Here is a 72,089-nt window from a genome sequence, read left to right as displayed (position 1 = left end):
ATATTTTCTTACATGTTTATTATTATCTTGGTATGGCTTTCTTGCGTTTGATCTTCTTAAGTAATATTTCTTCCTAGGGCGATAGTCTTTTTTATGTGCCTTTCTATATTTTTTATTTTTATAATCTTAGTCATAATGTTGTGTAGTATATATGATTTTACAAAAATTTGTATCACTTCTTTTTAATTGTTTTTGTATCTGTATATTTGTACATTTTTCTTGTAATATATCCATTACATGTCATATTCTTTGGCCTATTGACCATTGGTTGTTTGGGTTTTGTATTACTCCTTCTCTTTTGGACCATTTTTCTTCTATCTTTCTTCCTAATTTATTAAATAATCTAGCTCCTAAAGTCTGATCAAACGAGTTCCCACTAATTGTACAATAATAGAAGTAGTCATTTAGAAATTCTTTAATCCTTGACCAATTATTAATACTTATTTGTTCTAAATTTAATTGGGTTTTTCGCTACAACACTACTAATCCACTATTGGGATCTTCGCCTGTTAATAGAGTATATACTTGTTTACAAAATTGTATGGATTTGAACCTAGTTCTATAAATTCCTGAAAATCTTGTGGGAATGATGTCTTATATGCTTCCCAACGTGCTTTAGTACTTTCTCCTAAAAATGTTTCTAAATATCTATACATAATTTCTGCATCTGGTTCTTGATTCCCCTGTATATGTTGTATGTAGTCTACTACAACTACATTTTTCCATATGTCTATTACATTATTCCATGCCTGAGGGTCATGAGCTGGTAGCTTTAAAATTTTTCCTTTATTACCACCTTCTTATAATCTAATGGGTTCTTCTATTGGCATTCTTTTCCCTCTAGGTTTTATGTCTTGTTCAACTTAAGTGCCTGGGTTTATTCTAAATACTCTATATCTTGATAAATTTCTTGTTATTACTAGAACTCTTTGCATACCGGTTGTTCTCTGGAAAGGACTTGCAGTACTTGCTGCACTTTCCATAAATTCTTTTATATTTTCGTCTACACTATTGATCGATTCTGAGTCTTCACCTTTTCATTCCTGTTTATGTGTATAACCATAATTATCTGTTCACAAATTACACTTTGATAAAATGTTCTTTCATTTCTACAAGTTTTAAGTTGTCTAATTTACAGCCTGTGCATTTAAAAACTCTATTACTATTTATTTTGTATAGGGCTTCTGCTTTCATTATAGCCTTATTTACTTCAAATTCATCTTCTTCCATTATTTCTATATTCATGTATTCGTTATACTCACTTGTCTTAGCCTCTTCATCTGTCTCTCTTTCATTTCTATATGTATAATCTGTAAATCTTACTGAGGTGTCTCCTTTCTTATTAGTATACATTAAATAATCTGTGGGTTTTAATATTTCTTTCTTACTAAAATTTTCTAAATTCCACTCTAATCCTGCATATTCTTTTGAATTTATCTTTAAAGGCTTCATTAATTTAATACCCTTATTTTCCATTATACTAACTACATCATCTATCTTTAAATTGAATTTTATACTACTATTGGTGGCAATTTTTCCCATAAATCCTACACATATTAATAAATTATTTCCATTAATCATTTCTTCATATCCTTTAGTCTGAATGCCTACCTTTATATATTTTCCAAATTCTAAAGAATTTATCATATAATCTGGACTACAACAAAAAAAAGTCCTACATTTGTCAACATGTCTACTTCTGTTATTCCTAATATGGATCTTTTCGAGTCTATCCATCTATTATCATATATTGTAACTAATACCTTAGTTCCTAGATATTTTCTAGTAAGGCCATTTAAACCTACTACGATGAGTCCCATATGCATGAGGCTCATGTTTGACTTGGCAATCTGTCTTAAAGATTCTGAACTTATTAAATTTACACTAGCACTATCATTTCCAATTACGCATAATTGTTCTTTCCTATAATGTTTATATAATTGTGCCATTGAAAACATTCCTTCATTGTATAATGTCTTATCACTTAATAGTTTTAATTTGTTTTGTTGAAAAAGTTGTATGTCTTTGTCCACATCTACTATCTCTTCTAATTGTTGTCTTGAAATCATTTTTGGTCTATTTATGATTCTAGATAACATATTGGTTGTTATTCTTTCTTGGGTGAAGCTTGATCTTGGTCTGTCTTGTCTGTTCATGGATGTTGAAAAAAGGTCTATGTGTTTTGTTTGGTTTTTATAGCTTCTTCTTTTTTGGGGGGAGCTATTTTTATCTTTTTTAGTTATTCTACTAATTTTTCTATATTTTTATCTTTCTATATTTTTATTAAGTTCTAATAGTAATAAAATTATAATATTATTTTGTTTTATGATTAGAGAGTCTGCTTTTCCCTGAGGTTGATGATCTAATAATCCTTCGGGATTTAGTTGAATCTGTGCTGCCTTTTGTAATATTATTAGATAAAGTTTATCTTGTAGTATATCACTCATGAGAGTATTATATATTTTATTTGGTTAATTTCTTTTCGTACCTCTTGTAGTACTAGCTTTACCTAACAATTTCTTTTGTTTGTTTTGCAGGTCTTCTAATATCTCTAGGGTTTTCAATATTTTAGTATTTTCCTGTTGAACTTTCTCTCCTAAATTTATTATAAAGTCTGTAATAGTATTTAGTTGAGAATCTTCTCCATGCAAAATATGTTCTCCGTTACTGAAATTACATTTAATTAATGAATCGTCTTTTATTCGGCGGTGTCTCTTTTCTGTTTTTCATTGCAAATCTAGATATTCTATTTTCTTTAAGGAATCTATTGTAATGTTCTTATACTGGACAAAAATTCTCTCTATTGCATTCTTCTCTAATTGATTTTATTCTAATTTTCCAATATCTATACAATATCCAATCTGTTCTAATTTACTTTTTAGTAGGAAGAAGTGGTTTATACAACCTAAAAGTTCTTCGTGGTCAGCAAATATAATAGCTTCTGGCAAATCTATTGATTCTACTACTATTATTTCTTCTATTAAAGCTTTTTCCTTTTTTAGAATTCTGTTAACATATTTTAAGTTTTTATATAAGTAATTGTATGGTCTTTGAACTTGTCTAGCAAACGGATGCGTTTTCATATACATTTACTTATTTTTATCTTAAAGGAATATCTACTATGTTACACTATTTCCTTAGATAACTTATCCTTCTATTGTAATATGTTACATCGCTTCTAATTCCATGTAAATCTCATCTTATATCACTTAAATATTCTTTAAATGATTCTGATTGTGATGGTTCTATAGTAGTTAATAATTCCAAATAATTAGTCAAAACTATTTCTAGTTCTACTTGTCTGCCCTCTGTTTTGTTTCTTCGTTTAAAAACCAATATCTGAATCGTATATCGTTAGCAAATGAATGTCTTTTCATTTATTATTATTTGTAGACTTAAGATACTTTATCAATTCGTACTCTAAACTGGATATTATGGTGATTAGATTATCTAGTCTTCTCGGATCTTCTTTTGTATTATTTAGTCTTTTATATTCTAAGTATAAACTATACAAATTATTCTTGATTTCTTCTAACGATTTCGTATTTCTATGAGGTGTGTTCATTAAGCTAAATAAAAAGGATATTTTTCTCTGAATATCTTATCTACCCTTAGTTCATAGTTGATATAAACTATTTGGTTTCGGACTTCTCTTAATCTATTATCTACTTCTTGTAATTCTGTCCAGACTTCTTTTCTTGATTCTTTAGAAAGCTCAAATAATTTAATATTTAACCGTCTTTGTTTTATTAAGATGTTATATAAATCTATATATTTTTTCTTTAATTTTCTAGTAGACCAATAGTATTCTAAATCTAATATTATTAGATGTTCATAGGGTCTAGGCTTTCATTTTTCCGTTCTTGACATCATATGTAATAAAGTCTCCTAGAATCTTAGGGCTCTAATACCAATAATAGACAGATAAAGATACTAATAGTAATCAAACTATACTAATAATAATAGATAGATAAAGATACTAATAATAATCAAACTATACTAATAATAAGCAAAATAGTAAGCAGGAATAAACAGCAAAATAATAGATAGAAAGAGTTGATGAAATTTAAACAAGTAATTAAAGGCAGATAAGCAGGTATGAAAAATAAAGTAGAGTTAAAGCGGATGTGTTATATATTGTGTAAAATCCTACTCAGTACTCCCTCCTTTGTTATCCTTAATCCACTGTAGTAGACAAGTCATAAAGATCAAAGTATATTTTCTCCCAACAAAATAAATTATTTTTTGCATTTTTTAATTTTTTTTTTTAATTAATTTATACCCTGTTCATCTTTTTCTCCTCGGTTTTTGGTATTTTAGCAATATCTTCTTTAATCACACTCCAGGACAATAATAACAGTCCTTTTTAAATATTCTTTAGACTTTTCAGATTCCTAGAAATTTACAAATTAATCCATCGTTATTGCTAAAATACTGAGAGAATAACTATATACTAGGGGTATATTTATAAATAATTTACCAATTTTTTAAGATCGAAAAACTGGCGATAATTCAAGAGCAAAAATTGAGTTTGGAGGCCAGCTTGAAGGATGCAAAGAAAAAAAGAGAAGCAATCCAAGCGCAAAAATTGAGTTTGGCCAAGAAGTGTTTAGAAAAATCTAATGCTCTCGATGAAATTGAATAAACAGATGACTAGCAAGTTGCAACAGACGTCACATCTGTTGGAAAAACAAACTGATATATCCATCTGTTGCAATAGATTGTCAATATATTGTAAGTTATCTAACAGATGGAATATATTTTGCAACAGATTACCCATCTGTTAGATTTATTTTAAAGCAATTTTTTTTCTTTCCAAAATACAATTAAAAGATAAAATGTTGTATTTAGATCCATTTTTTTAATTTACATATTCTAAAAGTCACCAGTTTTATTAATTAAGGGATATGAACAGTCGTGGCTTTTTGTGTGACTAAGTCAAGTCACCCCTTCCAATTCAATCATTTTATAAATAGGTCCCTCCAGCCTCCTCTCACTCGTTAATTCTACTACACTTACAATACAAATATGGTTGATCCAGATTTGTAAAATAAGATTCATATCGATTCCTTGCGGGAACTTCAAAGACGGTTTGATGAACTCTAGAGGGATTTGGCCGACTTCGGAGCAAGGCTGAGGAGGACCCTGCTGCTGCCAGATGAAAATTATCCGGTTGATAATAATAATAGTAATAATAATAATAATAATAGTAATTATAATAATAATAGTAGTAGTAGTACTAATAATTATTTTATGTTTTTTCTTTCTTTTAGCGTACGTATTTTCCTTTTTTATATCTGATCTACCTATAAAGGAATCAAAAATCTATGTATATGTTTGGGTCGACTTTGAATTTTTAATTCTTATTTAATATTTAATTATCATTCTATTTATTCCCTATTCTCAAAATATCGACGGTTGGAGGTAGGGCTAAATGATATACACTATTTAATAAATAATAAGGAACTAAATGATATACATAATTTATAATCGTAAACGAAAGATTATTTAATTTTAAAAAAAATCACAACATTGGATTAATTAAGTTATATGATGATGATTGTTAAGAAAAAGGTGAATAGTCGTGACTGTGACTTTTCGTTTAAACACATTCAACAAACAACGTTGCTGATGCATCAAATTCCTCATCTGTTGCAACTGATGAATCGGTTGTTAGAAGAAATAAAAAAAAACTCCTAAAATGGATGGTCGATTTGTTGCAACAAATGGTATATATGTTGCAACAGATGGGTTATCTAATGCAACAGATATACAATCTGTTTCCATAACTCAATAAAAAAATAATTATTATTTTATTAAGGAAACGGTTATTGAAAACCAGGTGTCTTCGATTTTTAAATTGAGAAAAAGGTTATTTAAATTTAAGAACTAATTAATAATAATAAACTGGAAAGTTATGATTTGTCACAATAATAAAAACTCCAGCTTGATTTAATTAAGTCATTTCTTTTCACAGAAAACAATAAGAAAATAAATGATAAACACAATTTAAACCGTAAAAAACTCACCAAAAATATTCTTGTTTTTAAATCTGTTTTATTAATTTATATAATAAAAAAGTTAGCAAATTTGGATTAATGATATGATGATAATTTTTTTAAAAAAAAAAAGATACATAGATTATATGTTGCAACAGATAGATAATCTGATGCAATAGGTTATCTATTGTTCCAACGGATGATATATCTATCATCACAGATGAGGTATATGATGCAAAAGATATATAATTTGTGGTCACAACTCAATATATAAATGGTTCTTGGATGGAAAGAACTAATTATTAATAATAATAAGCTAAAAAGTCATGACTTATCACAATATTGTTTAATTTAATTAAGTCATAACTTTTTACAGTAATCAAGAATGACATGAATAAATGGAGGTGACCAGTTGCGCCTTTAAATATATTTTATTAATTTATATAATTAAAAAGTTAAAAAATTCTGATTAATAATAGGATGATAATTTTAAAAAAAAAAAGATATATAGATTATATGTTGCAACAGATAGATTATCTGATGCAATAGGTTATCTATTGTCCAACGGATGATATATCTGTTGTCACATATGAGTTATCTGGTGCAATAGATATATAATCTGTGTTCACAACTCAGTATAAAAATGGCTCCTGGATGAAAAAACTAATTATTAATAATAATAAGCTGAAAAGTCATGACTTATCACAATATTGTTTAATTTAATTAAGTCATAACTTTTCACAGTAAGCAAGAAATGTCATTAATAAATGGAGGTCAATAGTTGCAACTTTTTGCCTAACACAATCAAGTTCAATCCTCTATAAATAGGTCCCTCCTTACTCAATCGTTCATTCTACTACACTCTATTTATTCCTTGCTCTTGTTACACCTTCAACTACTTTCTCTTCAAGGACTTGATAGCTTTTTTCTGTCTCTGGTAAGGTTTTTTCTTGATTTTTGTGTAAATATACGTTGTATGACATTCGAATTCTTTCTTGTCTTTACTTTTATTTTTATTTTTACGTGTGTATTTTGTCAACTTATGTGTTTTCTAGATATGGCTGATCCAGTGTGGAGTGTCGTTATTTTACGAGACGCCATGCGAGAACTGCAGAAAGAGGTTCATGACCTGCGGTGGGAGTTGGCCGCTGTCAGAGTAAGGATGCTGCGGGAGATCCGCAGGCTGGGGAGGGTGCTGCTGCTGTCTATTGAAGATTGGCCGGCTGGCCATACAAATGATAATGATGCTAATAATAATTAAGCCTTTTTTTTATTTTACCTATGTATTTTTATTTTTTTTGTTTAATAAAAAATTTATGTTTAATGCATTTGATGTTTTAATTCTTATTTAATTTCTATGTTGTCCATTCTATTTGCTCAACGAATGACATGTCTACAATTAAGGAATAATTTGAATCCAGTATCAATAGGAAGATATCAATATATGAATTGATTTATCTATTGGGTTTGTGACAGGAGCTGCATTTTGTTGTTTGAAACAGATTATTCATCTATTGCAACAGAATAATTATCTGTTGAAATAGATTGGTAATCTGGTGCAACAAATTATTTATCTGTTGAAATAGAAACCCATCTATTCGATTCATATTACGGGCAACATAAGTCTACTGTTGCAACAGAACATTATCTGGTGCCACAGATGATGGATCTGTTTAAACAGATTGCTCTTATGTTGCATTCATGTTCGCGTGCTAGCTATTGTTGAAAAAATAGCATACTAGAAGTTACCCATATGACAAATTCAATTAAAAAGCATAATTTGACTTACCAAAGTCTCCTCTCAAGTAAATGCCAAAGTTGAAAGTGATGTACGAAACAAAATTTGACATAAGAAATTGGTTAAAGAGCAGCAGTTGTGGTAACAACAACAACAACAATGGTCAACAAGAAGAATATGAAGATGATAATAAAGTATAAGATGATGATAATGGATCAGAAGATGATCAATAAAGCAGTAGCAACAATGAACAACAAATATCGCGAAGAGAGAGAAAATAACAACAGATGAGGAGAGAGAAAAATGCATCTTTTCCCCTTCGTTTCCCGTTATATTAACTAACATTTGGATCAAAGTATAAATTTAAAAACTTGTGGGTTATTTTAAAATTTTTCAAACTTTCTTAATCCATAATTAAGTAATTGTCACCTCCACTCAATTATTAAGACTTGTGTCACCTACATCTTATTTTAAAAAAAAAATTGTCACCTGTAGCCCAAAGCCCCTAGTGACTTGTATCATAGTCTTAAGTGACACTAATAATCACTTATATGTATAACTAGACATTCACGGGCCCAAAATATATTTTTTTTTCTTAATTTATGTGATACAAACATAATTTAGATAATCAATCATTAAAATAATTTAAATTTTTAATTATTGTGATTTATAATACTCTTTCTTCTATTTTAATTTAAGTGACACTAATATAAGTTCAAGTGTCAAATGAATATGTTATATCTTTTATATTTTTAAGTTGTTAAATATGTGATTTATAATGCTTCTAGCATAATTTTTTAATAAAATATTAATATTCTCTCAGTCCCAGTTTACATGTCTTCTCATTTTTAAATAATACTAGTTTAGGTGTACGCGTCTTGCACGTATACCTTACTTTAATGAGTTCAAACATTATATTAAATAGGATATTTATTTAAATAATAAAGATGAATATAATAATTAAATTTAATATCTTTTGAGTATGTAAAGATAGAAAATTTATTTATCAAACCTAATCTTTACCAAAAATATTTTTAAAAATCGATCGACATTCATCTACCATCTGTAAATTGAAACAAAATAATACAATGATAGAGACATCAAAATAATACAATTAAATCTAATCTTTACACACAAAAAATTTTTCAAAATCATCCGTAACTCATCTACGACCTGTAAACAATAACAAAATAATACGATAATAGAGTTATCAAAATAATAAAACTAAATCTAACTTTCACATAAAAAAAAATTCCTCAAAGCCGATCAATATTTATCTATCACTTGTAAACTGCAACAAAATAATACGATAAAAGTGATATCAAAACAATTAAATTTAAATTTTACATACAAAAAATTCTCAAAGACGATCGAGATTCATTTACGAACTATAAACAACCACAAAATAACAAACTAATAGAGATATTACGATAATACAATTAAACCTAATCTTTACCTAAAAATAATTTCAAAGCCGACTCACATTCATCTAGCATCTGTAAATTAAAATAAAATAATAAGATAATAAGAATATCAAAATAATATAATTAAACCTAACCTTCACACAAGAAATTCTTCAAAGTCAATCGACATTCATCTACGAACTGTAAACTAAATTAAAAAAATATAATAGTGAACACAAAGTTTTGATATTGATCCAACTAATTCTTGTCTGAGCGAAAATTTGACCTTAAAGAATGATTTTGAAAGAAAACAAAGAAGATATATATACATATATATATATATACACACACACACACATGTTGAATTCTATTATGCTGGCAATAACGTACATCTCAATATTTATAGAAGTATTTTCTTAATAGAATCCTATTTTAGGAGTATTTTTCTAATTAAACAGTAGAAAGAAAATCTTAATTAATTCTCTTACCATATATTTTAGTAGTACCATATATTTTAGGAAGTCTGGTAGAAAGGAAAATATAAATTAATTCTCCTAAGATATATTTTAGGAGTCCTATATATTTTAGGAAGTTTGGTTAATATAATAAAAAATAATTAAATAATAAATTAAAAAAATAGTGAAAAGACAGTTTTGTCTCAATAAGAGTATTTTAATAAAGGGTAAAAAGTTCAAATCACTCTTCTAAGGGTCTTCACACTTTTAATATATTATTATAGATATGTTACTTTATGTCTTCCTCTGTTCTATCGTAATTTCTGTGGCACTAATATAATTTTGATAGTCAAATAAATATTTTATGTTGACATATCATTTTGTGTGTATTTTATATTTTTTATGAAATATTATTAATTTTTCTAATGCTTAGATGATGATAAAAATTAATTAGGGTGATATGATAAAATTACGATTGAAACAACAAAGTAGACATGTCTTAAATAACTTATAACAATTAACTAAAAGTGATAAGATAAAATTATTAAAATGATACTTGTGAATAAAATTTAAATGAGTCTCATATAAGACATCAAATTAATTTAAAACATCAAGAGTTAATTTATCATTTTATGTCTAATTTTTTATTAAATATTATTAATTTATTAATACTTAAATGACTTATAATAACTAATTAGGGGTGATATAGTAAAATTATGATTGAAGCAGCTGAAGAAAGTAGTACAAAATATCAAGAGTTAATTTATTATTTTATTTTTTAAAAATTTATCATTTTATTTCTATTTTTTATTAAATATTATTAATTTTTAATAATTAAATGATTTGTAAAGATTAATTAGGGATGAAATAGTAAAATTACGATTGAAGCAACTGAAGCAGGCAACTGCTCGACATGTTTTAATTTATTAATTTATTTCTATTTTTTATTAAATATTATTAATTTTTTAATACTTAAATGACTTATTATAATTAATTAGGGATGAAATGGTAAAATTACGATTGAAACAACTGAAGCAGGCAGCACAAGCAGACATGTCGAACAGTTGTTTGCTTATCCCCCTTTATTATTAAGAGTAATTTAATACGTAAATGACTTATAATAATTAATTAGGAATGAAATAGTAAAATTACGATTGAAGCAGCTGAAGTAGACAGTCGTTCGACATGTTTTAATTTATTATTTTATTTCTATTTTTTATTAAATATTATTAATTTTTTAATGCTTAAATGACTTATAATAATTAATTTGGAATGAAATAGTAAAATTACGATTGAAGTAGCTGAAACAGGTAGCACAAGTAGGCATGTCGAACAGATGCCTGTTTATCCCCTTTATTATTAAGAGTAAAACAATTTTATTATTGAATATTTTGTAAAGTCTAACTAATTTTCTCTACTATAACAGTATATTATTAAAATGAAATGGGATTGAAAACAATCTTCATTTATTTAAGGACCATAATTTATGATCTGATTATTTAGTTTTATAAGGATGTGTTAATATAAATCTAAAAGAGTAGCAATATGGAAGAAAAGTAGACAAGAAAATAAGAAGACAAGAGATGAGAACTTTTCATTCTTCCAAATATTAAATGTACAAGTATTTTAAGTAGTTCAATTCTTCAAGTGTATACAATATGAACCCTTATGCCTCTATTTATAATGTCAAATAGAGGCATGCAAAGGGTTGTCATAATCATGGTATTAAACAAGAACATTATGGGGGAGGTTAAAGTGTGTGAAAGTTACACCCATAATGGTGTGTGGCGTAATGGAGGATTAACTACACATTATGGAGAAGATGGGTGGTAGTGACTTGATTTCGAAGAGTTATGGACATCCATCATAAACATAATATTTTAGAACACTCCCCCTTGGATGTCCATAGATGATGTGCCTCGTTAAAACCTTACTAGAAAAAAATCTTGTGGGAAAAATCCCTAGTGAAGAAAAAAGAGTACACATATCTTATAATATGCGTTTGTTTGTTGCCTCATTAAAACCTTGCCAAGAAAACCATTGGGATAAAACCTAGGCCAAGAAAAATAGAGTGCGGTGCATATTTTACTCCCCCTAATGCCAACATCATTTCACTTCTCAAAGACACCGCCTCTAATCTTATATGCCAGCTTTCAAATGTCGATATTCATTGTGCCTTTGTGATCAAAACACATTCATGAAGATATTGCACTCTTGAACTCATACTGATATGTCATTTTCTTGTTTCTTGGATATGTTAAACCTTTGAACTCAGCCAAATAAATTCTTAACAATTACTTTATTTGTAACCTCATCGTCGCAAGTCATTTGCATATTGAACTTGTTTGCAGCAACAACCAACTAGTTGTGAACTTTTTCATTTTAAATTGACTGTAAATCAAATATTCTTCCTGCATTTGCATAATCAAAAATCTTTTGGAAATATTTGTTAGGAATAATAAATTCATATCAATAATATTTGATTTCAATCACATTCACATAAAAGTGAAATTATGTCTTTTTACACACTAATGAAAATTATTATCTCATGTATAAAATAGTAGGATACATAAGTGCAATAACTGCACTAATACATTGTATTTTCTAATCATTTCATGATATTAAAATTGATCTTTCTTTATGATAAGTGATTTCGCAACCATTGAGATATTCAACGGATCGAATTTCTTTTAAATCCTTTAAGGATTTTCCTATAACATTTTTCGTCTAGCTAAACATGACAGTCATTCGTTATATGCATTCAAGATTTTCATACATTGTCAGATTTAAAAAAAAATTACCGCATCCACCATAGGAGAACACATCTCCAAACAATAATGCCAGGACTGTGCGAATAACCTTTATGCCTCAAGGCACGAGTCACATTTTATATCTCACGATTTTACTTTTTGCACAATCACTAATTTGTATCCTACTGACTTATACTTCAGTTTATGAACTAATTTCAAAATATCACTTTTCAAGTGAAACATAATATACTTGAATTGTGTATTTTATCTATCCACACTATTCGACAAATTTGAATTTAAGATCTTCGCTACCATTTATAATGGTGAGCGCTATATTATACCAAAAATACCATCGATAGTTATTTGATATCGATTTCGATAAGACATAACTTATTGAGATCTCTTTATTTCATCATTATCAGGTACTTGAACCTTTTCCAAGGTTTTATGAAATGTTATATCATAATGCTCTTTTAAAGCACTTGCCTCATTATCGTTGACCATATTTATCATTTGTTTCTCTTCTTCTTCAAGGAGTTTTATGTTTGAAACCAATTTGTCAGTCACGCTTCGAGCGTGCCATAGGCTCTGTCCTTCAAAGACTTCTCATTGGAGCATTTATAGCTGAATCATAGCATAGGATCAGTCTGGCAATGAACTTGCAACATTTTGCAAATCATGAATTATCAATTGAACTTCAAGTTCACTATTATTTTTTTACGAGGATCTCGATAATTCATTCCATACATTTCAGCTATAATCATATCTCCCCCTAATATTAAAAATCTAACATTCAACCCAACTTTATTTGGGGATCCATCTTTGTGTGTGGTGGATATTTCAATTCAAATTTTTAGATAGATTTTAACTGGTTCCTGACCCTGAACCAACAACAAAGGAGAACCTTGTTGGCTTGATGCATACAAATGTTGCTATAGTTAAATAAATTTTTCATACCAAATTTTCTTTTTGGTAGAGTTGTTCTCATAACCAATGGTTCATCTATAATTGGAGGCACACAATTTTCTGCTAAACCAATCAACATTATCAACTTTTATAGTATGGAACCATGCTCACAATTTAACAATTTGAGCAAACAACCTTCTAAAAATCAAATTGTAAGTTAATAGCAAAGCGCATGTGACCAACCATAGATGCATCTCATTTCATAATAAACAACCTACACGGCAGGTGAACGAGCCCATATTCACCTTGTTGTACGTTTCAAAAATTTAGAAAATATAACTATAACCTTAGTCGGTATAGTATTTTACCATGAGAACAAGCAACATAAGAGAATTCTTGAAGAATCATTTATTTCTTCAAAGTAAAACCTCATGAATTCTCAATTATCTTCGCATCACATTTGAATCAGGATAGTCAACCGATCATGCCAACTTATATATTTTCTGTAAACTTTTAGTTTCTTACAGCATGTGATTCCGCCATCATGCCCATATATTTATATCAATAAATAGGAGGAAAACGAGTATCGTTTTTCATAAATATTTATAATCCATTTCGATTGTAATAATATGAAGATACAAAATATTTTCATAATTTACCGTCTCAATATAATAATAACTTTTTTTTTCAATTCCCTTAATACTTAAAAAGTTTCTTTTGGAGACTTACTACAATTTCAATGACCTGAATAATTTCATTCCTTCAAGTAGTGACACATTAGCTTTTCGAGGCTATCAAATACTTGTGTGTTACCTCATATTTAGAAATACCATCCGTATGGTGACCATCTCCATTTAGGGAGAAAAATAATTGTCATTATAGTCAAAATCATTTTATGCAAGACCTTTTTCTTGCTTTGTTTTTGCCTTTAATAATTTATTTTTATAACATTTGGCAAAGTCCTTTTTGGCATACCATATTGACGGGATCAATGAAAAATTCATTCAACCACACCATAGTCATTTTGGTTATGGCCAAAACCTTTATAGGCAAGAATCACTTCTTGATTTTACCCTTTGGTAGATCATGATAAAACATACTATAGCATCAATAGCTTTTTAAAACCAAATTAAAATTCTTTATTTCTCTCAAACCTCCCATAGAGGTGAGTTTTGGTATTTATCCAATCATATATAAGCATAATTTTATTCATAACTTTCTATTTTCACAATTTGACACATTCACTTTCAAGAATGGCCAAGCATTCACAATGCTTACACGAGTCACATTCTTTTCAAGAATTGAACTATAATCATATGTGTTTCATAATTTATTTTATAAGTTCATTATCATGCCTTGACATTTATCATATTTTATACCCACTTCAACATCACTTTGAAATACCAAGTGAATCTTCACTTTTGTTCTTTTCTCTTTTGATGGAGTATTTGTAGAACCTATCAAATTAGGTTGCACAACAATCATGTGCCCACTACATTTCATACCAAATTGAGGTGAACAAAAAAATTAACACACCTTTTGAAGGACAATTTGGAGAACCCATAATGTTCTTTTCTTTTACAATTACCAATACATACATACATACATACATACATACATACATACATACATATATATATATATATATATATTACATCACGCCCACATAAATTAAATCACTTGTCTTCTTTTAAGACTTATTACGCAATGCTACCAAATTCACATTAAAGAATGGAGCATATCAATGTAGCAGATTTAATGACTTATCATCAACTGCTTTAGCCACATAATATCATCAAAATACCTTAGGACATGAACCCGACGTCTTACCAATCAATCATTGACAAAATAAATCAAGTGCAATAAAACATACTTTTGAGTCTTATATAAATAAATATCATTTTAGATTGAAGCCATGCACTTATAAATGCTGCACTCTGTTTACTGTTGACTATCATTGATAAACCAAATTTTTTTTGTGCAACATTGATCATAATAAGAGAAAAAATTGTCTAAGTCATTCTTTAATTAACAACTCATTTTAGTCAAACAATGAATCACTTTCTGACCATCATCTTATCTTCAGTAGTAAAAGAAAAAAAATATCAAGTGATTATAGTAATAATAATTATAATACAGGATGCAAAATATAATCAGAGAGTTAGGCAAATCAAAAAGGAGATGAAGTGATATTAGAACGTCACCTAATTTATTTTAATGAGCAGTACCATCAAACTCAAATCATGAAAACTGATACTCAACGATGTTCTCAACTTTGAAACGCTAAATTAGGTAGAACATCATGCTGATAACGTGTTAATATAAATCTAAAAGAGTAGCAATATAAAAAAAAAAGTAGACAAGAAAATAAGAAAACAAGAGATGAGAACTTTTCATTCTTTTAAATATAAAATGTGCAAGTATTTTAAGTGTTTCAATTCTTCAAGTGTATACAATATGAACCCTTGTGCCTCTATTTATAATGTCATATAGAGGCATGCAAAAGGTTGTCATAATCATGATATTAAACAAGAACATTATGGGGTAGGTTAAAGGGTGTGATAGTTACACCCATAATGGTGTGTGGAGTGATGGAGGATTAACTACACATTATGCAGAAGATGGATGAGAGTGACTTAATTTCTAAGAGTTATGGACATCCACCATAAACATATTATTTTAGAACAGGATGAGATTTGTTGTCCTTGAAGAAATTTTAGGATCAGAAAAAAGTGGTCTCCACTAAATTGTACTTTAATAGAATGGTGATCAAACACAATATTATGGACCAACAATAAAGTGTGAAGTACCTTAAATATGTCGTTTGAACTTCTTATCCTTCATTAAAAATCTTTGTTTTAGACAAAATTATGTTTTCACTATTTTTATCTAAAAGTTAAAATAATTAAATATATTATGGTAAAACATTTTCTTATAATAAGTCATCAAAATTAATGACAATTAATATTTTTCATTAGTTTAAGAATTCTAAATCAACTAAATTTGATTTTATATGTAATAAGAACGTAATCAATGATTTTGTAAAGATTTGAATTTAAAAACAAAGATCTTAAATATAGAAAAAGAAATAACTGTAGCACAAATGGTTCAAATTAATGTGTGTCTCTTAGCCTCTAGTAGCAGCAAGGGAAAGAGGTACTACATTACAACCGCAAAAGTGATGATCCATCAACCACTTAAAACTTTCGATGGTAAAATATATATATGCTTAACTAAAATATATGTTTTGCGTTATTATATTAAAGTATGAAGAATCTTTGAAAAGTGAAACTTTTACACTTCATTAAAAATATTTTCTATAGATAAAATAATTAAATTTTAAATAATCAAACATTACACGTGTGAGACACGTGCGGTTAATGAGAAACTTGCTCCAGGATATTAATTTTAGGGATAAGAACAATGAAAGATTTGCTTAATTCTGGAGGTATAGTATTTATATCTATACTATATTAAAAGTGTAAAGGGCCTTAGAAATATCGTTTGAACTTTTTGCCCTTCATTAAAAGTCTTCGCTTTAGAAAAAAACATCTTTTCACTATTTTTCTAATATTTACGAGTTAAAAATTAATTAAATATTTTATAGTAAAACCTTTGCTTTTTAAAAATCATCAAAATTAATGACAACTAATACATTTTTCTTTAGTTTAAGAATTCTAACTATAAGAAAATTCAAAAAAATCTAGAAAGAAATATGAAAACGTTAGAATAAAAAAAATATAAGAAGTACCAAATTTTTAAAAAATTTAAGTAATCAAAGATTTCTAAAGATTTAACTTTAAAAGTAAGAAAAGACTTTAAATATAGAAAAAATAAAAATAAAATAATCGTACTACAAATATGATTCAAATTAATGTGTCTCTATTAATTTTCTAGCAGTAACGAAAAAAGGTAATGCATCACAATCGCAAAAGTGATGATCCATTAACCACTTGAAACTTCTAGTGGTAAAATATATATGTGCTTACACTAGAATACATGTTTATGTTTATATTATTATATTAAAGTATGAAAAATGTTTGAAAAGTGATTTGAACTTTTTGTACTTCATTAAAAATTTTCATAATAGATAAAATCATTTTATTTTAAGTAATCAAAATTACACGTGTGAGGCATGTGTGATTAGACTAATAGTACTTAATATTAGGTTTAAAATAGACATAAAATAATATATTATTTTTTAATATTCAAATTGAATAAGTAAAATTAGACAACTTATACTTTTAGGGGTCGTTTAGTGTGAGGAATAAGAATAGATAATCCCTGGATAAAATTTTAATGCATCATAATTGCTTGCTTGATTGTACAATAACTTATCCCAAGATTATTAATTAGTACCATAATAAGTTATCTCTCTCTTGGTGGTATAACAATACCTGAATAAATTATCCTTGGTTAAAGTAATTGAAATGACAAAAGTACCCCCACATACCTTTTTTATAATCACTTTTCACATTCATGCATATTCCCAATATTTTAACATCATTTATAATAACATTCACAACCTCCACTACTCATTATTTTATGATATCTTCATATATTTTATTTATAAAATTACACTTTATAAATATATTTTTTATTTATGAATATATTATACGTTAAATTTATTTGAATAATTATTATATTTATTTATAGAGTATGATTTCTCTTAAGAATAATAAAAATATTGACTACATTGTTGAATTACATATTTTAAATTAAATAGTTTTTTAATTACTTGAAAATTGATATTATATATATCAATTAAAATGAATTTTAATATTCTATATTATAAGAGTGATATATGTTTAAATGAAGTGACATAGACAACTAATCCTATTTTACTTTAACAAATTTAAGCTAAAAATTTTATTTCAAACTAAATAAGATGTAGTAAGATTTTTTTTAAAACACACACGGCATAATCATTAAAAGACATACACAAAAAAAAAAAAAAATTAAGCTAAATAAGATAAAATTTTTATTTTTAAATACACGTGATATAATTATAAAAATGCACACACATAAAAAAAGTTAAGTTAAATAAGATGAAAGTTTTATTTTTAAGAATGAATATTTAAAACTTGAAAGAAAATTATATAAAAAAGGCTAAATAAGATGGATAATATTTTTGTAATCAACTAACTTATTCTTAGAATTATACCATTCATATTTCTTTAAATATAATATATCAAATACATAATAAATAATAATCTCATCATAATTAATTTTAATATAACTTATCTTATTATAATTTTTCTCATCATAATTAATTTCAAAACAATGACGGATGAATTAGTATATGTAGTATTTAGATTTGATTTGCTTGATTGGATCGGAAAAGGGAAAAAGAAATTTGATTCCAAAGACTTTGATGGAAAAAGCTGACAATACAAAAGACAAATTACAAGAAAGTGCACGTAACTGTTGTGTGGATCCCCACTGCTAACACCCTTAACGAGTGACGTTAAAGACTTATTTTACGGTCTCATACGCATCAAAGTTCCTTCCTTCTTTCCTACCCAAGAAGGATTCTATTTTTTTCCTCCTATATTTGGTATTTATAATTTATATATAAATAAATTATAATTTAATGTATTAAAACTTTTGTTATGTATAAGATTCTAATAAGGATCGAATCACAAAATTTATTATACTTAATTTAATTTTATATTTCTATAAAAATTTATTAACATGACTTGAATTTATAATCTTTTGATCACATGTTAATAACTTTGTCGGTTACTTTAAAATTTCTCTTCAAACTTAATTTTAGTATGAGATGAAAAAAATTACATTACAAAACACTCTTTAATAAAAATAATTTTATATCCACTACAGATCGAACCCGATAGGTTGCAAGCTTCACCTTAATGTCTCCTTTTATTTAATTTTTGAAGCCTGTTTAAGACGTTAAATCAATAAGCCAAAAATAGCAGTACGCCCCTTCATGCTAAAGTGTTGCCACATGACATTTCTGACGCGAAAGGCCGTTCACACGACTCAATTTTGTTTGGTTAAAAGTCATGAGAAATTGCACTTTTAGCCCTTGAATTATAACTAAAATTCAATGCTGGTTTTACAAAATTATGACATACACCCTCCGTTATAAGACACTATGTTATAGGTAAGGGTTTACAAATTGAACCGTTAAATCAAATTGAACCGATGAATCAAACCAAAATGAGAAAAAAATCCGACTTATGGTTTGACTTGATTGGTTTGGTGTTGGCAAAAAAAAATCGATCATTCTTGGTTTGGTTTTGTATTAGCAAGAATAAAATCAAACCGAACCCAAATCGAACTGAACTAATATATATATAATTTTAATTTTTTATCCATAAAAAAATACTACTTATAATCTATTTTCTAATTACTTTTATTATTATTTTATATTCAGAAAATAGATATATGTTCTTGGTCCTTTAATTATAGTAGTTTTCCATTAATAACAAATTAATACAAAACCCAATACTAATATAAAAACCTAAAACTATTTAATTGCTTCACTTTTTACATTTTACTTTCCAAATTTTCAGAGAGTTTTCATTATTTCCTCATCTTATTTCATCTTACTTTTCCCATTCGTCAAGTTGTGATTTAGGTTTGTTTCTCCTCTTTCTCTTTTTTTTTTTATGGAATTATATTATAATTAATTACTTTATAGAGTTAAGTTTTTAATAAGTTGTCTCTAATACTTTGTTCTTTTGTATGCTCACATTTTATGTGAAGGAAACTTTCAAACAAACTACTATGACTAGTGACTTAGAAATTGAACTACTTGGGTATCCATATAATATTACTTTGAGAGATAGTAGTTTAGACGTCTTAGTAATTTGTCAACTTAATTTTTATTGGAACTACTCTATGACCATTGTTTTTTTCATCTTTTTAGTAAAAACATTTAATTTTTTTCTTCAATCACATTATAATTGTAAAAAAATGAGAAAACCAAAAAATTGAAAAAATAAAAAAAAACATACTAAAATCGAAATAAAAAAATCGATTGTATATTGGTTTGATTTGGTTTATAGATTTAGAAAATCGACATTATTGGTTTGGTTATATTTTAATAAAAACCCGAATCAACCCGACCTATGTACGCCCCTAGCTATAGATTGTACCTTTTTATACTTGAAACTATTAAAATTATGTATCAGAACGATATAGGAAAAATTTATTCCACAATAGTAATAGTACTTCCTCCATTTCGTTTTAGTTGACTCTCTTTCTAAGAATATTTGTTTTAATTTAGTTGTCCCTTTGATGAAATCAAGAGGATTTTATTATGTTCTTCCAATACTATCCTCAAATTAAATGACTAAACAAAGTGTATTTACTCAAATTTATATTTTTAAAGCATAATTAATAAGGCTAATTTGGCAAAATAAATCCCTAATTAATATTTTCTTAATGGGTGTGTCAAGTCAATAGGGGTCAACTAATATGAAACGCAGGGAGTACATATACTCCCTCCGTCCCATTTTATCGTCCCAAATTTCCTAATTTGATGTCCCATTTTATTTGTTCCTTTTTACTTATCAAGACAAGATAATTTTTTCCCCATTATACCCTTAGTGTAATTAATTACTCTTTACTATTAGCATTCTTGAAAAATATTGCAAAGAGGAGTATCATTAAGAGTACACCATTAAAAATATAAATGGTATTTTGGTATTAGTCATCCATTCATATTGAAATTAACAACAACACATAATTAAGAGGGGCAAAATAATCAAGTTATATTATCAATCATTATTCGGATAAAATTGGACGGAAGAAGTAAGTAAAGTTTAGCAAGAAAGGTAATGATATTTCATTGGTTGACTAGTATTAATATTAGTATTTGAGAACCTAACATTTTAATGCCTTCTAAATATTTGCTCAATTACCAGCCTACCTCACTCCCCTTTTTATTTGAATTGCCTCATATTCAGTGCCCATAAAGCCACTGCAGCACTAACTTGAGCCCCAATTTTTTTAGGGCTCATTTTTCTAGAAATATGTTATAATGTATTAGGGAAAAGGATAAAAATAACACTTTATTCTAAGGCTTCATTTGATTATGAAAGTCATAATTTTTTAGAGTTGAAGTTGTGGTTGTATTTGATCATGAATATAAATTAAAATTGTTTTTGAAATTTTTTGAGAGAGGTATGAGTGAAAAAAGTGAAAACAAGTAAAACTTGTTTTCAATTTTCCAAATACAATTTCGAAACTGTATTTGAAATCTTCATGGCTAAACGCAACTTGTTTCACTTTTTCATTAAAGTGAAATAATATTTCGAAAAAAAAAAATAAAATTCATGGTCAAATGGCTACTAAATAATTTCACCATAATAGCCATCCAAAATAAATTAGGAAAAATTTCATAAAACAACTTAAGTTACTAAACTACTAAAAATTCCTTCACTTTTAAAAAATTACAAATATTCCAACTTTTAATACTTTTACCTTGTGTAGTTAAAAGTTGAGTTACATATTAAAAACACTCATTTATCAGATACAACTTTACCAAATATAGTACTCCCTCCGTTTCATATAAATGAATTGTTGGATTTTGGCATACATATTAAGGAAAAAACATTAAAGACATAAATTTAACATAACTTTTCATTTTTACCCTAAAAAAAGAAAATGTTGACCTTGTAATAAATTTTCAAAAGTTAATTGATTGTCAAATCATAAGGGCAAATTTGAAAAAAAATTCAATGATTCACTTATTTTGAAACACCAATAAATACCCCAACAATTCACTTATTTTGAAGGGAGTACAAATTTCCTCCTCATTCAACCCTTGATTTTGGGGGTCGTTTTACCCCCCCCCTACCCCCCCCCCCCCCCTCTTTTTTTTTTTTTTGCTCGAATTCAAACTTTTGAATTAAGGTAAAATTTTCGTCTAAAATCATATCCACTATCTTCTTATCATCTCTTATAATTTTTATCAAAAAGCAATACTTTGATACCATTTTTTACAAAGTGTTATTTCGGTTACATTGGTTAATTAAGTCTTTGATTATCGATTTTTTAGTATATATTGTTTGAATTAACATAATGAATAGAGATTCGGGATCATCTTTTAGTCTTGAAATCTCTCAATTAGAGAATATCAAACAATATGAAGAAGTTGTAAACTTTGTTCCCGGTATTTTTGATAATGATTCTGATGATTTTAATGAAAATAGATCCAAGCACAGAATCGATCCATCTACGATGAAGAAAGGGCAAATCACATAACTATACAATTTAAGAATCAGTATTACAAAAACTACCACTAGTTTTAACTTTTCAAAATCTACCAAAGGTAAAAGAAAAAAAAAAAACAGTTATAATAGCATAATTTAAGGAGACAATTTAATGATTGATATTTTATCTTATAAATTCTCCTACTTTATTTTTCAACTAAGTTTTTTGAAAATAAAATTAATAAATAAGATAACCGAAAAAATAATACAGTTATTTGATATTTTTTTATGTTTTTAAATTTAATTTATTTAATTCAATGAATATTAATTTTTAATACATTTTAAATTCTCCGATTGATTCAAACCACATCTTATATAAATTTCATACACCATAAATTCATTAATACATCGTAAAACTATTAATACACCTATTTCTATATCTATCATACACTATAAAAATACACTAATTTTTATACATTTTAGACACCATAAAATTATTGATACACCGATTTTTATATATTTCAGATATTATAAAATTATTATTATTGATACACCTATTTTTAAATAGTTCAAACACCATAAAATTATTAATACACCAATTTCTAACTATCTCAGACACCATAAAATAAAATTATTGATACACCAATCTCTATATAATTTAGACACCATAAAATTATTAATACATCAATTTCTAAATATTTCAAAAACCATAAAATTATTGATACACCAACTTTTATACAATTCAAACACCATAAAGTTGTTGATACACCAATTTTTATACAATTCATGCACCACAGATACACCAATTACTATACAATTCATACACTATAGATACACCAATTTCTATACAATTTATGCACCATAAAATCATTGATATCCTTTTCCTACCGATGTCATCAAAAAATTCTTGAATTATCAAAATTATCGAAAGATTCAATCTAGTTGGCCTCTTTCTTTCAACACCGTAGAAGTAGAAGAATAGAAAAATATTTAGAAGTAACAAACATTGAGAAAAAGCCCAAAATCTCCATCGCAAAATCATATCCACCACCATTATCGCCATCTTACCGGAATATGTGCGCATAAATTGACTATAGAAATCTAATGTTGGAAAGTGACTCAAAGCTAATAGTTGACTGAATTTTGGAAAACAATGAATCTCCATGGAGCACTGTGAGCATCAATGTAAAGATCAAATCTTTGCTGGAAGTAATTGACAAACTGGAGACTTAATCAATGTTACAACAAAGGAAATAGAGTTGCAAAAAGAAGGAAGGATATCCGTAGGAAATAGAGTTGCAAAAAGAAGAAGACATTTTGGGGAGGAAGGAGATTTGTAGATTTTATTTATTTTAGTTTTTGTATGACAAAGCAAAAAGAAGGTGAGAAAAATGGGTAGAATTTTTAATTTAAACTGGCATCTAATAGTTGGTAAATTTTATAAATAAAAACTACATTTTGTAAATAAAAAAAAATTATTGATAATTTTTGTAATATTGACTCTTAAATTGTATACTTATGTGATTTTTCCATGAAGAAATTGCGTGAAAAACATGCAAAAAAGGCTAAGAAAAAAGAAGTGCATGTTTCTAAGAAAAAAAGATCTAACAGTTGTGGAGGCAAAGTTCCTGCTAAAAGAAGAAGAGATGTTCAAATTATTTTCAGAGATGTGCTTTCAAAGGTATTTGCATGCTCAGATCTGGGCAATATTAGGCCGAGATAAATATTTAGACATACATGATACTTTTTTAATATCTTGTATATCTGATTTTATGTTTACGTATTTATATGTGTCTCTTGAGTTTTAAGTTTTAGTGAAATAAACATACCAAAGATACATGTTAGTAAGCTTAAAGATACATACTGTGTACAAGGGTGTATTGTATGTAGCTCCCATTACTCTTTTTTTATTCAATTATTTATACCAAAGATACATATTTTGTAAATCAACAGATACATTATATATATTTTATATCTCTGGTACTGTATTAATGTAGATATATGTATCTCTTGTTATTAAGGAGTTACGTAAAATATAAATAATTTCTGTGAAACAAGTTAAACCTACTTCTTACATACGTTTTTCTTTGGTAACATATTTTTGTCAAAAATAACAAGGCAATAAAATACAACATGCAACCTTACATTAGATACATAATTCAATAATACATGAGATACATATCTACTTTTGATACGTTAAATAAGATACACATGAATTTTCCAAACATATTACTGCACTAGCTTTCCCGTCAAACAACATCTCACTATCAGATTTATCTATTGTAGTGATGATAAGTGGATACATTCCAAAATCGGGCTCACTTTTCTTAATTTCAATATAAAGCTTCACACCCATTTCATTATGAATCAACAACAGTGCCGCATTACCATCAACTATGTAACAAGCCTCACTTTTTTTTCTACTTTCATCAATTTTCAATTCTACATCAATGACCGAAATTAATTTATCATACGTTACATGTTCACTAACAACGATTCCACCAATCTTATATTCCTTGTACTTTATATCGTTAATTCAAACACCGGAATGCCGTAATAACACGAAAATATTTATTGCAAGAACTTCAAATAATATAAAATAGTTGTAGGAATCGTTCTATCTGAAAATTGATTATGAAAGAGAATTTGTTTAAAAAGGTGGAAAAACAAACAAATTACCTTTTTCTTGGGATTTTATTGAGTTTTTATCTTTATTAGTTAGGTTAATTGCTAAATTAATGGAACTTTAGCCGTTATAGTCCTTAAATTATGCAAATTAGTTTAATTACTAAATGTATGTGTAGGATGTATCTCACATTACTTATATGTATCTGCAACGGCTAAAAAGTAGGATTTACTGAAGTTTAATAAAAAATTGTGATTTTAGCTAAATAGTGGTAAACATGTAGGGATATAGGTAAATTTTACTAATTAATTATCCATAATCAGCCGCTAAATTAATTTCTACTTTTAGCCATTTCGATGTAAATTTCCTCTCCTTCTCCCTTTTTTTTCTAGAGTTTTTATTATTTCATTTAAAAAAAAAACGCTGTTCATTTTTCTTATGAAAAAAGGAATTTAGCTTTTCTATTTTTTTATTTCACTACTACATTTTTTGAAAAATAAAATATATCAAAGTGGTATAAGTGTTGTATTAGTTTGATATAGGAACTGTATATGTATGTGTAGATTTCCTCGCTTTTGAAAAAGTGTATCAATATGGTATAATATTGTATCAATTTGGTATAGAGATTGTATATGCATACATAGGTTCCGTCTCTTTTGAAAAAGTGTATCAATATGGTGTAAGCGTTGTATCAATTTGATATAAAAATTATATAGGCAGTAAAGAGCTAAAGTAGCCCAATAGCTATTAAAAGATAATAATTTGGCCGACTGATCATAATGTAGCAAATTGATCAAATATTGGTCATTTATTTTCAAAATGGCCAGTGGATGTCCTTTCCCCATGTTATTTGTTAAAAAAAAAAGATGTATTGTTAAATTATGAACAAAAAAAAATAATTTTTGGGCCCTATTATTGACTAAAACTAAAGTTAGTTTAGATTTTTTTCTTTAAAAATATTACATTAAGCGAGACGATAGTTCACAATGGCAGTATACTCACACACACACATGTTTAACAATAATATCTATATGATTCTAAAATATTTTTACTATGAGTACTAAATGAATATAAGATGCACCTATGTCACACAAAATGCACGTGTGACACATGAGATACACATATAATTCACACATCAACTAATCTATTAAATATACCTGAAATCTTTTATTAAAATTTGAATTAACGAGACCAAGTTTGTTGAGATATCCCTCCTAAGATTTCTTTTACTTACTCATATTTTGTAACTCTAAATTCATATATATTCCATTAGCCTTCAGTAATACTATGAAATTTAACAATATTTCTCTTAAGAGAATCATAAATTACACACATTACTATCTTAAAGTGTTATAAATCTTTTCAATTCTTATAAAGATCTCGTCAAACTTGCAAGAAAAATAGACAAATTTAGAATGAAAAGAGTTAGGATGGGAAGAGAAGATTCGACATGATTAAGAAAGTCCAAAGCATGGAAAGAAAAGTAAAATTATCAATTTATGTTAAATAAGAGAACTCTGTGCAAACACACAATAGGATATAAATTACTACTCCTACCATTTAAATTCAATATTGTTATAAACTAATAAAGAATAAAGAAGAAGAGTAGAGAGAATAGAGAGAGTAATTCTTATTTCTCTGGAGGGATGAATTACAATGATGGAAAACCCTTTGATTTATAGAGTAAAACTAATCTTGGGGTTTGTAACTTTTTCATAAATAGACATACACTATATATGGTAAAGTAGGTATTCACTATATATGGTACATTTATAACACTCCCCCTTGAATGTCTAATTGATAGATAATACACATATATACTTCCTCATTAAAAACCTTACAAGGAAAACCCAGTAAGATAAAACATCGTAAGGGAAAAAGAGTACAACGCGTATTAACTCCCCCTAATGAGAACATCCTGAAACCTTTGAATTTCGATCTTGTGCACCATCTTCTTGAAAGTTGCAGTTAAAAGAAACTTGGTGAATAGATCAGCCATATTGTCACTTGAACAAATCTGTTGCATATTAATATCACCATTCTTTTGGAGCTCATGTGTATAGAAAAGTTTTGGCGAAATGTGCTTCGTTCTATCTTCTTTTATGAATCCTCCCTTAAGTTGGGCTATGCATGCTACATTATCTTCCTATAAAATCATGGGTACTTTGTCACATTTCAAACCGTATTTTTCTCAAATGAGATGTATTATAGACCTCAACCACACACATTCTCGGTTTGCTTCATGAATAGCTATAATCTCAGCATGGTTCGATAAGGTGGCTACGATAAACTACTTTGTAGATCTCCAAGATATGGCAGTACCCCTACATATGAACACATAGCTTGTTTGAGACCGAGCTTTATGCAAGTCAAATAAGTACCTGACATCAGCATAACCAACAAGATCGGGACTACAATCTTTAGAATAAAAAAAACCCATATCGGTAGTCCCTTTTAGATACAATAATATGTGTTTGATCCCATTCTAATGTCTCCTAGTAGGGGTAGACAAATTAATTGAAAAGGCTATATCAGGCCTTGTAGTATTTACAAGATACATTAGTGCACCAATTGCACTAAGATATGGGATTTCAGGACCAAGGAGTTTCTCATTCTTTTCTTGAGGTCGAAATGGATCCTTGTTCACATCAAGTGATCGAACGACCATTGGAGTACTTAATGGATGTGCTCCATCCATATAGAATCTTTTCAACACTTTTTTTGTGTAGGTAGATTGATGAACAAAGATACTGTTTGTCAAATGCTCAATTTGCAAACCAAGACATAATTTTGTCTTTCTGAGATCTTTCATCTCAAATTCTTTCTTTAGGTAATCAATTGCCTTTTGAAGCTCCATTGGAGTTTCAATAAGGTTTATGTTATCGACATAGACAACAAGTATAACAAACTCCGACGTTGTTTTCTTTATAAAAACACACGGGTAAATTTTATCATTCGTATAACCTTCCATAGATAAATACTCACTAAGACGGTTATACCACATGCGTCCAGATTACTTCAAACCATACAATGATCTTTGCAATCTAATGGAATATATTTCCCGAGGCTTTGAACTATATGCTTTCGGCATTTTAAATCCTTCAGGAATTTTCATGTATATCTCATTATCAAGTGATCCATATAGATAGGTTGTTACCACATTAATCAAATGTATTTCAAGTCTCTTATGGACAGTAAAACTAATAAGATAACGCAATGTTATTACGTCCATAACTAGTGAATATGCCTCGTCATAATCGACACCAGACCGTTGTGAAAAACTTTGTGCAACAAGGTGTGTCTTATACCTTTGTATTTTATTTTTCTCATTTTTTTTCGCACAAAGACCCATTTATAGCCAACAGGCTTAACACCATTAGGTGTTTGAGCTATAGGTCCAAAAACTTCACGTTTGGCAAGTGAATTCAATTAAGATTAAATTGCTTCTTGCCATTTTAGCTAGTCATTTCTTTGTCGACATTCTATGACAGATCGAGGTTCAAGATCCTCACTATTTTGCATGATTTTCGCTGCAACATTATATGCAAAGACATAATCAACTATTATTTCATATCGATTTAAATTAGTTTCAACATCACTTGAATTTATGGATAGTTCCTCACTTCTTGGGTCTCAGGCTCGTTGATTCCTTTAGGGATATCAACATTGCTCAAATCTTGAACTTTCATATGTGGATCTTTTGTAGTGTCATCTTGACCATTTTTTTTTTCTTTTTCTACGATTTTGATCCTTAGAACCTAATGGTCTACCACATTTCAATCGTGTTTTAGATTCATTAGCTATGACACGAATGGATGGTCCTTTAGGGACATCAATTCGAATTGGAACATTCTCTGCAGGAATATGTGATATAATGATCCTTTTCAAATCTGTAAATACGTCTGGCATTTGATTTGTAATTTTCTACAGATGAATAATCTTTTGTACTTCTTGCTCACAAATAGAAGAACATGAATCAATATGAGATAGTGATGAATTTTTCCATAAAATTTCTCTTTTGATGTCGCTATCTTCTCCCCCTAATTTTGGAAAAACTATCTCATCAAACCGACAATCTGCAAATCAAGCAATGAACATATCTCCCATTAATGGTCAAAATGGCGAATAATGGAGGGTGATTCAAACCCAACATAAATTCCTAACTTTCTTTGGAGGCGTATCTTGATGCAATTTGGTGGTGCTATAGGCACATATACACCGCACCCAAAAGTTCTTAAATGATATATATTAGGCTCTTGACCCAAAACCAATTGCAATAGAGAAAATTTATGATAAATTATCAGTCTAAAACAAACAAGTGTTGCAGTATGCAAACTTGCATGACCCCAAGCAAAGTGAGAAACTTAGTTTTCATAAGCAATAGTCTTACTATCAACTGCAGACGTTTAATTAATGACTCAGCAAGACTATTTTGAGTGTGAACATAAAGTACAGGATGTTCCACTCTTATCCCAATCAATAAGCAATAGTCATTAAATGCTTGGGATGAAAATTCTGTAACATTATCAACATGAATAGATTTAATCTGATTATCAGGAAACTGTGCCCGTTATCATATTATTTGTGCTAATAATTTTGCGAATGCCAAGTTACGAGATGACAATATGCTCACATGAGACCATCTAGAAGAAGCATCAATTAGGACCATAAAGTAACTAAACAAATCACTAGGTGGGTGAATGAGTCCATAAATATCCCCATGTATGCGTTCCAAGAATGCGGGGGACTCAATCCCAACTTTTGTTGGCGATAGCCTCACAATCAGCTTGCCTTGATCACAAGCATTGTATGAAAATTCACCATTCGAAAGAACCTTCAAGTTCTTTAATGGATACCCATTTGAATTATCTATGATTCGTCTCATCATTATAGATCCAGGATGTCCCAGACGATCATGCCAAAGTATGAAAGTATTAGAATTAGTAAATTTTTGGTTTACTATAGAATGTGCCTCAATTGCATAAATCTTTGTCCAATACAAGCCAGAAGATAAAGCAGGAAACTTTTCTATAACACATATCTGCCCAGAGACATTGTTGGTGATACCAAGATATTCAAGATTCATCTCATCAATTGTCTTAATATGATAACCATTTTCACGGATATCTTTAAAACTCATCAAGTTTCTTCGAGACTTAGGAGAAAATATAGCATTATTTATGATGAGTTTAGTTTTCTTGGGCAAGATTATAATGGCTTTTCCAAAGCCTTCAATCAAATTAGCACTACCAGAAATTGTAGAAATTGTAGTAACATTAATCTTGTTCATGTTTAGATGAGAAGAATATTTATCATCTTTGAATATTGTATGTGTAGTGCCAGAATCAATCAAACAAATATCTTCACAATTGGAAAGCTTACTTGAAAAATTATTCATATTTTCAACTACACAAAATAAAATAAATATATCATTGCACAAAATGAAAATCATTAATAAATTATTAATTACCTTTTATAATAGACATAGTATAAATTGTGATTATTTTAAACATATTATGAGATTCTTTATTTATTTTAGGAGTATGACAAACGAAATAGGTGTCAGTAACAAATATTGCTATGCATATCATCATAAAATAATATAAAAAGGCACTACGCAAGATAGTGAATTAATAATAATAAACATGTAACCCTGTTATAATGATTAATACCTATAGTATTCACAATATTCCCAAGTTAGTGTACTATCATGATATTACTTTAATGAACACGAACTTCCCCACTTTCATTCTTTTTCAAATTACCATTTGCTTTTCATTAATTGTATCGTTTATTTTTCCCTTTCCCCTTTTTCAATAAATAATAACAAAATTTAAATTCAATTCGATTCAATAATGAACTACAATAATATAATTAAACTAATTAATACTAATCAAAACTAATACTCATGCAAGAAAAAACTACTTTTACATGATTTTTTTTCACTAACTCTTATCAATAAAAATAAATAAATTAAAAATCATTCATTCTTCCATATTCACGGAACCATCACCAATCAAGTGATCAATCTTTTCTTCAAGGTGCTCAAAAAAGTCTGCTACATCCAAACTTGTGATGTCAACATTGTTTTCAGAGAGAAAGTAAGTCTCGAAATTTTTCTCTTTCTTTTTTAGTGATGCTTGATAGAGATCAATCAAGTGCTTGAGAGCACGACAGTCACGTGAATAATATCCTTTTCCACCACATCAAAAATAAGTAATTGCTTCACGTTTCTCATCTTTTCTCTTTTTGTTCGATGAGTGATTAACACTCGGAACATGATTTCTTTCTTGATCATCACGACCACGTCCACGACCAGGGCCGCGACCTTTTCCACGCCTAGCATGGTGAGCGTGCACATCATTCACCTCAGGGAATGGTGCAGATTCAGTAGGTCGATTCTCGTGATTTTCATCAACAAATCATTATTTTATTCAGCCACAAGAAGATGACAACTCAATTCAGTATATTCATCAAACCTTTTTCTCGATATTGTTGTTGTAAGAGCACATTTGAGGCATCAAAAGTGGAGAGTATTTTTCCATCATATCGTCATTATTGATCGTCTCTCCACATAGTTTCAATTGAGAAGAAATTCTGAACATGACAGAATTGTACTCATGAACAAACTTATAGTCTTGAAATCTAAGATGCATCCATTCATATCGTGCTTTTGGGAGAATTACCATCTTTAAGTGGTCAAACCTTTCTTTTAAGCTATTCCACAAAACGAGTGGATCCTTAGTATAAGGTATTCAATTTTCAGAACTTCGTCAAGATGATGACATAAGAAAATCATAGCCTTAGCATGATTTTGACTAGATGTTATATTTTCTTTCTTTATGGTATCTCCAAGACCAATAGCGTCTAGGTGGAATTCAGCATCCAACATTATGAAATCTAGTTCTTGCCCGAACTTTGAAGGGCAACGAACTCGCACTTCGTAAGATTGTTAGCCATACGAATAAGGAAAGAAATAAAAAAAAAATACCTTAGCCTTAGTCTTCAAATTTGAGACAATAAAGTCTCGTGCTGATAACATGTTATAAACTAATAAAGAATAAAGAAGAAGAGTAGAGAGAATAGAGAGAGTAATTCTTTTTCTCTTGAGGGATGAATTATAATGAGGGAAAACCCCTTTATTTATAGGGACAAACTAACCTTGGGTTTGTAACTTTTTCATAAATAGACATACATAATATATGGTAAAGTAGGTATTCACTATATATGGTAAAGTAGATATTCATTATATATGGTACATTTATAACAAATATAATTTTGTGTAACATATAGTTATAGGACCATAACCTAAATTAATCGAATATATATGGACTAAAATAAACCTCCTCAATATATAGTAGGGGTCTACAGACCAAACCATCAAGTCAAACCGAACCGACGAACCAAACCAAACCAAGAAAAAACATTGACTTATGATTTGGTTTGGTTAGTTTGACGTTAGAAAAAAAAACTGACCATTCTTGGTTTGGTTTGGTGTTGACAAAAAAAATGTCAAATCGAACCCGAATCAAACCGACATATATATATATATATATAATTATATTAAATTATAATTATATTATAATTATATATATATAATATTATAATTATAATTATAACTTTTTACACATAAAATATTAATTATAATCTACTTTTTAAATACTTTTTCAACTAGTTTTAGTAATTTTTAATAATTTGAAAGTAGACGCAGACATATATCAGATTTGGGCCTTTATGTTGTAATATTTGTCCATTAATTGCTAATTAAATTATCCAAAATCCAATTTAAATTTAAAACCTAAACTTTTCACTGTTCATCTCACTTTTTAGTTTCAATAGAGTTTTCCACTCCTCATTTTTTCATAATTGTGGTTTTTTATTAGCACATGAGTGAAAACATATATTTGATTTAGTTTTCGATCACAATATAATTGTAAGAACTAAAGATTATAAAAAAAAAATCGAAAAACCCGACTAAAACGTAAATCAAAAAAATTAATTTTATATTAATTTAATTTGATTTATAATTTTAATAAACCGACATAAATTGATTTGACTTTTTTTTTTTAATAAAAATCGAATAAACGTATGTACACCCCTAATATATAGCTTCAAACTTGACCAACCAACCTAAACCGATAACATTATTTCTTTCTTCTCCATTTTTCTTTCTCCGTTGTTCCCCCTTCCTCTCCCCCACAAAATCTTCTTCAGAATTTTGGCTATAAATTAAACAAAATAATGACTTGTCATGGTGATGATAATAAACTGAGTCTTGATTCGATAAGGGACAGTTTAAATAGACAAGAAGATACCATCATTTTCAACCTTATTGAAAGAATCAAATTCCCAACAAATCCAACCTTGTATAAACAACCTTCTTCTTTCAATATTTCTGGTTTTTCAGGGCCATTGTTCCAATACTTGTTTCAAGAAACAGAAGCCCTTCAATCTAAGGTTTTTCTTTTTTTAAATCAATTTCTCTTCTTGTATACTCCATTACTTTCAATTTGTTTGTCTGATTTGATTAGTATGGAGTTTAAGAGAACAAAAAAACTCTTAAATCTTATGATTTTAAATTAAAAAATATTTTGAATTTATCAAAATATTATTTAATTACATACATTTAAATATGTCATGTGAAACGTTTGAATCAAAGAGATATTTTTTTTTAAAATAAATGAAAATATGAACTAATTTTAAAGGGAAGTAACACAAAGAGTAGATGATTTTTAATGGATTATGGATGCATTCCCTGTTTGATTTTTCTGTTTGATCTCTTGGAAATGTGTTGTTCTGTTATTATGTTAGGTTTCCTTGATTTTCGGAGCTTGGTAGATTTTTTGTTTACTTTATTCTTGTATTTTGTTAGCATTTTAGTATTTTTATTTTAATTTGACTATAAGATTTTTGTTGTTGCTGGTGCTACTTTTCCTTCTATATTTGTTCATTCTTTTCTTAATTTTTGGATGGTAAAACTTTATCTGGCATATGTAATAATGTCTAAATTTATGATGTGTGTCTAAACCACACATTCATTATCTTGTTGAAGCTAATTAATCGTATCTCGATAATCATAATGTCAACATTTTTTTCTTGCGTTACTTAATTTTAGGACTATGCCGCACTTTCCTCACAATTCTTGAATGTATCAGAATATTGCAAAAGAAATTTCTTTAATATGATTGATTTTATATAACAGGTTGGTAGATACATATCCCCTGAAGAAAATCCGTTCTTTCCAAATAATCTGCCAGACTCAATCATACCACCAACCAAATGCACACCGGTAAGTATCTATTCTCTTAGTCTCAAATTATTTATAGTAGTTTCTATAATTAGGCGTTTCCAATTACTTTTTCTGTTCATATATATGTTAGAATATGCACAACGGAAACAATAATTAATCAGAATCAATAATTTACGTAAAAAACTAGATAACATAATCTAATACAGGTTTCAACGAAAGTTCTAACATGTTGAAGCTTTTACAAAAGTCGTCCAAAGCAATCTCACCAGGACTGCGATCTTCTGCTATTTTCTGACTAACTTTTGTAATCAAACTTATGCGGGCAAGTGATTTTGTTCTTCGAAAAAGGATCAACTTCTTTCTGTAAAACAACCTCTATTTATTCCAATCTTCTATTCAAGAAGGAGAGGGAAGAGACAGATGTTTAAGCCTTTAAGCTGATTTAATTACACCATAATGAACAATTTTTTTTTAACCTTTTTAAGTCCATGTTTATCGACCATTAAACTGATTAAAGGTACCATAATGGGCCAAACGTTTTTCATTATTTTCAACATTTTTAAGACTATGTTTATTGACCATTAAACTGACTTAATGGTTTCATAATGAGCAAACTTTTTTCATTATTTATAGCCAGAAGTATTGTTTTCCTTATAGAAGATCAGTAAATAACAGTAGGTTCCTTTTCTTTTTCAAAATTGATTGGTTAATCAGGTATAGTTAGGTTCGCAGATTCATTAAGTGAGGCTTTCATTTATGATATTAATTCGATAATGAATGAATTATCATATCATAATAAATTAAATATTATTTCACTAAAAATATGTAATTGCACTCCTCGATTTAATTAGAAATCTACCATTACATCTTATTTAACTCTCCATGTTAGAATTACCGACACCAATTAATTAAATTAAATTCTCTGAAAAATTTAACTTATTGATTAATTTAATCTTTTATTTATCATGTTTAACATATTTCACATGACGGATACAAAATCCACCTGCACAGTTTTCACGTGAAAACTTATAAGCAACCATAAAGGAGTGTCTTCTATCTCAAATCTGAGACATGGTTCTATCAACTAATTAATATTTCACTAAATTTGTCATCATCCAACATATTAGGAATATATTGACTCATAAAAAAGTCTCACCTTTTAATAGATTAAAATAATAAATCAAACCACATAGATCATAATAATTATATCAAGATTAAGAGTATAAGTACATGTAATGGACTAGAGAAGTTATTTATTAATATTCGAAACATAAACAATCATCTCTAATTGGTTCGTTCAATACATACGAAATGTACTAGCACAAAAAGTTGAAATATTACCATTATTATAATTAAGATCAAATTATATTTAATCTTGTGCAACAATCATCAAAATGTTTGACCTACCTCATCTTTATGTGAACATTAATTTATTTATAACTTATAAGAACCAACAATTTTAATCTTTCGCGCATGAGTTAAAATACTCCATACACAAAATTATCTACTAAATAAGTAAAGGACACACATGTTAACACAATGACCTTTTCAAATAATGATCTCATTAATATGATAAATTGTCTTTAAATGAGATGGAGATATAATACTATAGCATAAACCACACGATTAATAGTATATCCTAACAATCTCCCACTTAGGTTCATAACCATGCATACACAATTTTGACACCCATTTCTTCCACATGCTTATCAAAAACCTTCTGGTTAATCCCTTTGTAAATGGGTCTGCCAAATTATTCTTCGACTCAATCTTCAAAACTCTCACATCATCCCTATGAGTTATATTCCAAATCAAGTGATATTTTCTCTCAATATGCTTACTTCTTTTATGGCTTTGTGGTTCTTTCGAGTTTGCAACTACACCATTATTTTCACAATAAAGTGATAGTGGTGTTTGAATTGAAGGAACAACTCCAAGATCTTTCAGAAAATTATCGAGCCAAACAACCTCCTTAGGCGCGTCAGAGACAGCTACATATTTGGCTTTCATGGTAGAATCAGCAACACATGATTGCTTGATACTCCTCCAAGCAATGGCTCCACCTTCTAAAGTAAACACATATCCCGAGGTAGGTTTTCTAGAATCTTTATCTAACTGAAAATCTGAATCAGTGTACCCAATAGGTACAAGATCCCCAGAGTGAAAAACAAGCATGTAATTCCTAGTCCTTCAGGTACTTGATTATATATTTAATCGCAGTCCAATGTTCTTGCTCAGGATTAGACTGAAATCTAATAATCATGCCAACAACAAAGCAAATATCTGATCTAGTGTACAATATTGCATACATGAGGTTCCCTACAACTAAAGCATAAAGGACACCTTCATTCTTTCTATCTCATCTGTCGTTTAGGCAACTGATTCTTTGATAGAGTAATTCCATGCCTAAAAGAAAGGAATCCCTTTTTGAAATTTTGCATGCTAAACCTTGTAAGAATAGTATCAATATAAAGTGCTTGAGATAAGCCTAAATCTTTTGTTTGCGATCTCGTATCAGCTTGATCCCAAGGATATGAGTCGCTTCTCCTAAGTATTTTATATCAAAACACAAGGACAATTACTCTTTAATAGAATTCAACACGCTCACATTATTTCGTATGAGAAAGATGCCATCTATGTAAAGAATTAAAAATGTTACTTTCCCTTCTTCCCATTTTTTATAGGCACATGACCCATTTTTACATTGATCAATACCAAAAGTCTTGATCGAATTACCAAAACAAGTATTCCATGCCCTGGATGCATGTTTCAAACCATAAATAGATTTCTTAAGTTTACAAAACTTGTGTTCATTACCATTTTTCATGAAATCTTCTGGTTGTGCCATATAAATGTACTTGTCAAGACTTATATTTTGAAAAACCTGCTTGACATTCATTTGCCAAATCTCATAATCATAATGAGCAATAATGGATATAATAATCCCAAAGGTTCTAAGCATAGCCATCGGCAAAAAAGTTTCCTCATAATCAGTTCCTTCTTTTTGAGTAAACCCTTTTGCAACAAGTCTAGCCTTAAAAGTTTGCACTTTTCCATCCACACCTCTCTTTTTCTTATAGATCCATCTACAACTAATGATTTTGACTCCCACAGGTGGTTCTGTAAGTTTCAAGACTTGATTGGAGTACATAGATTCCGTTTCAGATTTCATAGTAGCAATTCACATTTTAGCATCTTTATCATGTAGTGCTTTAGCATAATTAAGGTGTTCTGTATTAGGCTCCTCAGGATCTATCGTATGATTCACCCAAGAGCACTGAAACACCTCAGATTTTGGCCCTTGAAAATTTCTTAAGCATTGAGCTTACTGCCTTGATTACTACTTGACCATACGAGTAGTATGGTGTCTTGATGGGTCAGGCGGCCCTAGTCGTAAGGTGTCCAGTGAATGATGTTTGGATTTCTTCCTTGGATATACAAGTCGTAAGGATTGGTGATGGGTCATTAGGATGAGCTATAACCAAATCAGTAAGTTAGTTTGTGGCTTGACTTTGCTCTGAGTATGCGTGGCTCACTAAGAGTTGTGAGGAAAGGTTACAAGTCGTGAGGTGAAATCTTAGGTTGTTCAGTGTCTAACCCATTTGAGTTCTGTGTTGCCTACGATTGGACCTTACAAGTCGTAAGATCTGGTTATGAGTTGGGTGGTTGAGTCGTAAGGTGGACAATGTATGGGGGTCTTGGTCACTGTCTTGGTTACGACTCGTGGTCACGAGTTTTAAGGAGTGGTATGAGTCAATGGTTGATTCGTAGCCAAAGGCAACACTTTTTAAGCTTTTAAGTTGAGGGCACTTTGAACATTTTCCACTTTAACCCCTTGGTCCTCACGACTTAAAACCTTCCTTGGGGCTTTATTATCACATCATTCCCAATAAAACACTCCCAAAATTCTCTCTCAAACTCTTTGTTCAAGCTAAGGCTAGGGTTTCAAAGAAAGTGATCATCTAGGTTTCTAAGGGTGCTATCTCTTTCAAATTTCTTGGTATTTCAGACATATTACTCCTCCCTCATTGTTATTTTATTAAAAGCACATATTTCTTGTATAGCTTTATGGTATTGTTATGGTTTTGAAATAAAGGTTGGAGTTTTGATTGCTTATCGTTGAATAATGTTTTCCTATGGTTTAATTATGTTTTTCCATATTTTAAATATAATTTTGAACATGTGGATGCATGGTATGGTAGTTGAATTTGAGAATAGTAATTTTCTTTAAACCTATGACTTTTGAAGTGGTTATGACCCCAACCTTGTATTGTCAAATTGGTTTATAGTTATGAGAAAAGTGGTTAATTTGAACTAGGGGTACAATGGAATCCCCAAAGTGTTTGGTTTGATTTATTCCCCTTTGAAACTAATGCATGGTATAAATGGTTAAATGGTTTTAAAAACCTTATGGGGTATAATAGAATCTCCTAAGTGAATAATCTATAAAAACCTTGTGGTGTACATGGGAATTCCCTAAGTAATTTTAATAATGGAGTCTGGGGGGTACATGGGAATTCCTTAAGTGTTGGCTAAAGATATTGCTTGCAAGCTATAGTCGGTATGACGATACCACTTAATAATGCTTTAATAATTGACTTCTAAAATTGGTGGTTTGGTTATGTGTTAAATGTTTTAATTGGGCAATAATGAGGGTTGTAATAGCTAGCCATGAAGGTGTAAGTCCGAAGGACGAACACTGAAAACTCATGTTTGCCGACATGAGGGTTGGTCTTGATGACCGTGAGCTTGTGGGGTACAAGGAAATCCCCCAAGTCTATAGATGTATATATGTATTATGGAAGACGAAGGGTATAGGGGAATCCCCAACCATTTATGATATCTCTGGTTTGTATGGCGACACACATTGGGGCCCGTTTGGGGGATAATGCTGGACCCATATAGCCTGTGGGTGGATTTATGATGGTAAGGCTACACAATCCAGGTTAAGGTTTTAAAATGCATGCTAGACCTGAATTAAATAAAACAAAAGCCATTTGATCATAAAATAGAATAGTACATGTGATAACTGCATCTGAAGCTTTGACCTCAGTCTTGAATTGATGGCATTACTTTATCTTTATCCTTGAGTAACATGCTAGCGTTTATCCCGCTAACCGTCTTCGGACGCTGTATCCTTACGCGATGCTGGAACCGACCATACTACCGCTTCTCCTGCTCAGTGACTTGGTGATTCGGGGATAACATTTGAGTCAGACTAAAGTAGTGACCTTTCTTACTCCAAAAGACCCCATTTCATGGTATGGATTTCTTTATGTCTTTGTTGTTCCTTTTGATTTTGGTTTGGCTATGGTCGGGGACATATCCCGGTTGGATATTCTTTAATTTTGATTAGAGGCTTTGTTGGACTACTATGGACATGGACGATGTCGGTTTAGTATTAGTATTGGTATTGGTATTCACATTTGAATTGGTATTAGTTGGATGTTTGGTTGTGAATTTTGGTTTTGATTATAGACTTGTTATCATGTCTTTAAATTAATATTATTTTATCTTATTATATGTTCGAAATTCATCCGACAAGGGGTGAAGGGTGGTCAATAGTATGGGTATTGGGGGTGGTCTCCGATCTCGGTTGGACTTGGGATACCCGATATGGCTAGATCCTGATTCGGGTCATGTCAAGCACAAACCGTAAAGATTTTCTATAATTCTCCCACTACGACGACTAGTCACTATAGGATCTGCTAAATCTGAAACTAAAATTTGAATGCGCTAAACATCTTCCTGCACAATGACAGGTTGCTCGACATTACCCTGAATGTCTTCCTCCACAATTGTAGGTTGCTCGACGTTACTTCTACTTCTTTAAGATAGTGTGATGTCAAGTGTTTGCTCTTGTGCAACCTCTTGCCTATTGACATTTCTCCCACTACGTGGATGCAGTGGTATGTCAATAACGATTTTTGAAATTTGTTCTTGTGTTTCATTATTCGTTATTCTATTGCTCAATTCCTGTAAAATAATTTTACTTCTAGAAACGTGATTCATTAAATAATCTTTTTCAAAAAATCTGTCATTTGTCGAAATAATTACCTTTTTTTTCTTAAAATAATAAAATAAATCCCCTTTCGCCCCTTTTGGATATCTAATAAAAATGCACACTTCTGTTCTAGATTTTAATTTATCAATTTTTCCTTTTATCACATGTGCTGGACAACTCCAAATTCGAATATGTTGTAGACTAGGCTTGCACTCACTCCACAATTCAGATGGGGTTATAGGCACTGATTTTGAAGGAATCAAGTTTAGAATATAATTTACCGTTTTTAATGCATAACCCCAAAAAGAAGGGAAAATCTGAAAAACTGAACGTTGATCTAACCATTTTTATAAGAGTTTTATTTTGTCGTTATGCCACACTATTTTGTTGTGGAGTTCCTGGGATAAAATACTAAGATGTAATTTCTGATTTTGATAAGTATTTAATGAATTCTGCGGAAAGGTATTCACCACCACGATTCGATCATAATGTATGGATATGTTTGTTATGTCGCTTTTTCGTTTTCATCTTAAATTCTTTGAATCTTTCAAAGCATTCAGGTACGATGCAACAAATAATGTATTCATATTTTGAGTAATCATCTGTGAAAGTCACAAAATACTCAAAACCACCTCTTGCTTGTATATTCATAGAACCATACAAATCAGTATGAATTAATTCTAACTTATTATCGGCTCTATTTCCTTTGGAAGAAAAAGGTCTATTGATCATTTTACCTTCTAGAAAAGATTCACAAGTTGGAATGCCTCCACTTTCAATGAACTCATAGGTCCATCAGAAACCAACCCTGAGATCCTATTTATGTTAATATGACCTAGACGTAAGTACCATAAGTATGTTTCACTTAATTCCAAAATAAGTTTTCGCTTATATGATTGATCAACATTATTAAATTCCATTGTTTGTAGCATATTATAGAAAACATCATAAACAAATAGATTATGTATTCTAAGAATAGAAATAATAAAGTACTTATTAAACTTAATAATTGAAAAATTATTAGCAAAATAAATATTATAACCAGCATCCATTATTCTTGAAGCTGAAATTAAATTCCTTTTTATAAAAAGTACGTAAAGAACATTATTCAAAGTCAAAACTCTATAACTACTAAACAAAATGAAAATATTTCCTGTAGCTAAGACTAAAATTGGTTTTCACTTCGCTTGAAACACGTTCAGTTCATTTTCATTTAGGCGTCATGTTTTCTGAAACTCTTGTAAAGAAGTGCAGATATGATTAGTGGCTCTCGAATCTATAGCTCAAAATTGAGTAGAAATAACCGCTAAAAATGTTTCAACGACATGAAAGAGATGTACCTTATTTTCGCATCTTAGCTATGTAGCCGGGGTTTTGTTTTTTTTATGATGACCAGGTTGCTTGCAATGATAGCACTTGCCCTTAGGCTTAGCCACACCACTATTAGCACCTAGAACCTTATGAGAATTTTTTTTTTCTTTTCCCCTTTTGGCTTAGAAGTCAAAGACGAAGGTTTGTCAACCATCAATGCCGCATGAGGAGTTTGTTGCTTAATGATAGATTTTGTTGCTTGCAGTTCATTTAATAGTTTTGCAAGGGATAAGTCCATCTTATTCATGTTAAAGTTTAAGCGAAACTGCTGAAAACTATTCGGCGGAGTCTGTAGGACCATCTTTACTTGAGATTCCTTATCATTAACCGCATAAAATTTTTTTGGCTCATTCAACAGACTCATCATTTTAAGAACATGCTCCCTCACCGAAGTTTTTTCAACCATTTTCGCAGTCAAGAGGGTTTTCATGGCTGTCTGCTTTGCAACACGATTTTGCTTACTGAACATATCTTTGAGAGATTCAAGCATATCGTAAGCAGTAGTCATGGATGATATTGATGCTGCAACACATTTGCCATGGAGGTAAGTATATAGCATCTTTCCATCTCGTCAGTCTTAACCCACTTATCATAGGCTTTAGTCTCATTATGATTAGGTTTAGTCGACTTAACAGGACATTCCTCAACCATCACAAACTTAAAACCCTCAGCAGCAAGAACAATATCCAAATTTCATTGACAGTCAACATATTTAGGACCTTCTAATTTATTTTGATTCGGGATGAAAGTTAAGTGATTGAATGGAGACATGATTAATCTGTTATATAATCAAATTAAAAACAGATCATTAGACATGCTGCAGAATAATAAAATTCTTAAAAAAAATGCATCACACATATAACCATGCACATAAACAACTAGAATCGTTTGAAAAACTTAACCACTTAAGTATATATACATGTAATGTTGGATATATTATCTCTTAAATAAAATAAAACCAACTCAGTTAGAGAGTAAACTGTTGATTTAAGTTAGATAAATATCACATTTTATAAGTCTCTATACAATTGGACTAACATGTAACTTAGTTGGAAAGTTAATACAAGTCATCAAAAACAAGAGACTAAAAAATAGTACTATACAATACAAATTTATCCGATGAAAACAATGACCTATGTCAACATGTAAACTCATATTATTTATTGTTATCATAAGGAATGATCTCTATCACCATTGGTTTGCAAAATATAATTATTTTTGAAATTTTTAATTTTCTAGAAAATATAAAAATCCCCCAAAACCCTTCAAAACGATCTTAAATGGCCAAAAAAGGCCCTAGACCACAACACAACTGTGTGTATTTCCCAGTGGGTCGTTTTCAATGAACTTATCAAATTTCAGGTCATTTGAAGTTCATCAGAAATTTAAAAACTCCAAAACCGATCAAATCGACAATTATTGGTAGGGTTGTTGCAAGGGTCAGTAGGGCATCCTACACTGCTTGACCTTACCACTGCACTACTTGCTAAGTTATATAAGCAATGAAGGTAGTTGAGCCAATTCCAAAAACTGTACAGTTTTTCCTCAATTCAACAACATATTTAGGCATAATTTGAGCATTTTGTGGGAAAATAACTTGCGAGTGTGAAACGACTATGGTTAGAGCATGTGAGTAATGACTATGATTGGACTTAATCGAAACTCATCATAATTTTACCCTTAATCCACAAAAACGATTTTCACAAAACTAAGTAAAATATGTAAAATTCATTTTCTGTTTTGTGAATGATAAACTCTTGAATGTGAAAATCATTACTATCATCAGAAAACATTACAAACATCCATCAACAACATGATATTTACAGTGATCATAAAACACATGTAAACCAATCATGAACAGCAAAAGCAACAATTAACCAGAATCAACAACTTATATAGAAAATCAGATGACATAATTTAATATCGATTTCAACGAAATTACTAACCTGTTGAAACTTACAAAAATCGTCCAAAGCAATGCTCTTCGGGACTGCGATCTTCTGCTATTTCCTGATTAAATTTTGTAATCAAACTTGTGTGGGCAAGTGATTTTGTGCTTCAAAAAAAGATCAACTTCTTTCTATAAAATTACCTCTATTTATCCCAATCTTTCATTCAAGAAGGAAAGGGAAGAAGCAGATGTTTCAGCCTTTAAGTTGATTTAATTACATCATAATGAACAAAACGTTTTTTAGCCTTAATAACCCTATTAAGAGCAAAAACATTTTCTATGTTTTTAAGTCCATGTTTATTGACCATTAAGTTGGTTAATGATACCATTACGGGCCAAACGTTTTTATTATTTTCAACCATTTTAAGACCATGTTTATTGACCATTAAGCTGACTTAATAGTCTAATAATGATCAAACATTTTTCATTATTTATAGTCACGAAGTATTATTTTTCTTATAGAATACTAGTAAATAATATTACTTCTTTTAATACGCTTTTTTTTTTCAAAGTTGATTAGTTAATCAGGTATAACAGAGACCACAGATTCATTAAGTGAGACTTTCAATTATGATATTAATTTGGTAATGAATGAATTATCATATCATAATAAATTACATATTATTTCACTAAAAATCTGTAATCGCACTCCTTGATTTAATTTGAAATCTACCATTATATCTTATTTAACTCTCAATGTTAGAATTACCGACACCAATCAATTAAACTAAATTATCTGAAAAATTTAACTCATTGATTAATGTAATCCTTTATTTATAATGTTTAACTTATTTCACATGACGGATACAAAATTCACCTGCAAGGTTTTCACGTGAAAACTTATAAGCAACCATAAATGGGTATCTTCTATCTCAAATTCGAGGCATGGTTCTATAACTAATTAATATTTCACTAAATAATTTATCATCATCCAACCTCTTAGGAATATATTGACTCATAAAAGAGACCCAACTTTTAATAGATTTAAATCAAACCACATAGATCATAATAATTATATCAAGATTAAGAGTATAGGTACATGTAATGGACTAGAGAAGTTTATTAATATTCAGAACATAAACAGTCATCTCTAATTGGTCCATTCAATGCATACGAAATGTACTAGCGCAAGAGGTTGGAATATTACCACTGCCATAATCAGAGGTGGAGCTAGAATTTCAACTAAGAGGGTTCAATATTTGAAGAAAATCTAGCCAAGGAGGGGGGGAGGGGGTCAACAACCATTATAGATACATAAAAATAATTTTAATCATTTATAAATGATATATTTTCTGTCAAAGGGGATTCGTATGAACCCCCTACTAAAGGGCTAGCTCCGCCTCTGACCATAATTAAGATCAAATTATATTTAATCTTATGCTACAATCATCAAGATGTTTGTCCTACCTCATCTTTGTGTGAACATTAATTTATAACTTATAAGAACCGACAATTTTAATCTTTCGTGCATGAGTTAAAATACTCCATACACAAAATTATCTACTAAATAAGCAGAGGACACATATGTTAACACAATGATCTATTCAAATAATGATTTTATTAATATAATAAATTGTCTTTACATGAGATGAAGATATAATATTGTAACATAAATCACATGGTTGATAGTATATCCTAACAATATATTTATCTATTTTTTTATTTTAGGATTTCCAACAATACTTGTCCAGTTTCTAAATGAATGGATAATTTATCTATTTCTACCCGTTTTACCTTAGCATTAAATACAATTCATTATCTAATTTATTTCTCAGAGCATTAAATTTATTATATTTAAAGGATAATATAGTAAAATTACCTCTATCATTTACTGTTTCTTAAACCTTATATCAATAAGAAAGTGGACAAGTAAAAGATAGACGGAGGAAGTATTTAATTTTAGAAGTTCAAGATAAAACTAATAACTTTTTTTCATTCTTATTTTGAATAGTTATTGTTCTTGAATACTATGAAAAACATAAAATTTTGTTTGGTCAATATTATTTTAAAGGACGTGTAAAAGAGAAATACAACAGATAATTAGAGATTTATAGACTATCAGATTAACGGTTTTTTTTTTAAAAAAAAACGAAGAAGAAATTATGTTGTGCTTTTGACTTATGTAGGATTTAAAAATTATCATATGGTCACTAATTAATTTGAATAATAGGTTCTGCATTCTGCAGCAGAGTCGGTGAATGTGAATGAGAAGATATTGGATGTTTATATAAATCAGATGCTTCCACTATTCTGTACCGAGGCTGATGATATTGGAAACCTTGCAACTACTGCTGCTTGTGATATCCAGTTATTGCAGGTAAATACACTTGTTACATTTCTATATGCTCATTGAAAACGAACTTACTTTCTTTATATGAAATGAATATGATACCTGTCTTTCATATGATAAATATTTACTCGCAATCGATGTTTTCATGAACGAACCAATAACAACATAATTTTACTAGTGGAATTTTGAGAGGATAAAATATACACAAATTTTACTTCTATCTTTTTGAGATAAAGACATAGAACGAAGCAATTTAATTGACAGTAGAACTAGTTAGAATTAAATTGGGAATACATATATCACTTGATCATGAATATATGGTTAAATGAAACATGTGTATTTGACTGACAACATACCTTTATTCATTGAGGGAGATTAATGTATCAGGCTGCCCTAAAACCAAAGAATATGATTAACTTTTTTATCCTTTTTATATGGTGAAAATACATCAAATTTCTCCTCAATTTGTCAGCAAAATTTAATTTTGATCCTAAACTAATCGGGTAATTTATACCCCTTAATAACTTTCAAGTGAATTAAATACAACCTCAAAATCACAATCCCACTCTCACAACAGAGAGTGCACTACACACGTGTCATGTCATTGCCAAATCAGTGCCATATTAGTGCCATGTCATTGCCATGTAAGAAATTATAATTTTTTTTTAAAAAAGTAATCCCACACATATACTATTTTCATATATTTTTTTTTAAAAAAAAAAAAAAAAAAATATATATATATATACTATTTTTATACATATAAAATATATATATATATATATATATATTTAAAAATATATATATAAAATATATATAATTTTAAATATATATATATATTATTTTTAAAAATGCCCCCACCCCCGTTCCTCCTTCTTCTTCAGATCCTCCTCCCTTCCCCTCTTCCTCCTCCTCTTCCGCCCCCCACCCCTATACCTGTTTTTTTCTTTTTCCTAACCATATCCCCTCCCCCCTACTCCCTCTCTTTCTCCCCTTTAAACCCCCACCCCTGCCGCGAAAATAACACCACCAGAGAACAACCATGAATATATCAATTTAAGGTTTTTCCTCCATTAAAACATTATTTCAACCTTCAATTCTAACTCCCTCAACGTTTTTAACAGTCAAAATTAACAAGAAATTGACAACAAACTACCTAAAAGGATTATGTGCTCAAGTCCATGAAAAACAAGATTGTTTTTCGATCGAAGAACTCTTCTACTAAAAGGATTGAATTTGCCTTTGAAGATATTGTTGATGCAAATAGAGTTAATGAGGACATTGAGTTACAACTAAATATTGATCAAAATCTTGTGTACTTGTATGAAGCAGTGTTAGGGGGTGGGGGTGGGAGGAACTGGGGGGGAGGGGGTCACGAAGAAGATGATATATATATATATATATAAAATGGATCCTTTAAGAAAAAAACTCACGCGTTTTTCTTTTTCTTTTTTGTCACGTCAGCCGTAGGGGTTGTATTTAATTCATTTGAAAGTTATTAAGAGGTATATAATTGTCCGATTAGTTTAGGTTTAAAGTAAGTTTTGCTGACAAGTTGAGGGGGATTTGATGTATTTTCTCTTTTATATGCACCTTCCTATGTTATGTTGCCCTGACTCAAGCTTACCATGCGAATAAAAAAATAAAGTGATTTTGTATAAACCCTAGATGAATAAGTTTTTATTAGGGATAATACTCACAAAACTATCTGAACTGTGACCGAATTTTCAGTTGAGCATACTGAACTTTGCGGGGGTCCTATTACCCCCCTAGACTTTTTTAAAATGGAATTATTACCTCCTCAAAACGCTATATCCAGTTTTGGAGTAGAAAGTGTAATACACGCGCCAATCAGATATTGACACGTGTATTTTTATTCAAAATTATTTTTTATTTAATTTGTTCTCCAGTTTTATTCCTTTCATCATTTTTCACCATTTTTTCCACCAAAATCTTGATTTCTATTTCTTCAAATTTGGCTTGTATTTTCTTGAAACAACCATAGCAGATCAAAACTTGACCACTGAAGTTTCTTTGTATCAGTTTCCACAAACATACAAGCTCTATAATGAATATCAATTGGAAAAGATTTTCACAGAACAAACACTCCAAACTCCAAGGGAATAAAACTGTGGATAATATCAACTGGAAAAGATTTGAGTTTCATTTGAGTTTGTAAAAATTCACCAAATCGGCGATTTCATTGCTTTAGGCCAAAATCGTATTTTCCTTTTTAGCAGAATGACAACTGTAACCATTTGATGTATATCGTATTTTCCTTTGGTGAATGGAGCTAAAGATTCATTCCCAAACAGGTTTTTTTTTTCTTATCAAAATCTCGATTCCTAATTCTTGAAAGTTGATTGACGGTGACAAGCTTTTTTCACCAAAATCTTGATTCCTAATTCTTGAAAGTTGGTTGGTGGTGGCAATGGTGGGTTAATTTTGCTATTTTGATGGAATTGAAGGATGACCCATTTAGTGTGTGTGTGTATTTTGAAATTGGTTCAAATTGATGTAATTGAAGATGATCCAATTCCAATTCAACAATAGAACACCAATAGAGCACCATTGAAGAGAAGAAAGAAAGAAAAGAAAAGAGGAAGGAGCACCATTGAAGATAAGAGAAGAAAGAAAGAAACAAGAGAGAAGAGGAAGAAGATATAAATGAAAAATAAATAAAAAACATAAAAATTATCGTTTATTAAAAAATTGAGGGGATTTCTGACCAAAAAATAAGGTTTTATAACGATTTTTATCACTATCACGCGCCCAATACGCGTGAATTACACGTACATGTAAAAGTTGATAGATATATGCTATTAAAATACAAAAAAAAAAGTCTAGGGGGTAATAGGACCCCCGCAAAGTTCAGTAAACTCAACAAGAAATTTGGTCAAAGTTCAGATATTTTCGTGGGTATTATCCCTTTTTAGTAATGTTAGGCTATTATACGCTTTTGAATACTTGTTGACTGGGCTAGGACACACTTGTTCATACATATCCTTATGATCAATGTACGAACATAGTCCTAATGTTTCATGTTTATACAAATTCTTTCCATAAACTGTTTTTTAAATTAGGGGATTCGTTTGACTAAGGAATTGTACTTCAGTATATAAAATATATTATACTATTAAGTAAATTTGATTTGCTATTACAATTTATTCAATTTTTTCTTTTTTAATTTTTTATGTAAAAAATTGGGTAACATGCAATAGCAGGTCAAGTTTACCTGCTAGTGTATAATATTTGTACTCTTTTTCAAGGTTACTGTAATAAATTTATTGTGTAAACGATATAAATCTCAGACTTTAGTTAGTTAATTACCTTTTTTTTTGAATTTGTTATTTAATTTTTTCCCTCTCCCGAATAATTTTAAATATTCATATACATTTTTCTATGATATTATACATTACAACCTATGTATATGAGATAATCATTTTAACGTTATTTAAGTAAATAAATCAAGTCCAATAATTATCCAAAACGATAATATACATTACAACCTATGTATATGAGATAAATGTTTTAACGTTATTTAGGAAAATAAATCAAGTCTAATAATTATTTAAAACGATATTTAAGAATAAATTAAGTCTAATAATTATTCAATATTATACCTTATTAATGTGTAATGAATGAATTCCTTAATTATGTAATTTTTTCAAAAAATATACTCCTAAAAGGAAATTTATCACATAAATCACCTAGAAATTTTTAGAACCAAAGAAGAAAGTTCCTTATAAAATAAAGGGACATAGAAAATTTTAAAACGAAAAAAAAAAAGACTTGTATGAAGGAAATTTTACTATAAGTCTACGAATAATTTTACTACAAAGTATGAAAATTTTTACTATGCAAGTATGAAAAATTAGAAACAAAAAAAAAAATGGATTCCTATAAGATTGAAGAATATGACAATAGTGAACTCCAACCTTTATGCATATGAGTTTGCAAAATATACATCCCAGGCATCACATAGACACAATAATATGAAACAAAATTTGAAAACATAAAGATAACACATTATATATATTCCTAACGTTCTTTTATATACAAAACATTGTTATGTATATGGACTAAAATACACACAACTCGTCCTGTCTAACCGAGCCATGTACATAACAGTACTATGTATAACACTATCAATGAATTACATATACATAACCCTGTAGTGTATATGACTTGAAATTAAACAGCCCAGCTGTGTCTGTTTCAATACATATACATAACGACTTATGTATATGCGTTGAAATAAAAACGTCCAATAAATGACATAACTCGCTATGCATCATAGTGACATGGTTTTACTTAGTAATTTGATTATATACATAACAAATTTAATGTATAAAAAGATGTCTCTGCACTATACATAACTAATTTATGTGTAAGGTTAAAATAACAACAAAACACTCTTATATAATAATGTATAAGAATGCGTAAATCGATTAAAAAATTACAGATTCAGCAACAAATCAATATACCTTTGAAAGACGCTATCGTGATGATTCTTCACTTTTTATCCTACTTGAAAATTTAGCAATGGGCTTTTAGAGCTTGTACGAGCAATTTTCCTTGACTTCTTTATATTGGCGGTATCGTATTTTGTGTTTCGACCTATTTTTTTTAAAACTCGAAGCAAACTCCATTACTATGCAACAAGTAACTCATAGATTTTTATTTAGTTAAGTTAAAAAAAATTAAGAAATTAAGCTAACCTCAAAAATAAATTGAAGAAGATGTTTATGTTCAATAATTTGATAAGATAAGATTTGTAAATTCAAACCTTGAAACTACTTAATTATGGTTGCTTGATTTTAGACATAAATTATGTAGGTGTGATACGTATCGGAGGTTGGAGAGAGAAAGTGTAAAAAAATGGGATATTTCTAATTAGTTTTTATAGATGAGATTTTATGTAATAATAAAAAGTTAATATATTTATGTAAATTTTTCAAATTTATTCATGTGCATGTACAGTTTATTTTACCCTAATTAATTCAGTCTTTAGTCAAGGCTTACATCAAATATGAAAGCTTAACATAAATGAATTTTTGCAGAAGTGGATTAAATAAACTGTAACAGAAGTGGATTACATAAACTGTAACACTGTTTGAGGGATAAATTAATTTTAGGTAATTACTAAAAGGAATTAGTGGTGGAATGGTAAAAAATTCTTAGGTGGAAGTTTAAGGTCGAGCATTATATTGAGAGGAAAGTTTGTCCAAGTAGGGAGCACTAAAGCTCCTCATAGTAGGCGTTTAGTTAATCGTACAAATGCAAATTAGTTGATTCTGTGAATTTTGGATACCATATAGTTAGACAAAAATACGATAAAACAGAAACAAAAATAATTCTTCTCAACTTACATTCAAGAAAGGGAAAATGAGTTCAAAATAACCAAGTGGATAAAAAGAAATTCGAAAATATTCCAACAACAATATATGTCTAGTGAAACTTCACACGTAGAGTACTAAAGATAATGTGTGCCTAAACCTTATCTTATTTTTTGATTTGTGAAGGTAAAGAGACAAGTTTTCAAATATATTACTATATACTAATTCTCTTCCTTTTATTTTAATTCCTGAAAACAAATTACACTTCAGAAAGAAAAAGACGTAATTTTTTGATTTTTCATTAGGGGCCTGTATCCGGTATCTGATTTGGACTCAATGAGTTGTTATTTTATTGTTTGTACTTTGGGTATACAGAATCAGTATATGCAGAACAATAACTTCAACTAGAGTTCAAGTATAAACAAGAACACAGTGAAGTATATCAAATACCCTCAACACAAGATCAAAATGGCCTTTCCAAAAGGTGTATTTTATTCTTTCAGAAATTAAGATGAAACAGAAAATAGCCAAGTCGTCCGAATTCACGGAATTTTCTTAAGGAAATAATTCCCCTCACTGTACCCGAGGTTGTGGAATTTTTCTTCCCAGGAAAAAATGGCTAAACAGACCAACTGTAGCGGTACCTCAAACGGTTGGAATATCTTCGAACGCACAGAACATTTTGATTGATCACACAGAGTAATTTGGAAGAGAAGAAGTAATTTTGTATTCTGAAATTTTGTAACCTGTGGAAGAAAGTAGGTTTTTATAGTCATAACATGCCTCTTCTGAAAAGAGACAATGGTTCACTTCAAAGGTTGCACCTTTTCTGTAAATTTATGTCTGTTCATCAAGGAGTGTGTTTGTTCGGAAACATTCATGTCATTTCATGCGAATCAGTGTGTTTGTTCCGAAACAGTCATATTAGTTGACGAAATATTGTGTCATTTTCAGAAGGGTTGCATCATTCTGAAACTAAATATCAGTTCGAAACATTCTTGTTCAAACCATTGCATCTGTTACTGTATGCTGCATGTATATAAATGGAGTTCCGAAACTCTGTAGTAAAAATTACTGCATTTTTCCTTGGCATTCTTCGGAATTCAAATAAAGTTTGTTCAAAAAGATAGATCTCATCGATCGATCATTTGACAAATTCAAATCTAAATCTGAAGCCGAGCCGAGCGAGCGACGACGACGACGGCGCGAGGCATCTCTTATTTCATGCCTCACTTACCATGTGGAGTAAGTGTTCTTATTATAAACACTCCAAAGTTCCCTTCTCCCACCAATGTGGGAGAATTAACGACTCCAATTTGGAGTACACTTTCTAAATTGGGTGTCTCCTTTCCTCCACCATTTTTTATTTTCCATTCACACTTCATACACACTTTGAACCCAACAATCCCTCACATGAATGGGGAATGACTATTTTTCGTAAAAGTTTTATGGATAAGTATGTGATCATCAAACAAAGACTGATTGCATCTGGATAAGTAGGTTTTCCTTTGAACTTTTCATAGTGAACATGCATCGGATGCACTCGGTCAATCGGTAGATTTGATATCTTTGAACCGTCGAGCTTTAATATACACCTAGACAATACATGTCACACAATCAGCCTTTTTAACGTTTATGGTTCTCATGGTTTTGTTCTTTTCAGCCATAAACACGTCCCGGTTTCATAAAAGCTTAGAGAATATGCCTTTACTAACATTCTCTTTAAAGCGGCTTCCACTTCGCCCTCACATAGTTGATTTCTAAACGTTCAATCTGTAGATTAAAATTGTTTGGTCAAATCTTCCAAATTAGATAATCATTAAAAGACTTTTAACCTTGAGTCTTATCCTTGTTTTTACTATACATTGTCTACATCATGAGAATGAGTTGGGTAATTGACAATGTTGAACCTGTCATACACAATTTTGTTTGATCTCCTTGAACCTAGCTCTTGGGATCTCCAGTCTGCTAGGTAGAGTTACCGCCGTGCTGACTTGTCCTAGGCTTTAAACCCATTCCCTTGGATGTCCGTTCAACTCCTTCTCTAGATAGACCTTTTGTAAGTGGATCGGACACATTATCTTTTGACTTTACATAGTCTACAGTGATAATTCCACTAGAGAGAAGTTCCTTAACGATATTGTGTCTTCGTCGTATGTGACGAGATTTACCATTGTACATCATGCTCCCTGCCCTACCTATTGCCGCTTGGCTATCACTGTGTATACATACTGGTGCCATTGGCTTGGGCCAATAAGGAATATCTTCTAAGAAATTCCAGAGCCATTCTGCTTCTTCACCGGCTTTATCCAATGCGATAAATTCAGATTCCATTGTTGAGCGAGCAATGCAAGTCTGTTTGGATGATTTCCAAGAGACTGCTCCTCCACTGATAGTAAATACATATCCACTTGTGGATTTGACTTCGTTCGATCCGGTGATCCAATTTGTATCACTATATCCTTCAAGTACCACAGGATATTTATTATAATGCAAAGCATAATTTTGAGTGTATTTAAGATACCCCAAAACTCTTTTCATTGCCATCCAATAAGTTTTGTTGGGATTACTCGTGTACCGACTCAATTTACTGATAACGCATGCTATGTCTGGTCGTGTACAGTTCATTATATACATTAAACATCCCAATACTCTTGCGTACCCTAATTGTGAGTCACTGTCACCTTCATTCTTTCAACGTGCAAAGTTCACATCCAATGGAGTCTTGGCAATACCGAATTCCATATACTTGAATTTGTCAAGTACTTTTTCAATATAATGAGACTGTGATAGTGCTAACCCTTATGGAGTTCGATGGATTCTTATACCTAAGATCACATCTGTAACTCCAAGGTCTTTCATATCAAACTTGCTCTCGAGCATTCGTTTGATTGCATTTATGTCAGAAATGTCTCTGCTGATGATCAACATATCATCCACATATAAACAAACAATGACTTGGTGATTTGGAGTATCTTTAATATATACACATTTATAACATTCATTTATCTTGAACCCGTTTGCCAACATGGTTTGGTCAAACTTTTCATGCCATTGTTTAGGTGTTTGCTTTAGTCCATACAACGACTTAATAATTCTATACAACTTATTTTCCTTTCCTGGAACCACAAAACCCTCAGGTTGTTCCATGTATATTTATTCCTCCAATTCTCCATTTAGGAAAGCGGTTTTCACATCCATTTGATGGATTTGAAGATCATATACCGCCGCTAAGGAAATTAACATTCGAATCGATGTTATCCTTGTTACTGGCGAGTATGTATCAAATTAATCAAGGCCTTCTTTTTGTTTGAAGCCTTTTACTACAAGTCTTGCCTTGTATTTGTCAATAGTGCCATTTGCTTTCATTTTCCTTTTGAAGATTCATTTAGAACCTAAAGGTTTATTTCCGGGAGGAAGATCAACCAATTATCATGTATGGTTGATTAAGATTGAATCAATCTCACTATTGACTGTCTCTTTCCAAAATGATGAATTCGAAGATGTCATCGCTTTCTTAAATGTTTGAGGCTCATTTTCTAAGAGAAATATTACAAAATCTGATCCAAATGATGTAGACGTTCTTTGACGTATACTATGTCTTGCATTGTCTTCATTATGTTCATTCTCAATTGGTTCATCATGAGGTCGTTTAGACCCCAACTTGACTATTCATGTCTAGTTTTATACGGATAAATGTTTTCAAAGAATTCAGCATTGTCTGATTCAATTACCGTATTTTCATTAATATCCAGATGTTCGAATTTATGAATCAAAAATCGACATGCATTACTGTTTTTAGCATATCCTATGAAAACACAGTCCACCGTCTTAGATCCTATCTTAACCCTTTTAGGCACAGGAACTTGGACCTTTGCTAGACACCCCCACAGTTTGAAATATTTCAAGTTGGGTTTTCTTCCTTTTCACTTTTCATAAGGAACTGATTGTGTCTTTCTATGTGGAACTCTATTGAGTATACGGTTGGTTGTAAGGATAGCCTCCCCCCACAAGTTTTGCGGTAAACCACAACTTATAAGTAAGGCATTCATTATTTCCTTCAAAGTTTGGTTTTTTCTTTCCTTAATTTCATTAGATTGAGGTGAATATAGGGCCGTAGTTTGATAGATTATTCCATTCTCTACACATATTTGCGCAAAGGAAGATTCATATTCTCCGCCCCTATCATTTCTTATTATTTTAATCTTTTTGTCTAAATGATTTTCAACTTCAGTTTTATATTGCCTAAACGCATCTATTGCTTCATCCTTACTATTTAGCAAGTAGACATAACAATATCTAGTGCAATCGTCAATAAAAGTTATGAAAAATACTTTTTTCCACCACGGGATGGTGTTGACTTCATATCATAAATGCCAGTGTGTATTAAGTCTAATGGATTGGAATTCCTTTCAACGGACTTATAAGGATGCTTTGCATACTTCGATTCCACACACTTTTGACACTTTAATTTATTGCACTCAAAGTTTGACAAAACTTTTAAGTTACTCAATTTTCGTAACGTTTTGTAATTAACATAGCCTAAACGTTAATGCCATAAATCATAAGACTCAAGCAAATAAGAAGAATTCAAACTTTTATTTATTTCAACAGTCATTACATTCATCTTGTAAAGGCCTACGGTCAGATAGCCTTTTCCTACATACATTTCTCCTTTGCTAATTACAATTTTTCTAGAAACGGTTACACATTTGAATCCGTTCTTGTCTAGAAGTGAAACAAAAATTAAATTCCTACGTAACTCCGGAACATACAAGACATTGTTAAGTGTCAAGATCTTTTCGGGAGTCATCTTTAAGAAAAGTTTTCCTGTTCCTTTCACGTTAGCCGTAGCGGAGTTATCCATGTATATCATTTCTTCTACTTGAGCCGGAGCGAATGATGAAAACAACTCCTTGTTGGCACATACATGGAGGGTAGCACTAGAATCCATTCACCATTCGCGAGGATTCCCCGTCAAGTTACATTCTGAGAACATAGCACACATATCATCGCATTCTTTGTTGGATTCAATCATATTTGCTTGATCCTTCTTTTTGCCTTTCTTTGGGGCACGACAATCTGTGGACTTGTGGTCAATCTTTCCATAGTTGAAGCATTTTTCCTTGAACTTTTTCTTGGGTTGATTGCTTCCTTGTTCAACTTTCTTCCTTTTCTTGGAATTGTTTTGGTCATCTTCTACAATATGTGCTCCATTAATTGTAGAATTCCTCTTTGACCTTCTTTCGGTAGCTTTATTATCCTCTTCAATACGAAGTCGGACAATAAGATCTTCAACAGTCATCTCCTTGCGTTTATGCTTTAGTAGTTTTTGAAGTCTTTCCACAAAGGTGGTAGCTTCTCAACTATCGCTGGTACTTGGAAAGCATCATTCACAATTAAACCTACAAAACAGTTTATGTGAGTATTAAGAACATTTTTAATTTGTTCAACTAAGGTATTTTTCAAAGATACACCTTCTGCTAGGAGATCATGTATGATGACTTGCAACTCCTGTACTTGAGAGACAACAGATTTGCTATCTATCATTTTGAAGTCCAGGAACCGTGCAACAACGAATTTCTTAATTTCCGTATCCTCCGTCTTATATTTTTATTCAAGTGCCCCCCATAGTTCCTTTAATGTCTTGGTTCCACTATAAACATTGTAGAGGTCGTCTTGGAGACCACTCAGAATATAATTCCTGTAAAGGAAGTCCGAGTGTTTCCAAGCTTCTACAATAACGAAGCGGTCTTTGTTCGAGGTTCCCTCGGGCACGTCAGGAGCATCTTCGCTAGTGAACCGTTGCAGACATAAAGTGGTGAGGTAAAAGAAAATCTTTTGCTGCCACCGCTTGAAGTCAATGCCCGAAAATTTTTCGGGCTTCTCCGCCGGTGCCATTGTTGGCGGAACATTTGTGCGACTTGATGTGGCAATATTAGTTTCCCCCACATACGTTGTCGCATCCATCATTTGACTTTCGTTAGTCATCTTTTTGTCAACACAGGACAGAAAAATTTAATATTTTCAGAATACTACTTGTAAAGTTAAATTACTTTTCAGCTTTTCTTCTTGTTTCTAATTAACGATGAAGTTTTTATAACTTCAAATCGTCAACCGAGTGAACTTTAACTTGTGATGAAGGTTTTATGTCTTCTAATCACTAGTTAAATTCAAGCGGAGTAGAAAACTTAAAGCTTTAATCTCCAAAAACAAGTTATACATATTCTGTAAAATTAAATTATTTCCTTAAGATTGTTATTTTTTCGTTTGTACTTCGGGTACATAGAATCAGTATATGCAGAACAATAACTTCAACTAGAATTCAAGTATAAACAAGAACACAATGAAGTATATCAAATACCCTCAACACAAGATCAAAATGGCCTTTCCAAAAGGTGTATTTTATTCTTTTAGCAATTAAGATGAAACAGAAAATAACTCAGTCGTCCGAATTCACGGAATTTTCTTAAGGAAATAATTTCCCTCACTGTACCCGAGGTTGTAGAATTTTTCCTCCCAGAATAAAATGGCTAAACAGACCAACTGTAGCGGTACCTCAAACGGTTGGAATATCTTCGAACGCATAGAACGTTTTGATTGATTACACAAAGTAATTTGGAAAAGAAGAAGTAATTTTGTACTCTGAAATTTTCGTACCAAAACCTGTGGAAGAAAGTAGGTTTTTATAGCCATAACATGCCTCTTCTGAAAAGAGGCAATGATTCACTTCAAAGGTTGCACCTTTTCTGTTAATTCATGTTTGTTCATCAAGGAGTGTGTTTGTTCCGAAACAGTCATGTCAGTTCACGAAATATTGTGTCATTTTCAAAAGGGTTGCATCCTTCTGATACTAAATATCAGTTCGACACATTTCTTGTTCAAAACATTGCATCTGTTACTGTTTCACTGTTACTGCATGCTGTATGTATATAAATGGAGTTTTGAAACTCTGCAGTAAAAATTTACTGCATTTTTCGTTGGCATTCTTTGAAATTCAAATAAAGTTTGTCCAAAAAGATAGACCTCATCGATCGATCATTTGACAAATCCAAATCCAAATCCGAAGCCGAGCTAAGCGAGCGACGACGACGACGGCGCAAGGCATGTCTTATTTCTTGCCTCACTTACCATGTGGAGTAAGTTTTCTTATTATAAACACGCCAAAGTTTTCTTCTCCCACCAATATTGGAGAATTAGTGAACTTTTCAATTTGGAGTACACTTTCTAAATTGGGTATCTCCTTTCCTCCACCATTTTTCATTTTCCATTCACACTTCATACACACTTTGAACCCAACAATCCCCCACATGAATGGGGAATGACTATTTTTCTTAAAAATTTTACGGACAAGTATGTGATCATCAGGCAAAGACTGATTGCACCTGGATAAGTGGGTTTTCTTTTGAACTTTCCGTAGTGAACATGCATCGGATACACTCGGTCAATCGGTAGATTTAATATCTTTGAACCATTGAGCTTTTATGTACACCTAGACAATACGTCATACAACCAGCCTTCTAATGTTTATGGTTCTCATGGTTTTGTTCTTTTCAGCCATGAACACGTCACAGTTTCATGAGAGCTTAGAGAATAGGCCTTTACTAACATTCTCTTTGAAACGGCTTCCACTCCACCCTCACATAGGTGATTTCTAAATGTTCAATCCTGGAGATTAAAACTGTTTGGTCAAATCTGCCAAATTTAGATAATCATTAAAAGATTTTTAACGTTAAGTGTTATCCTTGTTTTTACTATACATTGTCTACATCATGAGAATGGGTTGGATAATTGACAATGTTGAACCTGCCAGACACAACTTTATTTGATCTGCTTGAACCTAACTCTTGGGATTTCCAGTCTGCTAGGTAGAGTTACCGCCGTGCTGACTTGTCCTAGGCCTTAAACCTATTCCCTTGGATGTCCGTTCAAATCTTTCTCTAGATAGGCCTATTGTAAGTGGATCCGACACATTATCCTTTGACTTTACATAGTCTACAGTGATAATTCCACTAGAGAGAAGTTTCCTAACGATATTGTGTCTTCGTTGTATGTGACGAGATTTACCGTTGTACATCATGCTCCCTGCCCTACCTAGTGCCGCTTGGCTATCACTGTGTATACATACTGGTGCCACTGGCTTGGGCCAATAAGGAATATCTTCTAAGAAATTCTGGAGCCATTTTGCTTTTTCACTGGCTTCATCCAATGCGATAAATTCAGATTTCATTATTGAGCGAGCAATACAAGTCTGTTTGGATGATTTCCAAGAGACTGCTCCTCCACCGATAGTAAATACATATCCACTTGTGGATTTGACTTCATTCGATCCGGTGATCCAATTTGCATCACTATATTCTTCAAGTACCGCAGGATATTTATTATAATGCAAAACAAAATTTTGAGTGTATTTAAGATACCCCAAAACTCTTTTCATTGCCATCCAATAAGTTTTGTTGGGATTACTCGTGTACCGACTCAATTTACTGATAGTGCATGCTATGTCTAGTCGTGTACAGTTCATTATATACATTAAACATCCCAATACTCTTGTGTACTCCAATTGTGAGTCACTTTCGCTTTCATTCTCTCAAAGTGCAAAGTTCACATCCAATGGAGTCTTGGCAATACCAAATTCCATTTACTTGAACTTGTCAAGTACTTTTTCGATATAATGAGACTGTCACAATGCTAACCCTTGTGGAGTTCGATAGATTCTTATACCTAAGATCACATCTGCAACTCCAAGGTCTTTCATATCAAACTTGCTCTCGAACATTTGTTTGGTTGCATTTATGTCAGAAATGTCTCTGCTGATGATCAACATATCATCCACATATAAACAAACAATGACTTGGTGATTTGAAGTATCTTTAATATATACACATTTATCACATTCATTTATCTGGAACCCATTTGCCAACATTATTTGATCAAAATTTCGTATGCCATTGTTTAGGTGCTTGCTTTAGTCTATACAATGACTTAATAATCCTACACACCTTATTTTCCTTTTCTGGAACCACAAAACCCTCAGGTTGTTCCATGTATATTTCTTCCTCCAATTCTCTATTTAGGAAAGCAATTTTCACATCCATTTGATGGATTTAAAGATCATATACCGCCGCTAAGGCAATTAACATTCGAATCGATGTTATCCTTGTTACTGGCGAGTATGTATCAAAGTAATCAAGACCTTCTTTTTGTTTGAAGCTTTTTACTACAATTCTTGCCTTGTATTTGTCAATAGTGCCATTTGCTTTCATTTTCCTTTTGAAGATCCATTTAGAACCTAAAGGTTTATTTCCGGGAGGAAGATCAACCAATTACCATGTATGGTTGATTAAGATTGAATCAATCTCACTATTGACTGTCTCTTTCCAAAAGGATGAATCTGAAGATGCCATCACTTCCTTAAATGTTTGAGGCTCATTTTCTAAGAGAATCCAAATGATGTAAATGTTCTTTGACGTGTACTACGTTTTGGATTTTCTTCATTATGTTCATTCTCAACTTGTTCATCATGAGGTCGTTTAGACCCCCTACTAGACTGTTCATGTCTAGTTTTATATGGATAAATGTTTTCAAAGAATTCAGTATTGTCTGATTCAATTAACGTATTTTCATTAATATCCGGATGTTCGGATTTATGAACCAAAAATTGACATGCCTTACTGCTTTTAGCATATCCTATGAACACACAGCCTACCATCTTAGGTCATATCTTAACCCTTTTAGGCACAGGAATTTGGACCTTTGCTAGACACCCCCACAGTTTGAAATATTTCAAGTTGGGTTTTCTTCCTTTCCACTTTTCATAAGGAATTGATTGTGTCTTACTATGGGGAACTCTATTGAGTATGCGGTTGGCCGTAAGAATAGCCTGCCCCACAAATTTTGCGGTAAACCAGAACTTATAAGTAAGACATTCATCACTTCTTTTAAAGTTTGGTTTTTCCTTTCCGCAATTCCATTAGATTGAGGTGAATATGGGGCCGTAGTTTGATGGATTATTCCATTCTTTACACATATTTGCACAAAGGGAGATTCATATTCTCCACGCCTATCACTTCTTATCATTTTGATCTTTTTGTGTAACTGATTTTCAACTTTAGTTTTATATTGCCTAAACGCATCTATTGCTTCATTCTTACTATTTAGCAAGTAGATATAACAATATCTAGTGCAATCGTCAATAAAAGTTATGAAATACTTTTTCCCACCACGTGATGGTGTTGACTTCATATCACAAATGTCAGTATGTTAAGTCTAAAGGATTGGAATTCCTTTCAATGGACTTATAAGGTTGCTTTGCATACTTCGATTCCACACACGTTTGACACTTTGATTTATTGCACTCAAAGTTTGGCAAAACTTTTAAGTTACTCAGTTTTCATAACGTTTTGTAATTAACATGGCCTAAACGTTCATGCCATAAATCATAAGACTCAAGCAAATAAGAAGAATTCGAACTTTTATTTATTTCAATAGTCATTACATTCATCTTATAAAGGCCTACATACATTTCTCCTTTGCTTATTACAATTTTTTCAGAAAGTTACACATTTGAATTCGTTCTTGTATAGAAGTGAAATAGAAATTAATCTCCTACGTAACTCTGGAACATACAAGACATTGTTAAGTGTCAAGACCTTTCCGGAAGTCATCTTTAAGCAAATTTTTCCTGTTCCTTCTACCTTAGCCGTAACGGAGTTAGCCATGTAGATTATTTCTTCTACTTGAGCCAGAGCGAATAACGAAAACAACTCCTTGTTGGCACATACATGGTGGGTGGCACCAGAATCCATCCACCATTCATGAGGATTCCCCGTCAAGTTACATTCTGAGAACATAGCACGCAGATCATCACATTCTTTGTTGGATTCAATCATATTTGCTTGATCCTTCTTTTTTTCTTTCTTTGGGGCACGACAATCTGTGGACTTGTGGCCAATCTTGCCACAGTTGGAGCATTTTCCCTTGAACTTTTTCTTGGGTTGATTGCTTCCTTGTTCAGCTTTCTTCCTTCTCTTGGAATTGTTTTGGTCATCTTCTACAATATGTGCTCCATTAATTGTAGAATTTCCCTTTGACCTTCTTTCGGCAGCTTTATTATCCTCCTCAATACGAAGTCGGACAATAAGATCTTCAACAGTCATCTCCTTGCGTTTATGCTTTAAGTAGTTTTTGAAGTCTTTCCACAAAGGTGGTAGCTTCTCAACTGTCGCTGCTACTTGGAAAGCATCATTCACAATTAAACCTACAAAATAGTTTATGTGAGTATTAAGAACGTTTTTAATTTGTTCAACTAAGGAATTTTTCAAAGATATACCTTCTGCTAGGAGAACATGTATGATGACTTGCAACTCCGGTACTTGAGAGACAACAGATTTGCTATCTATCATTTTGAAGTCCAGGAACCGTGCAACAAGGAATTTCTTAATTCCCGCATCCTCCGTCTTATATTTTCGTTCAGTTCGAAACATTACTTGTTCAAACCATTGCATCTGTTACTGTTTCACTGTTACTGCATGCAGTATATACATAAATGGAGTTCCGAAACTCTGCAGTAAAAATTTATTGCATTTTTCCTTGGCATTCTTTGGAATTCAAATAAAGTTTGTCCAAAATGATAAATCTCATCGATCCAAATCCGAAGCCGAGCCGAGCGAGCAACGACAACGACGACGCGAGGCATCTCTTATTTCTTATTATAAACACTCCAAAGTTTCCTTCTCCCACCAATGTGGGAGAATTAGTGAATTTTTCAATTTAGAGTACACTTTCTAAATTGGGTGTCTCCTTTCCTCCACTATTTTTCATTTTTCATTCACACTTTGAACCTAACATGATTTAGAACTTATAACGGAAGGTTCCAGTTTAAAGATCAATATAAAATATGGTCCAACAAGGCAAACATGAAGAATAAAGTTCTCTGTAAGCATTCTCCGATAGAGGCCTTTTTCAGCAACTTGCCGATTATATTAAAATAATGTGACTTTTCAACACATTATCGAATGAGCAACTCATTGTTTAAATTATCGTCTCTAATTAAAGCCTATGCTACATTAAATATTAATCCAAATAACATGACCTGACACTTCATGTTACACTTTTTTGGCCCTCTTTTTTTTTTTTTTTTTTTTTACAATTTTTAAAGGAAAAAAAAAACTTTGACTTTATTATTATTTGAAGTTAGGGGTGAGCATGTTATATACCGAATATCAGATTGAAATAGAAAATTTTTATATCGCGATATGGATGTTATGGTATTTGGTAGGAATTTTAAATTATTTTGGTATTTGGTATTTATGCAATAAATATCGTATACCGCACCGAAGTTTTTCAATAACATATAAAACCCATATATATATTATATTTAATATTATTAAATATATTTATATATCATCCATTAGCCAATTGAACACAAAAGTAGCTTTTATTCAGAAATAAATTTTTTGGAAAACTTATTATTTAGGAGTACTATGCTTAAGTTTCGGTACTGTTGTTTAGAATTTGCATCTCGGACTATTCAATCATGATTGAAGTATTATTTTTGTGTAATTGATTAACAAAGATAGTTGTTAGCCTAACATGATTGAGACGTTTTTAAAATTTAAAGTTATAGTTTTTCTTATATGAATATATGTAATTAGAAATCAAATAAAGTATAGTTACCGAATTACCATACCGTAAAATATCGAAATCGAATTTAAAAATACCGAACCATACCAAACTAATTTAGTATAGTAATGTTATTGTTCTTTTAGATATCTATAACCGAAGTTCCCGTACTGAAATTTAAAATATCGTACCGCACCATTCACACCCCTACTTGATTATAAGGTAAAATTTAGATTGTTTTTGAATATTTATAAGTTGATGTGGAAATGTTTTTTGTTGTCGTTGTTGCTGAAGGCGCTCTCTAGAAGGATTCACTATGGAAAATTTGTTGCTGAAGTTAAATTCAGGGATTGCACTGATGAGTATAAGCAATTTATTCTTGCTCAGGTATCTCATCACTTACAATTAATTTGTGGATATTTTTCTAAATGTTGCAAAAAGTAAGATCTCTATGTTATAAGTGTTAAACATTCATTCACATACACAACAACAACAAATTCGGTGTAATTTCACAGCCATGAGGTAATTAGAAGGATATTTAAAAAATTAAAAAAAGCTAAGATTATCCAAACACATTTTCTTTCAGCACAAAATGTTGTTTCTAGAATTAAATTTACTTTTTTTTTATGAACTTTAACCAGTCATATTCGAAGACAGAGGCCCGAATAATTGGGAAGCCGCATGTAAACACAATAGAAAGTAAAAGTAAAGCTTTTCATAGCAAGAAGCTTTTATAAAATAGTTCTTGCTAACCACTTTCAATCATATCTTTAACAAGTAGTCACTTTTCAAAATAGAGTTTTCTATTAATAAACCAAAAAGGTTGCTATTGTTGTGAATTTTTCTGTTCCTCCTAAAACTTGAACCCAATATCTCTAATATGTCTTTGTCATAGCAGGATAGGGATGCTCTAATGAAGCTATTGACATTTGAAGCTGTTGAAGAGATGGTAAAGAAGAGAGTGGCAAAGAAAGCCGGGGTGTTTGGACAAGAAGTGACCTTAAATGATAGTGCTAAAGAAGTGAAGGGCAAGGTTGATCCATCACTAGTTTCACGCTTATATGATGAATGGATAATGCCTTTGACCAAACTAGTCGAAGTTGAGTACCTTCTACGCCGTCTTGATTAGATTGTTATTGTTGTTGTGATTGTTTTCACCATTCATACCATGGTTGCTACTATTATTGATGACATTAATGCGGAAGCAATGATGATTCACATTAAACCATTTTAAAAGGAGAGAAATGTACCGTTTTTCTCAAAACTACTATCGTTCGGTTTGATTTTATGTATTATCAGTTTGGTTTATCGATTTTTGGTTTCTAAATATGCTTAAACCAATAAAATATTTTTTTATCGATTTTTGATTTATCGATTTTTAGTCCTTAATGGTTCGATTTTCGGTTTAACTGATAAAAAAATACTCATAAAATAAAAAAAATAATAACTAACATGAAAAGAAATCTTAGTTACAACCAAAATCCTACATGATTTGTTTTAATTTACAAAAATCTTTAAATGATAGTTAGGAGAAATTAAGAGAATATATATATATATATATAGGTGTAAGATAGTAATTTCGTATATTCTTATTGGGTTATGGGTTTATCCAATAACCCAATAAGAAAAAGCCAAACCGAACCAATAGCTCAATAAATTTATTTTATAAAACCGTTAAAAATTGTTAACCCAATAGCAATAAACCAATAACATTTTTATTGGTCGATTCAATTTTTGCTCTTCCCTACTCAAAACATGTTAATTTATACGATATAGGTGTAGCATAAATTAAAATAATCGCTACAAGAAATTTCGGATTTGCTTATATTTTCGGTCTTCGTAAAATTAAGACCAGAACATAGGGTTTATGAATTTAAATGCAGTAGAGGTATTGTCCTAATTACTTTGCTTTTGGATATGACTTATTTAGCTTATGCTCAACTTCGAATGTTTCGTAATGTAGTCTGCCTTTCATTTAATTTTACTTGTTATATTAAAATAAAAACTGTTTTATTATTCATTTAGGCGAATCAACAAAAAATTAATGATTTTTTTTTTTTTACTTTTATCTTTGTTTCACTAAATAGACATTTTCCAATCAATTAATTTGATACTAGTCAAATTTAAAATTTTAAAGCATTATTCATAAAGATATTCTTATTTGTTCTTTTCCTTTAGCTGAAAATTGTGGTGTTCTTTCCCTTTTTAAATCTTTTCTTTGACAGTATACATCTTCAAAGTAAGGAAGATCTTTAAACTAACTAGATATTGGAGCCCGTATAAATGTTACTTTTTAATCTCCCATTCAGAATTTAACGTAACGTATACTTCTTTTGGATTGGGATATGACGCCACTGGTGATGGCAGCTATAAGATCCTTTAAGTTGAACATGCACCTATTTTCTCAATCCATTGAAATTCTTACCCCCGAAAGTGGTCCTTGGAGGAGAATTTGTAACTATCCAACTGATGTTTGCCCTAGGACGGGATATAAAATGGAGATGCATTCTTGCCCAAGTAAGATTGTTCCTATGGAGCCATTGGTATATATGTACATGGAGCATTTCATTGCCTGAGTGATTTGAACGAACGAGGAAAGTATTATGTGGTTTCATTTAGAATTTCAAATGAGGTGTACGGATATGTACCTTTACTAGACGAGATGTGCATGAAGAAGGATTCCTACCAGCCCGATGGTGGCCTTTCATTATTGGATGGAATGCTTTGCTTTCATACTACTACTACAACTGGTTTTTCATTGGGCTCTTTTAAGTTGTGGGCAATGAAAGACTACGATGTCAAGGAATCTTATATAGTATTGTTTACCATACAACTCAACGATCTTGTTATAGCCAAACCACAATAGGTTTCCTCATGGTGATTTGCTGCCATACACACCCAGGGAATTACCATATCAATGTGGGGTACCTAGCTCTTTTATATTCCAGACATCCAAAGGAAAATTTAGTTTTGGCCTTGAGCGGGCCCTTTGAAAAAGGAATAGTTTATAGAGAAGGATTGATTTCTCCAAAATTAGTTATTTAATATTTGCTTGAGTTGAGTTTCTATCTTTACAAGATAGATCTCATGTGTGTGGAATTACTTTCAATATACTATTGTGTACACAAGCACTTTTCCCCCTTTTTCTCCAAAACATGGAGCGAAGAAAATGGATGGTTGGGAACCAAATTGTAATTGATATGAGGACATCACATTTTTGTAGTTTTTTGGTTGTACATTTGCACCTACTTCTGTTTTTTTATTTATTTATTTTTTTTTTGTGGGGGAGGGTTCTCAATTGATGTCTGGTATTCGTATTGAAGTCATCTCGATTAATTCAGATCACGCATTTTAGGGCCTATTTTGGAGGTGGTGCACCCAATAAGATTTTCTCTATATTCTGAACTCAAACTTGAGATCTCTAATTAAGGGTGGAAAAGTCCCACCACTTTATCACAACTCATGTTGGTAATTTACACCTACTAATGTACTCTCTCTACCCATTTTTATTTACTCATTATATTTTAAAATGGATGTCCATTTCTAATTTATGGTATTCCATCATTATTAAGGGTACAAGAACAGAGTTTTTCACATCGTCTTAGGGCCTTAAACAGGGAGATCCTTTTTCCCCTTTTTTATTTATTATGCAAAAATTGTTTAAAACTACACGCTAAGTTTTTAATATTACTTAAAATTTCAACTCTCAAAAGTAATTATAAAAATTCTTTTTTACACTTTCTCTCTGCAAATTTCATATACATATCTCACCTACCCTTTTCTTACGCCCAATGCTCCTCAAATAGTGTCTAAAATCAAGGAACATTAATCATGTGTTTTTCAAGTTTTGAGTTTACAAACGTGTTCTTCTCAACTTGCTCAACATCAACTTTCAACTTATATTGACAATCTCCATTAATATTCTTCTTCAATTTCTTGTGGAGGCTATTATAATTTCTTAATTTTTTTGAACTTTATTAAATCAAAAATAGAAAAATTAGTTTGTCGCATTGTTCTTCATTCTCAAAATTAAGCTTAGCAATCGGTCTGCTCCTTCGTTTAGTTTAGGATTAAGTAAATTAGATGATAATCAATAATCAAATCATGTAGATGAGTTTGTTCATGGACTCTGATAATGAGGATCCCAATTTCAGTGAAAATAGATCTAAACACTGCAATGATCCTGCTAAGATAAAAGAAGTTAAGGAAAGTTGCTGGTAGAAGCTCTAAAAAGTCCGTTGCTAAATCTTCAAGGAAGAAAAAAAATACATCACGACTCCGTCTTTCAAAGGTACAATGATCTGTATCATGACCCTGTTGTTTAATTTGCATAATTTTTGTTAATTTACATAGTCTTATACATTACTATAAAGTATTAGTTATTGTTATTTCAACTCTGATACATAGCTTAGTTATGTATAGGAATGGAGACGTCGCTCGAGATTTATTGTTATTTCAACTCTGATACATAACTATGTTGTGTATATGGATGGATTACGCATTGAAGACATTATGTTATTTCTACTCTGATACACAACATAATTATCTATATTGATTGATTTTCACTATTGTCATGATGTTATTTCATATCTGATACATAATTATGCAACGTATAGGAATGGTTTGACTGATCTTATTTTATTTATGATACATAGCATAGTTATGCATATGGATAGATTATCCTATGCAGATATGCTGTTATTTCATATCTGATACATAACTAGGCTATGTATAAGAATGAAATAACTGAAGTTATTTCAACTCTGATACATAGCAAAGTTATGTATAGTTTATGTATAAGTTTGATTATTTTTGTTACTATATGAGTTTGGTTTTAGATTGAAATAATATTGGTATGCAATGTCTAGGATTACAGGGAAAGAAATACTAAATCAAAGAAGTTTCACCTCATCTTTTGCATATCGATAATTCATGCAACAACGAATTTGGGGTAAATATAAAAAATTATCTGGGTGAAGAAGTACTAAGCTATTTCGTCAATCATTCTTGAGGGTATTTCTCAGTATGCCTCAAAGCAAATTTCATGGCAAAATATTAAAATGTATGTTGATGTTTGAGATAGAGCATGATAATTTAGATGAAATTCGTGTATATATCAAAAAAATTATTCTTAAGTTTAGTATTTTTGAGTTTGTTCTCATCACTGGTCTTAAATATACTGATAATGACAATGATTATTGATATCCTGACTCGTCTACATCTAGTTTAATGGAGAAGTATTTCGAAGGAAAAAACTAGAATACCCAAACTCAATTTGGTTCAATGTTTTCAAAATGGAAAACTTTGGCCACAAGTGAGATGCTTTGCACATGACTATATTGTATTTATACATACATTTTTATTTTTATAATTGTGTGATGCACCAATTAGCATTAAAACTTTTAGATGGTGGAGGATGGTCGTTATGAATATTTCTCATGGGGAAAGAGTGCGTTCAAGAAGTTGATGACAACGTGGTGACAAGATTTTTTGTAGAAAAATAGCTATACCGTTTAGGAGGCATGCCACATGCATTGAATGTCTGAATGTATGAATAATGTTATGAAATTAAAAATAAGATAGTTGTCTGCCAGGGTAACATATTCAAAAAAATTAGTCGATCAGTTGTGGGAATGAAGCCCAAATATGAGAAGTTCATGTTTGGGATGTTTAGTAAGGTAAATCTCAGAAACTATCTAAATGTTTGTGTTTTATTTCAATACATGTGATCTGATCACTCTTGTTTGTATGATACATCTTTACATGTGGTTAATTAGGTAATAGAATTAAATGGTTTCCTGATTCATTCAATGTTTAGCTTTCTTATATTTTTATGTTGCTATATCATTTACAGTTTGTTTACAATAACCTATGTCCCACTCTTAATGAAGTTGAAAGACTTGATTATCAAGAGGTATTAAAACATATGATACCTCTTTATTATTTGTATCAAACACGTTGGGTGATCAAATGCTAAGCTGATAGCTTCTTACTCAGAACCTGAAGGTTTTGAGAATTTTAGTATCAAACTACCAACTGAAATACAGATCAAGATTGGGTACATTTTGATACATCAGTTGCACCCCCTTCAAAAAGAAGAAAGAATATCAGTTTGGACAAAAATCAATCGATGTGCAAGAACGAAAGAAATCTACATTATTTCGTTCAAGAGGAAAAACGTCGAAGAGATATCAAAAACTCCGGATGAAACCACTACTGAAGCACCTAAAGAGTCACCATATAATTTTGATCATGGTCAACAAAAATCACCAATTGCTACTCCGCAACATGAGGTAGGAATTACATTTCATGGATTTTTTGGTATGCCTCAAGATCAATATATGATGAAAACTGATATAGATGCGATATAATCATATGTACAGTCTTATATAAGTATGATTTTATTGTGTTAATTCAATTGAAATAATTTATACAATAACTCATATACTTTTATTTATGTGCAAAGGTTAATAAAAAGATTGAGGACCTTTAAACAATACCTATTAAACAACATGCAGAAGTGATGAAAACTTTGACACAAAATAAGACAAAGACTATACGGTAAATTATTTTCAAAAAAAATATTCATACAACTTACCTTATGAAATTATTGCTATTACGATTTATATAGGTTGAGAAAGGCAGTGATAATTCAATTGGAGATAAATTCAAGAAAGGAAAAAATGGCACAGACAGCTCGGAAGAAAAGGATAGTCCAAATTACCGAATTATAAAGTTATTTATATTGATATTTAATTAGATGAATTTTGGTACAACATATTGATATAATGTATGTTGTTTATTAGGATGATGATGAAGGCAACAATTCAATTGGAGATCTCCCTATTTGATGAACAAATCGATGTTGAACCCATTGAAACTGATTATTAAGATAGTATCAACATAAATCGTGCAACTACAGATACTAGTGACATATACAATGAACAGAAGATAAACACACATAGTTATGTATTAGTTAAGAAATAGATAAATAGATGAGGAGTAACTAATATACTTCTATGGAGTTATGTATCTTTCAATGCTATTGATTATATTTTTCATATAAACATCAATAATTAATTAGTAATGTATCAAATACATTACTAGCACTATATTAAATATGAGATTCATTACAAAATTTGTTTGTATTAGAATGAAATGAATTTAAAGTACTGATAATATTTTTTTTGAAATTTTTAATTTATATTTGACATTCCGTTGATCAAGTTTATCTATTAGGATGATTTCACAGACACATTATCTGAATCCGAATAAGATATCATAGACACACTCATATCTGAAATGTCAATCCCCGTACTTACAAAGCCACTGAAGGTTGTTAGTCCAATTTCAATGATGGAAAATCATTTTTTTAATCAAGTTTCCACTAGATTTTCTGATGCTCACTTGGATATTCATGATTCCTTGAAAGAATCTGCTCAAAAAATTATACAGAAGTTAAGGATATTCAAGTCACCATATTTAACAGAATTTGGTTCAAGTTCAAAAGATGCCAAGAGTTATGATACAGAGTACACCAGAAGCATGCCTTTTATGGGCTTAGAATTTCTGAAGAGTTGTCGAGTGAATTAATATAGTGAATTAATATCGTTGTACTCATAATGAATTGTGGAATGAATATTAAAATATCATACCAACAAGTAAGATTTCTCTTCTATTTCATTAAAATGATCGGATAATAAACTTATATTTTCTTACATTTTATCATAATTAATGATATAAAAAATTGAAGAATGATCACTATAAAGCTAAAATGATTAGGTCATGAGTTCAGAGAGCTGAATTTCATCGTTGCTCATTCACAATTAAAGAATTGATTCTACTTGATGTCCCAACCAAATACATATTGGAATGATGAGATACATATTTAGGGAATGTCCATTGTTATGTATCTTTGTATACCAACAAACTGATAATTAAGAATATTTATGTATTAATTCTGTTACATACATTGCGTTTGTTTGAATATGAAGTAATTAGAATATGTTATGTATCTGTTTAAGAAATATGATATGTGTCTATTATACATATAACAATCAATCTGCCACACTATAACATAATTATTATTTCTTATGTTTTTAGAAATATGAACTTTTTGAATAGATGAGTTGATGTTAATTCAACACATATACATTACCTTATGTCTAGGGATGGGTTAGGTTTTGCTTAATTGCTCTCTA

The 72,089-nt window shown here is 30.5% G+C and overlaps 1 protein-coding gene across 1 annotated transcript; it reads left to right on the top strand.

Annotated features, from left to right (window-relative positions):
• Nucleotides 1–33,184: 33,184 nt before the first annotated feature.
• On the top strand, nt 33,185–65,152 carry LOC107867808 (chorismate mutase 2). The gene is made up of 5 exons (XM_016714240.2): nt 33,185–33,519; nt 34,265–34,351; nt 45,809–45,955; nt 64,183–64,275; nt 64,787–65,152. Exons 1-5 carry the CDS (start codon nt 33,304–33,306, stop codon nt 65,015–65,017), a joined length of 774 nt encoding a protein of 257 aa, XP_016569726.1. The 5' UTR covers nt 33,185–33,303; the 3' UTR covers nt 65,018–65,152.
• Nucleotides 65,153–72,089: the final 6,937 nt, after the last annotated feature.

This window comes from Capsicum annuum, chromosome 4 (genome assembly GCF_002878395.1).
Source record: "Capsicum annuum cultivar UCD-10X-F1 chromosome 4, UCD10Xv1.1, whole genome shotgun sequence".
NCBI classification, from domain to species: domain Eukaryota; kingdom Viridiplantae; phylum Streptophyta; class Magnoliopsida; order Solanales; family Solanaceae; genus Capsicum; species Capsicum annuum.
This window is presented reverse-complemented; position numbering and strand designations above follow the sequence as displayed.

Coding starts and splice junctions, on each gene's coding strand:
- LOC107867808 (XM_016714240.2), top strand. CDS start 33,304: ATGACTTGTCATGGTGATGATAATAAACTGAGTCTTGATTCGATAAGG. Junction 33,520..34,264: donor CAGAAGCCCTTCAATCTAAG/GTTTTTCTTTTT, acceptor TTTATATAACAG/GTTGGTAGATACATATCCCC. Junction 45,956..64,182: donor GTGATATCCAGTTATTGCAG/GTAAATACACTT, acceptor TTGTTGCTGAAG/GCGCTCTCTAGAAGGATTCA.